The sequence below is a fragment of the Typopeltis vanoorti genome, chromosome 15, assembly GCF_054136105.1.
Source record: "Typopeltis vanoorti isolate ZY-2024b chromosome 15, IOZ_Tvanoo_1.0, whole genome shotgun sequence".
Lineage (NCBI taxonomy): Eukaryota > Metazoa > Arthropoda > Arachnida > Uropygi > Thelyphonidae > Typopeltis > Typopeltis vanoorti.
The window spans coordinates 66,546,254-66,618,342 of NC_143563.1; the positions used below are offsets into that span (position 1 = coordinate 66,546,254).

Here is a 72,089-nt window from a genome sequence, read left to right on the forward strand (position 1 = left end):
GAGTTGCCCTGGTGTTGTACTACCCAAGTGATCATTTATACTTGGGCCTGCCGATAGTTTTTTCGGCATGAAACTCTATGGATTTCGATCCGAGTTTCGTACCCAGCTATTCAAACATAAAGGGATTTACCAACCCCCTTTCTGTTAACATGTTCGCCGGTAAAATAGCCTTTCGGCTTATTAAATTAACATTTTAGAATGTTGGAATTAAAACTAATTTTTGCAAATTTATCGGAATTGAAGTTTTACTTCAAAAATAAACATAGTGTTTTAATTGATTTCCCTATACGTCGTTTTGACTTTTTGTAGTATTTTTGGTGTGTATTGAGAGGGGCGGCAAAAGCTCTGACTATGGCCCTGAGAAAACAACAACAACAAAAAAAAAACCGTTTTCATACGCGAAAAAAACGGACGTCCTCAGCACATCATTTCCTTTGCTTTGAATATTGAGATATTTCAATGCGAAGTCATAAATATCTCAATATTCATGTTTTGCAGTTTCACTTCATCCCAGTACCAAATGTGCATAATATAATTTATAAATAGGCTCTTCCAAAAGTTCAAATATTTAACCCCTAACAGTTGATCGCTACAAAACAAGTAAATAAACCTTCATGCTTTCAAAACAATTCTTTGCTCTTTCCATATTTGTCACTATTATGCACTTCTCTTGAGCTTCCCACATATACATTTGTGACGTCATGTGGTTTGGCGTTCTAGTATGTTTCAAAGAGTTCCGGCACGTTCCACTTTCTCGAGATTTAAAAACCAGGTTGCCCTGCTTATATTAATCCAAACGCCAGCCACGGTGCACAACTGTAGCGAGAAATATTTTTATACCAACACATAATGATTGCAAATATCATAAGAACATAATTAACTACATAAAGGAGTAATTCAAAGCAGCGATAAATGAATCAATGATTATATGTTAGTAATATTAAGTATTTGAATATAACTTATTTAACACTTGCATATAATTCAGCCCAAAATTGGTTTTTAAATCTGGTTGAAGGATTTTTTTTTTTATTTGAAGTTGTGTCATCAAGGGATGCAATAATTCTGAATAACCTTTCCTTTAGACAGGTTTCGATCTTTGGAGAGAAAAAAAAAAAAAAATACGAGAAGCGGGGGGGTTTAAAAGTTCTAATAAATACCAAACAAAAATTAATTAATTTTTTGCCTTCTTATATATCCTAAAAAAAAAAAAGGAAAAAAAAGAACAAATTATTACGTGATGAAAGGGTTTTAAGATATGTTCTTTCTTGTGGTTTTATCAGTTAATTTAATATTATTTTTGTTCTAGGTGTTTATCAAAACATTCCAGCCTCCTCCTCATCGTATTTATTCTCAAACGAAATCAGTTTATTTGACTTTTTAAACTTATAAAATTGTGCAAACAATAACAATAATAATTAGTATCGTTTATTAATTGTTATAAATTAGTATAAATGTAGTCTGCATGATAACACTTTGTCAGATTTTAAAAAAATCCCCATACGACATAAATTGTACAATTATTATTATTATTATTATTATTATTATTTTATTATTATTATCGTTGTACAATTCTCTTGGAGTTTAAGATTCATCTTCATGGGAGAAGATTTGTTTAAAATATGGTTATATTTTAAATAACAGCATTGCATTCGACGCTGTTCTATTATTATCCCACTATAATAGATGACACAAGTTTTGCACTAATTACAAAGATGCGTTTTTCATTCGTCATATAAATCAGCAGTTTATCGTTTTTAGGTTATTACATATCGTTTAAAATTATAAATAAAGTGATATAACTATACTTAAGTATAAAGAGCTAATAAGCTTCATTTCGGCAATGAAACCATTACTTAAATTAAGGGGATATTAAACCCCACATAGTTTTAAAACCGAATAAGAAACTCAAAGATTGGAATCAGAGAGTTTCTTGCCGAATATAGTAAACTATAAAGTATCGGCGACACTAGCGTTAGCCAATGCAAGTGATCCCAGTACGTAGTACAATACCGGACGACTCGTTGCAAAGGTGGGGGAAGGTATTAGGTCTAGCTACTCACTGATGAAGCCTCAAAAAAGGCTGAAACCGGTCTGGGTAGTGACCTCCCTCCATAATGTAATACGAGCATACATTTCCTTGGAAATGTGTTTTTACATTATGGAAAATACCTAAGAATAGCGATCTGAACTTCCCCCACCTTTGCAACGAGTCGTCCGGTATTGTACTACGTACTGGGATCACTTGCATTGGCTAACGCTAGTGTCGCCGATACTTTATAGTTTACTATATTCGGCAAGAAACTCTCTGATTCCAATCTTTGAGTTTCTTATTCGGTTTTAAAACTATGTGGGATTTAATATCCCCTTAATTTAAGTAGTGATATAACTATATTAATTAAGGCATGAAAAAATTAATATTATTATTATTATTACGTGACGCCTCCAAGGAGTTCAATGACTCATCGAGGGAAGGCACACTACTCTATAACTCTCCACTACTTTATCCACCAACTATCATACACAAGACGTCACTATATTCTACACACAACGTCCACCACTTGTATTTTTTGCATGTAAATTGTTTGAAAACGCCTATATAAAACGTCTTCTCGTCACGACGAGAATCAAACTTGGCGTTTTCTAATCGAAGGACGCAAAATACTGTCGTTCTTCTAAATCCAATTGGAAGAACGACGGTACGTTGATTGACAGAAATTAAATCTGCTATAACGCGTTGTGAAAAAGTTTCTACTAATAACTAGTAGAAAGTTCATGATTATATGCGTTAGTCCTCCTTTAAAGTAGCAGTAAATTACAATAACGTGGGCCATTTTGGCGAGGCTGTAATTCTGCATTCCAGTTCATCCTACTATATTGGGCCTTGCTAACCACTGCAGTGTTATGATGTATTTCTCTATAAACCATGTGTTTAAAGAGAATAACATCGGAAGTGTGTGGTTTTTATTTTTTTTTTTTTATATGTAATTCCCACTCATGGAAAGTTTTGTAAATTTAAAAAAAAAAAAACCTAAATAGAAAATATATAATTAATTTTTTAAAAAATAGAAAACTTCTTACACCACGCGCTGTACGATGTGCATTCGTACAGCGCGTGGCGTAAGAAGTTTTCTATTTTTTAAAAAATTAATTATATATTTTCTATTTAGGTTTTTTTTTTTTTTTGTTTAACCTGGAAACGCATTCTTTTTTGGGATTTTTTTTACTGATATTGCTTCGCAAACCTGCTGCATGTTAACGTTCTTTGTGTGATAATCTTTGTTTACTTCGACACAAGCAGACGACATTGTGAAAAGAACACTAAAAACAAAAGAGAACATTTTTTTCTAAAAGCTTAACTTGCAAAACAGGCAATTTTATCTTTGTGGGCGATTGGTAAAATGCTTATTCTTATAATATTGGTTACTGGTAGCTCAGGCTAAGACTTTCTTTCTTTATCTAAAAATCATGTTGATTTTTAGATAAAGCTTGAATGAAATATTCATAACCACTCGATCGCGTTGTTAATTTGAGATTATATATGATATGCATAATAACTTTACTAAGCAACCATACGGAAGATTACCATTCACTGCACTTCAGAACCATGCAACATATTAATTCCGTATAAAATAGGCAAGGAAAACTCTCTCATCTTATCACCATGTATAAGGGCCGCCCCTTTATATATCACAAGAACTTCGCCCGTCTTTTCATTCCAGTCAGCTATTTACATTTCATTTATTTTTTATGGGTTCGAGCGATTAACCGATAAATCTAAAGAGGGCTCTCTAAATGCAAATTATTTGTACATGTTCGTGGTCTGTCGTGAATATTTCGATACTGATTTTTGCCAAAGTCAGTTTTAAACAGCGCAACTTTATTTTTATAGACATACACCCTCCGTCCAGAAAAGAAACAGAACTTTTGATAGAAAATAAAACACTGGCCAATTATAATTATTCAAATCATTTATTTCAATCAATATACTCTCCCTCAGCTTCGATTCAGCGTTTGGCACGGTCAATTAATTCGTTAAATGAGTTTTTTTATATCGGGTTTTGGGATTCTGTTGAGGATCGTGGCAGGGCCGACCTGCTCTATAAATGGACCCGAGTGCAAGAAACCTTTTGGGGCCCTAAAATATTTTTCAAAGGTAAAAATTACAGGATTCGAAATAAACGTATTGTAAAACCTCTTACCTGCAAATGATTTGGGCACAGGAAAAAAAAAAAAAAAAAAAAAAAACATTCGAAATATAATACATTTCCGCAAATGTGTACCGACTGTGCCAACTCAATCGTGTGGCTCGAGTGCATTGCACCCATACCCCGATGGCCGGCCCTGGGTCGTGGTTACTTGCCGCTTGAACGTTTTCAATGGCGCCGTATCGCTTTCCTTTCATCGGCAAATGAAGTTGGGGGAAGAGAAAGAAGTCACAGGGTGCTACATTAGGTGAAAACGGGGAGTGATCCAACACACAAACTTAGTTTTAGCTCAAAAACTGTCTCACAATGTTCGAACGATGAAATGGTGTATTATCGTGCAAAAGTGACCAGATGATATATGAATGCCGAACGCGACGAATTCTAGCTAACAATCGCTTCAAAACTTCGAGATAAAACTCACTATTGACCGTTTGGCCAGGCGGAAAGAATTCTTTGTGGATAATGCCCTTGGAATCGTAGAAACAAATCAGCATTGTCTTTACTTTTGACTTCTCCAAGCGACTTTTTTTCGGATGCCCCTCTTCTGATGGTCTCCACTCAGCACTCTGGCGCTTTGTTTCGGGCTCGTACTGAAAACACCGCGTTTCGTCACCAGTAACAATTGTTTCAAGGAAGTTTGAGTCCTTACGAGCGGTTTTAATGAGGTCCTTGCAGTGTTCAATTCGATACATTTTTTGGTTGTCGGTCAGCTTGTGGGGAACAAATCTTCAATTCAATTTACGAAGGCCCAAACTCTCGGTCAAAATGTTGTGCACAGTTGATTTTGGAATCCCCAATTCATCTTCAATCAATCTCACGGACTTTCGGGTTTTCTTTGATGAAATCACGCACTTTTTGTATATTAACTTCGCTCAGTCGAGATTTTGGACTGCCCGGCTTTTCGTCATCCTCAAGAGTCTCAAGACCACTTTGAAATCGCTTAAACCACTCGTAAACTTTAGCACGGGGTAAGCATTCATCACCGTATGCTTTTTGAAGCATTTGATGCGTTTTGGTAAAACTTTTACCAAGTTTAACACAAAAGTCAATCGCAGCTCTCTGTTTGAAACTCATTTTCCGACCGTTCGTCAAAACACTCTGTCACTCTTGGCACTGTAACTTGGCTTCTAATGAAACAAATGTCATAAACAGTTGACAGAACACTAATGAAGGTTGCCGCTTTCGACAACAAAAAGATACAACAGGTGGCGCCACTAGTTTCTTCTATTTGCGAAAAGTTCGGTTTCTTTTTGGACAGAGGGTGTATATGAAATAAATTAAAAGGAGATAAATTAAAATAAGATAATCATATTTTATTTCTTTTCTTTGCTATTTTTATAAGAAAACTAAAAATTTTCCACATAAATTTCTAAGTTAACTTGTAAAAAAAATTTTAAAAATGAGTTTCCTACGCTTGTGGTAGTTCTACGGAAAATGATCCAGTTGGATATTAAAGTGATGTGCATATTTCCAGAACTTTGAGAGAACAAAGGTCGAAGGAAATGGACGGAAGAAAGCATAATATAATAATATATAATGTTATAATGTATTATATTATAATCATAATATAATACACGAAATTACGACAATGATCTTCAGCATTCTCGCTGACTTCTCTCTCTCTCTCTCTCTCTCTCGCTCGCTCGCTTCACGGGAAAGTGCACTCACTCTTGTTGTTGTACAAGATATGCTTTTCTTCGATGAGCTAAATGAAGGCAGCGAGAATACGGAAGCTAACCGTCGACATTTTGTGCTCCTAATCCTAACTATTATTATATATGTATACCGTGTGGTCTTCAGTCGATTTTTTGAAATGTGGGGTTAAAAACTAGTTTTTCTGGAAGAAAAATTCTACTTAAGTAAAAGATTGGCTTAACATGAATTAGTTAAAGAGGTCTAATAATAATAATAATTAAAAAAAAAAAGTTTATCTAGTCGTATGTAGAATCAACCCTATAATCTTTCTTCCACCCATCTAACGCTATGAAAGTTACCAGGTGGTTATGCAGAACAATAAATAAATAAAATGAAATAAAGCTGATGTATTTGGAGTATGGGGTATACTGTTATCATATTCACAGAATTATTTTTTCCACATTCTGTGATAGACAGCTTTAGTAGTTTCTTAACAGATGGAGCCACTATAAATAAGTGTTTCCCGAAACTTTGAAGTGTTAAATGTGGTAGCACTTCGGAAGCCTCCCCCATGAATATGTTTTTCTTTTTCCTAAACGAAAAATAATGCAAAAAATGTGAATACGACAGTTCTCAAACGGAATGTTGCGATATTTGCCTTCACTAAACATAGTCGTACAATTTTGTTAGATTATAAAAAATATATGAAAACATTTTTGGTTGAAGTATTTTACTAACTCTCATATGCACCAAAGAACTCCACGTTATTCACTTAATAAGAATAGACAAATCTAACCGCTTTGTTGTATAATGAAACCTGTGGAGCATTCATGACTAAACATACACACGTAACCACAGTAATAAGATTTTTATTAAGTAAATATTTCGTCCTAAGTATCATAGGACATCGTCAGTACAGTTAGTTCAAACAATACTAAGAATTACAGTTAGGGCGCATCGTGGGGGTGCTGCAACTATCGAAATATACATATACACTATAAGTACAGTGTATACGTGTTTGGAAAAAGTATCAAAATTATGATAAAAATTAAAAAAAAATTAAACATGAAAAAATATTGTTTATTATTGATAAAATTATACAGTTTAGTATAATTTAAAATTACTTAAAAATAAAATCCATTCCTTTAATTGTAATTAAAAGAATGGATTTACAATTTTTGGACATTACATTAAATCCTTTAATTGTAATTAAGTCCAAATATTTAAAGAGACGGAGTAAACACGATAAGCACTACGAACACTCTACTACTGGCGCAAACTGCATATAAACAACGGTGGAACTGCGCGACGGACAGTGCCGCATTATACTAATAGCTCGTATCTCACTATGACGTGCATATGCTTGCGCGCGTAGCAATATGACACAGTGGTAAACACAGCGCTGCTAGCGTCCTTCGCCCTCCTAAGTGCTACAAGATGGATTTTTATTATTTTTTATACAAAATAAGAGAATTGTATAGGATTATTGATGATAAAATTAAATATTACAAGCAACTATAAATAAATTAATAAATATATTTATATATCGAGAAAAATTGGGGGTGCTGCAGTTCCGTAGTGCCTATGCACGAGCCGCCTCTGCTTAGGACGAAATATTTACTTATTAAAAAAATCTTATTACTGCGGTTACGTGTGTATGTTGTCAAATCTAACCACGTCTACTGGAGTTAGTAGAATTTTTGAAATTAATTAATGATTTTTTCATTATAAGGAATGAAATGTGTTTGTAGAACACAGAATGTTGTTAATATTAGGACAGAGGCTTCCTCTATGTTACCCGTCAGGATGGAAGACTAGGAATTATATTTTACCAAGCGTTAGTGAGAATTATCCGAGACCAGGGGTAGGCGTTGTTGCTCTGATTTTATTATTATCGCGTTATTTTGTATACACATACACCACTCCTAGAAATAAAAGTGTCGTTTTTGATTGAATCATTGTTGTTTTTGTAATTCTATCTGTTTTTTTTTTTTTTTTTAATCTGCAAAGCTGCTCAGGCAGTTGATCTTTTTTTTTTTTTTTTTTTTTTATTATAGAAATAACAACCAAAACAAACCTCTCACTAGTATTGAGATATAATAGCTTCTTGGGTGTTTTACTTTATTTTATAATATTTTAATAAGTACTTGATGGCAATCTTCCATGGTGTGGGTAGTGGAAGCGTCGCTCTAAACAGCTACAGCAGATGGTGCTAAACTCCACGGTTTACTTTTACTGTATATTTTATTGGGGATTTGTGTTGTCCTCAGCTGCATTTTTCCCCTTCAAATCAAATCTTAAAATTTGGACTTGTATTATTGTTTATTATTTTAATTTTAATATTATAATTTAAACTTAATAATATTCTTGATATTCTATCATTTGTACTATTCCTCTTTTCATCTCATAAATAATAACATAACATGCTCTACGGGAGGCTACTAATCTACAAATCTGCTAGTCAGTTAAGTTGTTGTCTTCTCCACCAGTGGAGTTTCCATCGTGTTGTCGGGATGAGGTTTGTGTTGTCCTGTTGTCCTGCAAATTATGTTTTTTTTCGTTCTTCAGTTGCTTAAACGTAAGCAAACAAACAAAAAGGTATGAAATTGCACTTGAAAATCTGCGTGGTTCCAATACTTTTTATATAGAGGAATCAAGTTGCTACTTATATCCCATAATGCACAACACATCCTCCCCCTAATATACCAAACCGATGAAATATCGGTGATCCAAATAGAGAGAGAGAGAGAGAGAGAGAGAGAGAGAACTCTGGTTCTTCAGGTTGTGAATTGATAAAACAATAGTAAAAGAATCTGGACACTGGAGAAGTGCCGAGATCCCTTTTTTTTTTTTTTCCCCTTCGCTTGTCTCATTTCTTTTTATAACTTTACAAGTTGTAAAAAAGAAATGTGACAACCTGTTAATCCTTGCAGAAAGAATAAATTTGTCTTGGAAATGAAATTATTTAAGATGAAATAACCTTTTATAACGGAAGACGTAATGGGAGGGACATAAATGAAGAAAAGGGGAGGGTTCATTTCGCCTTCGGTGATTATTTTCAAAGCCATTAGAGTGTAATCTGTTATATTAGAATAAGAATCATTTATTAACATGTATGCTTATAGAAAAAAAAATGTAGAAGAGGAAGAAAAGAACGAATTTTACGACAAATTTTATGACTGAAATCTACATCGTTATGATATTAAAATTGCCAAAATTGGAAGATCTGTCCAAAATTAAAGCGTACATGAAAATGAACACAAACTCGACATTTAATAATAAAATCATAACGTCTCATGAGAACATCTACAAACAGACGTGAAATTCGGCCGATGAAATTACTCGCAATCTAACAGATCGCATTTCAAAAGATGTAAATCAACATTAATAGAGGGGAGAAAAGAAGCTTTTACATATCATTTTTTAAGTAATTGGAATATCAAAAATAAAATATAGTCACTAACAAGAGAGAGAGGTAAATATATAATGCTGAAAGTATATACGAAAACAAAACAGAAATACTGTATAAAAGTTTGCGTCTAGAGAAGAAACTAGCAGACCACCCATTAATTTGAGAATAATTGGGAATCTGAAGTAAAAACAAAAGAACAAAAAAAGGTGTGGGGGGAAAAAATCTACAGTCAGTCTCACAGTCAACTAAACAATGGGTCAAAACCAAAAGAGAGCAGAAAGATATCGTATGATAGCAGGTACAAGGGCAGAATACATACAACGAAAAGAAAACTAAACAATTGTTTTTTTTTAAAACCCAACAGAAACCTACATGACACAAACTTATCAAGAAACGAAATAAATAACTATAACTATATAAAGCTAAAATAAATAAATAAATAAATAAATAAATAAAATAAAATCCTTTGATTTCTTTTCAATTCTCAAATGGAAGTGGTGGAGGTCTGACTTTTGTAAAGTCAGACCTCCACCACTGAGTACATGGCTGTACCGATGATGTTGAAGGCATTGATTAGGGAAAGTGCGTCAAACTGCTACCATCCCGTAATTCTAAAACATAACAAGTGTATAAAATCATTTGAAATAGTGTGATTTTTATCGATTTTTGTAAGTTGCAGTTATTTACATCACACACACACACACACACACACACACACACACACACACACACACACACACACACACACACACACACACACACACACACACACACACACACACACACACACACACACACACACACACACACACACACACACACACACACACACACATGTTCTTCTGTCGTTTGCCTGTTTTTGTATTGGTAACCTTTAGATGAAAAAAAAAACCTTATAAAAAAGGAATTTTTCCCGTTCTAGACGAGATTTAAACCTCCATGTTTACGACCAAAGACTATCATCGGTACCAACAGACTTACGAAGGCTCTGTCATCAGTGAATTCTAATATCGGTGACTTTTTTTTTTTAATCGCTCCCGCACACGAGAAGCAGCAAGGCCTGTAGTAAACAAATTCCGTGTGTGGACTGGGGCCAACAGCAAAGTAATCTGTTGATGTTCTTCTTGTACTCTTTCAGGAATTCTTTCATTGGGGAGGCTGTTCTGAGAAATAGCCTTCATGTATAGGAGCATCAGGTTCAGCGAAACAGTGGTTCAACTGTAAAAGGATGTTGGGCAGCTTTGCTCATGCTGCTGTAAGTTTAGAAGAAAATGGAGGATATAACGGATACTAGGTTTTACTGAAAGATGTTCATGGAAATATCCGTAGAAGAGAACGATGCCGAAACTGGCCATTTCAAGGATTTTTAGAAATGTCAAAGGATTCCAATCTCTTTTTTTTTTTTTTTTGGTGGGGAAGGGAAGACCCGAGGATGCTATGGAAGTGATGTGATTATGCCAGGAAAGGCTGAGTTCAATATGATCAAAGATCCGGTCTTAATTGTTAAGTTGATCATTATCAAAGATAAGGAGAAAAGAACTAAGTAGTTGTTTTTTTATACGAGAAATAGACAAAACTTGTTGGAAGCACTGAAGGTAACTAGGTTATTACCCCATTGAAGGATCAGTGGTTAGGACATTATTGTAGATGAGTGTCCTAACCACTGACCTTGAAGCTTGAGATGTTTGAGCACCGCACGGTTTACCAATCAGGACACCATTTCCCAGCTTTGCTAAATAAATCCTGGGTGTTGCTTATCATATCAAAGAAGATTTAAACAAAGGGTGAGGAACTGACAGCTTCATATATGTCTGCTCTTCTTTTATTTGAATAATGATACCTATTTCGCCTTTTTAAAAGCATAAACCATAGAAGAGCAAAGCCAAAAGCTATGCGAAACATATTCTCGGCAAAGAGTTTTTTCATAGTGCGATATGGATTGCATACAATATATTTGGTGGTAGACCTAATAGATCCCGCAATAAAAGCAAAAAACGCGTAACTAGTGTAATCTACGAGGGTGGTCTGAAAATTTCTCGGCCTCGACCATAGATGGCGAAATTGCCGGCAAGATTTTTTTTTAAGTTGGTACATCTGTCATAAGCATCCATGTGAAATTGCAAGTTATTCTATCAAGTAGTTTGTTTTATACTGTTGTCTGAAGCAAAAGTGTTCTGTATCCCTTGAAATGGATAAAACTGAGTATCATGCGGTTATAAAATTCTTTGTAAAAGAAGCTTTAACGCCAAAAGAAATTCATTCGAAGTTCATAAAAGTTCATGAGCACTAGTAGTATGGTAGCCCCTTCTGACAAGATCAAGATAAGATAAGGAATTGTGACGTGATTGGTTGTTGAGGTGATGACGTCATTGTGTGTGTGACGTCATGAGTTTGGAATGTTAGGAATTTTTCTGGGGAGCATCTGTGTGTGTGACGTCACGTTGTTTGTTTTGTTCGCGTATGGAATTATGGGTGATGATTAGAGATAAGGATTCGTGTCGTGATTGGTGGTGCCCTTCTGACAAGATCAAGATAAGATAAGGAATTGTGACATGTTTGTGTGTTGTTATGAGATGTAGATAAGTGACGTCATTTGTTAGTTGTAAATAAGTGACGTTTCTGTTTTGAATGGAAAAGGGAGATATATTAGTGGATAAGGAATTGTGTCATGATTGGTGGGACACTTCTGACAAGATCAAGATAAGGAATCATGACATGGGTGTGTGTTGTTATGAAATATAGATAAGTGAGGTCATTCGTTAGTTGTCAATAAGTGACGTAATTTGTTAGATGTAAATAAGTGATGTTGCTGTTTTGAATGGAAAAGGGAGATATATTAGTGGATAAGGAATCGTGTCGTGATTGGTGAGACATTTCTGACAAGATCAAGATAAGATAAGGAATCGTGACGTGAATGTGTGTTTTTATAAAATTTGGAATGTTTGGAATTTCGCTGGGCCCTCGTCTGTCAGGGACATCATATGGTGTGTTGGGTTAGCTTAAAGCATTGTGGGTGTTTTTAGAGATAATAATCGTGATGTTATGTGTTTGGAAATTTCTGGGGAACATACGTCTCTCTGTGATATCACATGGTGTTTTGGTTTGGCTATGGAATTTTAAGCAATGTTTTTGAGATAAGATATCTTGTAATTTTCCCAGAGTGATACACATCCATCATTGTCGTCATGTTTTATCTTTTGTTGTCGATAGATGGGTTGTTTGTTTCTTTACATTTTGTGTAGCTAGGAAACTGGAATTTATTTCAAACAAATATTAGCTCTGTAATATATATACTTTGTTAATTTCTATGTTACCTTTTATTTGACTGTAATATTATTAACAAATTGTATTTGCTGAAACTAACATACAGAAATTAATATAAAGTGAGTATTTTTTTTCTTATGATTTCCCACTGGTGCTTACATATAATTCACATGATTTTTCTCCATGTGACATTTGAAAACAAGTTAAACTATGGTTTTTACATAGTTCAACCATGTAAAGAGATGCCTCTTAGCATATTATATTAATCATTGTAAATATGCATGTGAAAATATGTAAAATACAGTGTTATTATTAATAAAAAACTTTACAGGTGAAATATTTTCCACTAAAATTCTGCCTATTAATTTAATACCCATTTCCTTTTGCTTCCAAGAGTTGACACACTTTCATTGAGTGAATTTTCAAAAAAAAAAAAAGTTTGTGGCATGAAATTTTACAAGGAAAAAAAAAATGTTATGGTCTTACTTAAATTTGTATAACACATCAACAAAACCCAATTTCTTCATTTAAATTTACCATTTTATTTAAATGTAATATTATTTACAAATTGTATTTACTGAATCTAACATACAGAAAATAAATAAAGTGAAAAACACAATCTATTTCTTTTTTGTTCCTTAATCTTCTTATTCTTAATTTGGCACTGTTGTTCAAAGGTTCTTTCCATGCTTGTGGAATCGCCATCATGTATTTTATGACAACATGACTCTCATCTGAATGTTAATTTTCATTTGGTGATTTTGGGGAATTTATTACTGTAGTAAAATTAAGGGTTGCATACTTATTTTTTTGAAACCAATACATATACTTCGGAACATTCTTAAAAGCACATAATCTTTCGTTATGTTTCCAAATGCATTTAAAAGTACACGTTATGTTTTCACGTTTTGGGCATCCAATTTCATTTAAATCAATTACAGGCCTCCCTATTAACCTCGTTAATGTTTTTGATTTTTCTCTTCCTTTGGCAAGTAATATTTGATATTTGCATCTTGATTCTATCATCCAATGTCTTAGTTTGTCGAGAGATAGTGAACCAATTTCCCACTTCATCTGATTATTATATTTTATTAATCATCCACTGCAGCTGCCGTTTTGTGTTGTGGTGTTTTGTGTTTGGTAATGTAAAAATAACGGGTAGGCCACAAAATTCTTTGAAGGTTTCTTTGTGAAAAGTTCTAATTGTTTAGAATTTTGTAACAGAAAGTTAACATAAAATATAAGATCAGAGCTAATAATCAGTGAAATAATAATAATAATAATAATAATAATAATAATAATAATAATAATAATAATAATAATAATAATAATAATAAATAACTATTTATTTGTGGTGCCATATGAAGTAATCTAAGAAGAAGAAGAATGAAGGAAAACATTTTCATGAAAAATCGACAGTGAGTGAAAAATACGAATTTTCGGTTATCATTGCTATAATTGATTGTCAATTTCTTTTGAATAAGAGTTCAAATTTATTTCCTAAAGAAATTTGTATTTCTGATGGAATTATTATAAGATATGCATTGACAAAATCACCTTGTAGTTGGAAAGAATTACCTGAAAGAGTTAAAAAACAGAATTCTTGTTAATAAAATATAACCATCAGCTGAAGTGGGAAATTGGTTCACCATCTCTGGACAAACTAAGAAATTGGATGATAGAATCAGCATGCAAATATCAAATATTACTCGCCAAAGGAAGAGAAAAATCAAAAACATTAACGAGTTTAACAGGGAGGCCTGTACTTGATTTAAATGAAATTAGAAGCCCAAAATGGAACATAACATGTACTTTTAAATGCTTTTGGAAACATAATGAAAGGTTCTGTGCTTTTAATAATGTTTTCCGAAGTATATGTATTGGTTTCAAAAAAATAAATATGCAAGCTTAATTTTAAAAAAAAATCAACTAACACCTTTTTATTCCCGTATATATACAGGGAGTAGGCGAGGCCGTTTTTAGCCCTATCTAACTTTTGGGGACTATGTGGGCAGTTCAATCTCCACTGGCACCCAATCAGAGATAGCTTGCCCAAGGCTATTATTAAGCGGCACGCAATGAAGAGAGACGGCTCTACAGGTGCCGCCATCTCGTGGTCCCTAATCCTAACACTCGTATTTAATGTCTGAAATAATGCGGGTTCTACGGTCGATTTTCTCGAGTTTACGGAACGAAAAACCCGAGTTTCTGGGAGAAAAAACCCGCTTGCCCGAGTTAGTCGATCCCGTGCCAGAGATCGACTAACTCGGGAACCGGTCGAAAAAAGGGGTTAGAAAAATTTCCTCTAGTCACCGACTAGACTCGAATCCAAGTCTTCCTTCATGCGGCCAAGCGTCATGGTATGCAAACGCCACATCCACTGAGCTACTAACTACAGTAGTAAATTCCCAATGATCACCAAATGAAAATTAACTTATTAACTTTCAGATGAGAGCCACATTGTCAAAAACCACATGATGGCAATTCCACAAGCATGGGATGAACCTTTGAACAACAGTGCAAATTTAACAATAAGAAGATTAAGGGACAAAAAATTAGATTGTATTTTTCACTTTATTTATTTTCTGTATGTTAGATTCAGTAATTACAATTTGTAAATAATATTTCGTTCAAATAAAATGTGTAAATTTAAATGAAGAAATTGGGTGTCATTGATGTGTTATACAAATTTAAGTAAGACCATAACATTTTTTTTTCCATCTGAAATTTAACCACAAACTAACCAGAGACTTTTTTTTAAATCCACTCAATCAAGCTGTGTCAACTCTTGGAAGCAAAAGGAAATGGGTATTAAATTAATAGGCAGAATTTTAGTGGAGAATATTTCACCTGAAAAGTGGAAAAAAAATAAAAAGGTATCATAGCATGAAGATAAAATCAAGTGAATCAACATGCATATATCAAATAATACTCGTCATTGGAAGAGGAAAAAAAAAACATTAACGAACTTAATAGCAAGATCTGTTCTTGATTTAAATGATACCAAATGATGAAAACAATATTTGTATGAATTTCAAAACTTTGAAAAAGCTGATGAATTTCTTGTTTGCTGCGATCATAAATATTTATTTGAGGGTAAAAATTTTTCTTTCTGAGCTAATTTTCATTTGAAATAAGAATAAATACTTATTTATTTGTATTGGAAAGAATATCTAATATAATAATTGTGTTGAAATATATATATAAATATCCCTACCATGAAATAAATGTCGGGCTGAGAGGACAAGAGTCAATTGGGACTAATGGAAATGAGTTTTACATAATTGAACTATGTAAAAACCATAGTTCAACTTGTTTTGAAATGTCACATGGAGAAAAAATACGTAAGCACCAATGGGAAATCATACACTATGAACATCAGCGCAATTGTAAAATTAGAAGAATAAGAAATAAATGATACTGTCTTTTTCACTTTATTTAATTTCTGTATGTTAGATTCAGTAAATACAATTTGTTAATAATATTGCAGTCAAATAAAAGGTAACATAGAAATTAACAAAGTATATACATTACAGAGCTAATATTCATTTGAAATAAATTCCAGTTTCCTAGCTACACAAAATGTAAACAAACAAACAGCCCATCTACTTGAAAACAATAAGTGTATAAAATCCTTAATCAGGAATGAATAATTTTAGGATATGTGTGATAAGAATTTTACACTAGAAAAACAGTCGTACTTCCCTGAACGGATAAAACCGTGCAAAACATCAAAGGGAGAATATGCGTCATGAAAAAAAAGGTGACGTTCGAATTGTCATGTGGGAAGTATTATCAAACCCTCAAGTAAGACCAGGAGAATTCCAATCTCTCCCAGTCAGAAAAGTTCACAAGTAGACAAAACAATTACCAATCGCAGGCGGATATATTAGTCAGCAAAAGACAGTTTGAGGTTACACTCACCACCTTGGGAATAAAAACATAGTATGACCGAATGCTAAGGAATTAACAGTGTACCAAACGGGCAGAAAATCTAAGTAACAAAAGTCAAATAGCTTTTCAGGTTATTACAGAACTTTCGTTCTTTTAAGATTGTGTTTTTGTGTGTTGTGGTGTGGATAAAAATTCAACTATTTTGGAATATCTACTTTCATTAAGAAGAATCATTCTGAAAAGACTGTAAATTTAAATTATCATTAGAATTTCTAGACTACATACAAAAAAAGTTTATTTTTAGTTTATTTTTTAAAATACCATTTGGTTTTTTCTCTTCATAAAAAAAAAAAAAATCAGCTAACGCCTTTTTATTCCCGTATACGGGGAGTAGGCGATTTCTCTTCATGTAAACTAAAAAAAACACCATTACCCAAACATTAGTAAACAAGAAAACATTAATTCGAAAAGAGGTTGTCATTTGCCAATAATCTTTTAGTGATGCCACCTCCAACTGATAGTGATAACATCGAAGCAAAAAAAAGTGTATGTTTGAGGGACACCAGCATATAATTAAATTATTCAGAAAACCCTAAACACAGCCACCATCACGAATCTACTCTAAGAATTCCCACCCTTTAACAGGAAAGAAATACCCCAAAATATTGGATATTTTTTTTTAAACTTAAACATAATTATTAATTGTAATTTCAATAATCACAGATCATATGTTTTGGTAAGTGTAATTCTAATACTGAATAGTTTTTTTTCGTAAGAATAATCATAGGGTACATATTAGAGTATCAACGTGGATACATTAGTGACTTTTCATGTCTAATGTGTGGTGTTTGAGGGACACCAGCATATAATTAAATTATTCAGAAAACCCTAAACACTGCAGCCATCACGACTTACTCTAAGAATTCCTACCCTTGAACAGGAAAGAAATACCTCAAACTATATTGGAAAATTAGTACACCCAACTATAGACAACTAAAGATAAAACATGATGACAATACGGGATGTGTGTCACCCTAGGAAAATTCCAAGATACCTTATCTCAAAAACATCGCCTACAATTCTATAGGCAAACCAAAACACCATGTGGTATCACAGAGAGACATATGTTCCCCAGAAATTTCTAAACACATAACATCACGATTCTTTTCTCTAAATATTACCCACAATGCATAAAGCAAACCAAACACACCACGTGATGTCCCTGAGAGGCGAGGCCCCAGCGAAATTCCAAACATTCCAAACTTTATAATAACACACACCCATGTCACGATTACTTATCTTATCTTGATCATGATCTTTTCAGAAGTGTCCCACCAATCATGACACGATTCCTTATCCACTAAGATATCTCATTTTTCCATTCAAAACAAAAACGTCACTTATTTACAACTAACAAATGACGTCACTTATCTACATCTCATAACAACACCCGCCCACATCACGATTCCTTATCTTATCTTGATCTTGTCAGAAGGGCACCACCAATCACGACACAATTCCATATCCACTAATATATCTTCCTTTCCATTCAAAACAATAACGTCACTTATTTACAACTAACAAATTACGTCATTTATTGACAACAAATGATGGTACTTATCTACATCTGAAAACAATACACACACACCCACGACACGATTCCTTATCTTATCTTGATCTTGATCTTGATCTGGTCACTAGTGCCCAACTAATCACAACACGAATCCTTATCTCTACCATCACCCATAATTCCATACGCGAACCAAAACACAAAAACTGACGTCACTGACACATATTCCCTCAGGGAAATTCCAAACATTACAAACTCATGACGTCACACACAATTACGTCATAAAATAAACAACCGATCACGCCATGATTCCTTATCTCATCTTGATCTTGTTAGAAGTGCCTACCATTCTACTGGCACTCTTCTCCTTTGTTTTCGACAATTAAGAAATGGGCTACCGAGTTTAAACGTGGCCTTATCAATCTTGAAGATGATCCATGTGAAGGACGTCCAAAAAGTGTAACAACACCAGAAATCATTGATCGAATGCAAGTTATGGTATTGGATGACCGGCGATCAAAGTGCGTGAAATGGCTGAGACTATAGCAATTTGAGCATTTCTAATTCATTTCAAATTTCAATTTCAAAAGAACGTGTAGGATATATTTTGCATGAAAAATTGCATATGAAAAAAGCTTTGCGTAAGATGGGTGCCACGCTTGCTCATAGCAGATCAAAACCGCACTCGCATGAAATGTCTGAACGGTGCTCGGAGCGTTTTAACAAGAATAAAACTGATTTTGTGCGTCCATTTTTACTATGGATGAGACTTGGATTCACCATAACACATCAGAATCCAAACACTGGACAGAAACCGATTGTTCAGCACCAAAGAAGACAAAGTCGGTTCCATCAGTGGTTTGGGATGCTAAAGGCATTTTGTTTATTAATTATCATGAAAAAGGGTAAAACAATAACCAGGGAATATTATTCCGATCTTTTAACCAGACTAGACAAAAAAAATCGTGACAAAAGACCCGGTTTGCAGAAGAAAAAAATCATTTTCATCAGGACAATGCACCTACCCACAAAGCTGTTTTGGCAATGGAAAAATTAAGGGATCTGCATTATGAAAATTAACATCCACCTTATTCCCCAGATTTGACTCCCTCTGACTTCTATCTCTTCGTAAAACTAAAACTCTTCCTCTCTGATCAGCGTTTTTCTTCGAATCAAGAGGTGATTGCAGCTGTAGAGGGTTTTTGCAGATCTTACTGAGAACCACTACAGGGAAGGGATAATGATGCTGGATCATCGCCGGAATAAATGTATTAGTCTTAAGGCAAATTATGTTGAAAAATAAAAATAATTTTGAAATTATAAATAAATTCATTTTTTCATTGTTAGGCCGAGGACTTTGAGGGTGGTCTGAAAAGACCACCCTCGTATGAGGAAAATCTACATTTTGATTTATTTTAAATCAAAATGTGGATCAAATTTATTTTACGATCTTTTTCGTAGTCAACCGGAAGGCTATGCACTACTTTGTGAGCATAGGTCCAGAGTTGCACATTTATGTAGCGGAGAAACAACAAACAAACAGTGACTTTTATACACAAATTAAACAAAGGTTGTTAGATCACCGTAGACTACTTTATTCCATAAACATTTGTTTTATAACATCAAATAAAATTAGACCTTACAGATTTAGAGCCATCTTCTGTCAATCTTTAATAGTTTAGGATGGTTCTGATTTCTTCACGTTACATATAACAGTTTATAACAACACAGAAATGCCATGTGCCAGAAGTTGTCAATGATCTGCTGATGCCATTTCCTTTTTCAAAGCTTCAAGCTCGGGAATTCTTTTGTACTCTTGCTCAATAGTAATCAGCTGAAAATGACAAAACACAATATGTACATGAGAATACAACTATATCACTTATTCTAAACAAGAACTAGCATATATGATTCTAATCATTTGAAACATTTTCATGTTGATTTCAGAACTGTCTTGCGCATGTCGCGTCAACAGAAAACTACTGCGCAACTGCCAAAATATATAAAATGGCTAATGAATTTTGTAATATATTACTGCTGAGCATTCCAAGATCCACTTTAATGTAAAGTTTAATAACTAGTGAAGAAGAAGAAGTATTCAAATTTACTGATTCAAAGTGGTTATTTTAAACAATCGTTGTGTATATGAGTGTCTGAGGATAGCTCCTGACCAGATAAGTGATATTTTGCGTAAAAATTGATGAATTTGAAACGTATTTACAGCGTATTGTTTATTTTTAGTATTTTAACGTGTCTGGGTGATTTTTGTGTGTTTTTGAGTGTTTTAATGGTAGATTGATAGATCGATTATCTGTGCACATTGCTCCCATAAAGAGGAATAGGTCGCCATATTTGTCTGAAAATCTTAAATTAAAAGACTTGATTCAGTGTACCGTTTGCGAAATGCATGCATCGAAGAGAGCGGTTGGAGTCTGGTTAAACAACGATTGTGGAGTGAATGTGTGCAAAAAGTGTAAAGAATGTGAGAATTTAAAGAGTGTTTCTGGTTGTGTGAGTGATAACATTGTCGAAAGTGAGAATCTAGATAACAGCGATATTAGAGGTATGAATGAGGATATTTGCAAGGTAGTACCTGATAGTTGTGAGAGTGGCGTTATAAGAGAGAATGAAGTTAATCATACAGAACGATTGAATGAGTCATCGGAAATAAAAATGATGACACTGACGCAATGAGTGAAATAGATCTGTTACGCGGAGCAATACATGGAGTAAACCAGCAACTGGAACGTTGGCAAAAATCTTTAACAAGCGTACCGACTAATAATCGGCAAAAGTATGATAGAAAAAATAAGGATATGATATTGAGTGCAAACAAAATGAAAGAGCGTGTGTTGTATGGAAATTCCCTAGTAAGAGGTGTGTTAGTTGAGAGTTTAACAAAATCGTACCAACCCGGTGCGACCGTAAAGAATGTAAGCAAGTCAATTAGAATGCAAAAACAGAGGGTGAAGGAACTGATAGTGGTAGCGGGTGCAAATGATTTGAAAGGAAACAAAAAGGCTATGAGTGAGGATGTGAAGAAATTGCTTTAGGTAGCAAAAGAAAAGAGTGAGAGAGTTAGGATGGTGAGTCTGTTTCCACGGCATGACAGTGAAGAGTATAGAAGGAGGGCCATAAGTACTAATGACTTTATGCGTGAATTATGTTTGATGACTGGTGTGGAATTTATGGAATGAGTTCGATGGGCGAAAGGATTTATATAAAATGGATGGATTACGTCTGAATGGATTTGGTGTGCGGAGACTCGAAAAGGTGTTGTCGAATGTGGTGGAAGTGAACGTACAGAACCGGGGAAACTAGAGTTATTAAGGAGGGGGGGGAGTATAGATATGCAGATTTTAGGGAGACAGTTGAGTGTGTGAATGGATGTAATATGCCCAAGCGAGTAGGAATGACCACAAATCAGAATGGGATAGTTAGTATAAGGCATCAAACTAGGAATGGGACAAATCGGCTTCTTCAGTTCATGTATACAAATGCCAGAAGTATTAGGAACAAGAAGGAAGAATTTTTGGCCTTGGTTTGCACTTCCAGACCACAGGTTATTGGCATTAGTAAAACATGGCTGACAGAAGATGACACAGCTAGTGGGATTGAATGCGAGGGGTATGGTGTGTTCAGGAGAGACAGGGAGAATAAAATGGGGGAGTTGTGTTATTGATGATAGCGGATGAGCTACAGCCAAGGAGAATAGAAGTGGAACCGCAGGATAAAGATAAGAGCACATTTGAGGCTATTTGGTGTGAGATTGAAACTAGCAGAACAAAATATACAGTTGGGTGCTGCTATAGACCAGGTGATGGAATAGATGGTGGAGATAGCATGCATAAGCAAATAGAAGAAATGAGTGAAAGGAGGGTAATTATTATGGGAGATTTCAACTATGGTAACATTGATTGGAAGGAGGACAGGACACATGGGAGGAAGGAATTGGATTTTATGCGGTTATTAAGGGATAACTATCTACATGTAATGGAATATTACAGACAGCATGTAATGGAAAATACTAGGGGTCAGAGAGTGCATGACCTAGTAATTGCATCTGAGAATTTGGCTGTAACGAATATGACCACGTTGCCACCAATTGCTGAGAGCGATCATAGGGTCTTGACTTGGGAGGTGGCTAAAGGTGTGGAATTTACAATCAAGACAGGGTACATGTGGAATTATTTCGGCTGGTAAGTATGCCAAGCTTAGGAGATTGATTGGTACAGTGCCATGGCATGTAAAACTGCAAGGGATGGAAGTTGACAGTGCATGGGAGGCGCTTAAGAAGTGTTTGCATGAAGCAATGGCGGACTGTATACCTAGAGTCTGAATAATAAATCAAGTAGGAGTTGAATGGATGAATAATACCATTCAGCTTGAGCTGCAAAAAAGAAACAACTATGGAGGGAATTTAAGGAGAAAGGTGACCGGCAGGCACATGAACGGTATAAAGCACAGGCTAGAAGGGTAACGAGTATGGTAAGAAAAGCAAAAAAGGATTACGAAAGAACATTGGCCATGCAGGCTAAAGAGAATCCTAAACAGTTTTTTAGATATGTAGCAAGTAAAAGGAAAAATGTACATGGCAGAATGATTTTAAAGAATGCCGATGGTAGGGAGGTAACTGAATCAGTTGAATTACTGAGCGAGCACTTTGCAAGAATATATCTTCCAGGTTGTGACATTGTAGAAATGAATGAACCAACATTTATACGGGAATTGTAGTGAATGAGGTGAAGGTGAGTAGTCTATTACAAAACCTCAATGTCAATACATCTGTGGGATTGGATGGTATACCAGCTCGTGTCGTACGTGAAGCGGCTAAAGAATTGTCAGTACCCTTAACCATTCTATTTAATCTGAGTCTCGGGTCTGGGTTAGTCCCTAGGGAGCGGAAAGAGGGGAAAATAGTTCCACTGCATAAAGGAGGTTCCAAGACTGCTGTTGTAAATTACCGACCGATTAGCATATCAGGAATCGTTGTCAAGTTCTTGGAGAAACTACTCAAGAGAAGAATACAGGATTGGATAGATGAACATGGGATACTGTATGGGGGACAACATGGTTTTGTGAAGGGCAGATCATGCCTCAGTAATTTGCTCACGTTTTATAACACAGTAACGACTGAACTGGATAAGGGTAATGGGTTTACGGTGATTCTACTGGACCTTGCCAAGGCCTTTGATAGATACCACATGGAACTCTAATCAGTAAACTGGAGCAGATGGGGATGGGTGTAGGGTTGGTGAGATGGATAGGAGGGTGGTTGATGGAGAGATGCCAGAGAGTGATTTATTCAGGAGTGGAGTTCAAAAGACGGCTTGTGACTAGTGGTGTGCCGCAGGGTTCTGTTCTTGGACCACTGCTTTTCAATTTTTTCATTAACGATATAGGAAAGGCTCTGAGAGGAAGTGTTCACTTGTTTGCTGATGATGCAAAATTGGGTAGAGCAATTGTGAGTGCACAGGATGTCAAACGTTTGCAGGATGATTTGGATAGTTTTGAGGACTGGGCTAAGGAAAAATGGATGTCAATTTAATGTGGCAAAGTATAAGGTTATGCATTTTGGAGTGAAAAGATTAGAAGCAGTATATCGCATTGGTCGAACCGTACTCCAGGAGATTGATGAGGCTAGGGATTTGGGAGTGTTGGTGGATAGGAGTTGAAGTTTAGGGGGCACATTGCAAAAGTGGATAAAACAACTCATCAAATCACTTGGTTACTGAAAAATACTTTAACGAGCAGAGACAAACAAGTTATTGTTCCTCTATATCTAGCCCTGATAAGACCCAGAGTTTCTTCTTGATGGGGAGGAGGTGGAGAGGATCCACAGACGAGTGTCCAAGATGGTGGCAGGTCTGTGGAATGAAACCTTATGAGAAAAGATCGAAGATTTGTGGGTTGCAAAAATTGGTTGATAGGCAGAAAAGGGGTGATATGATTGAGACATTCAAATCACTGACGGGGTTCTATAAGATTAATCCAGAAAATATTTTTGAGAATAGGGCTGGTGGTGGGAGGACTAGGGGCCATACATGAAAGCTGGGCAAAAATGTGGTTAACAGGGGTGTTAGAGCTAGGTTCTTTACTTGGAGAGTGGTAAATGAGTGGAATAAGCTGCAAAAGTCTGTTGTGGGTGCTATGACCGTGAATGAGTTTAAGGCAAGGTATGATAGATACTGTGTGAAAGACGAATAGTTGTTCTTGACATGATGTTAGGACCTCCCTCGATGAGTCTGTCGACTCCTTGGAGTTGCCCGTAATAATAATAATAATAATAATAATATTTTTATTATGCTATCTGGTTTTCAGCTTGTTAGACCTCAGAACTCGGTCAAGGCCTTGGGCTATGCAATGTATGTTTGCAAATAGACTATGAACCGAGTACGATGTATAGTTTTTAATAGAAAAAAAAAAGTACGTGTTTGTAATTTCAAAAATGAAATTTCAAGAATGAAGTAAACACATGAATTAAACATTTTTAAGAACCTCAAACTTGGGCATAATAAAAAAAAAAAAAAACGCATAACTGAATAAAAATCCTAGCATTGGTGAGTGACCTAATAGTTTTACTGTACAATTCTTTAAAAAAAAGCTTTTTTTTTTTTTTTAAGAGAGCAGATGAAAGGGATTTATTTTTATGACGACAACAGCTCCCCCTTGTAGTGGCTCAGTCATAAGATAGTACTTTAGTCTACACTATTAACGTAGCTAATGACTGATGTATTCGCAAAGATTATACTATAATGCTATAATAATCATCACGATTCTAAATACAACTAAACGAACAATCTACTTGGTACAATCCACTGCATATTACACTAATCTATCTCGCAGATGTTTTTTTTTTTTTTTTTGTATCCAAACTGCGTGTATTCTTCTGAGCAAGGTGCATGTTCGACCAGATGAAAATCTGAGTTCCCAGAAAGAAAAATTTTGCTACTTTCGTAAAGTACCGCTTAACTCATCTTCAGTGGAATATGTGCTTATCAAGGTTTCTTTGCGTTTTAGCCAGGATTCAAACCCAGATCTTTCCAACTGAAGAGTATATACCGGTTTCACGACTGCGCTAAGAAGGGCCCTTTTTGTTGGGAGAGACTTAAAAAATAGCAGGTTTTCCAAACTGTGAGGTGGACCTCCCTTGTATACACACAGAATCCAGGGAAGATGTGAAGAACCTTTTAGTTGTACATTATTACAGCATTTATTTATTTATCTGTATGGGATTCCCCCTTTTTCCCCGTCCCTTTGGGGGTGGGTTAAGCCCTCCTAATGAGAGATTGTCGTTAAATAAATCCCGTCTCATCGAACTACAGAGCAAGTGTTTACTAAGGCAGAACTGTTAATTTCTGGTGTTCCCAAATGGCTGCATACCCAGTTTTGCAATTAAATCCCATTTGCTACAAGCTATCAATGCGAATCTAGATTTTCAAACGTTAGTCAGTGTGAAGACAAAGTTTAGAAATCGATTGGATGCCAGACATGATATTCGCCTATCACTGTCAAAGACTGTTCCTCGATTTTTTGTTCTAACTGGTCGAAAGTACCAACATCCATCTCATTAAAGCAATTATGAAGAATTATTTCGATTAAGGGGATATTAAATCCCACATTGTTTTAAAACCGAATAAGAAACTCAAAGATTGGAATCAGACAGTTTCATGCCGAATATAGTATAATAAATTATAAAAGTACCGGCGATACTTTAATAATATAATACCATAATGTAATAACAGCATACATTTCCTAGGAAATGTGTTTTTACATTATGGAAAATACCAAGAATAGCGATCAGAACTTTACCACCTTTGCAACGAGTTGCCCGAGTTTGTACTACGTACTAGGACTACTTGCATTAGCTCACGCTAGTAATCGCCGATACTTTTATAGTTTGCTATATTCGGCATGAAACTCTCTGATTCCATTCTTTGAGTTTCTTATTCGCTTTTAAAACAATGTGGGATTTAATATCCCCTTAATTTAAATAATGTTTACATCGCCGAAACGAAGCCTATTGGGTCTTTATATTTAAATGAAGAATTATATAATTATTTTATAATCGTTTACGATAAATAATTATTTTTGTTTCATATGAACGCTTTTTTTTTATTTTTTTATATCTTCATTAAAAATAAAGTTCGTTGTATTGTTTTCATTGCTCATTTAAGTGTTTGGATTTTTAGGGGAGGTATGATGGCAAAAAAGTTTGGGAACCGATGCGCTTAGAGCCTCTAAGTTAGAGGATCACCCTCGGGCACATTTTAACAGGAGACGTTTTCTGTCAAACTGTGCATGAAATATCACAGACCTCATGTGTACAAAAGACCTATGTTTCCAGTTAGTGGCATCGTGAGGGATGATTTCTAGGTCTCTTCTATGCCGTTATCATTTTCTATGGGAAGCAAAATCTTCCGCTTCGTGACAAGGTGATGGCTCCGTTTTTAATTATCTGTGTCAATTTCGAGTTGAGTTTGGAGTCCGATTTGTTATTTGGAACGTAGTGAACACCCTATATATCTCTCATTAAATACCAAATGCAAACATTGCGGTTTGTCAAGGCCTGTTTCAAGGCAATATAATTCCGGATATTAAAACTCTATCTGTATCAAGTTTCACACAGATGAAACAGCAGATCAACGATATGTCAGTCGTGATGAGAATAGGAAGTGCGTTCAGTAGTCAAAATATTAGTTGAACGAATGATGTTCCACTCCTGACGGACAACAATCTACTGCCTATTTATTGATTCTATTGTAATAATTTCTGTGGGCTTTTGTGATATTAGGATTTTGAAAATGCTTGGACAGGTTATTACCGCATTTTCACTGGAAAGAATGACAAGGTAATATTTTAGTTGCAATGATCATTAGCGAATTGGATTATCAATTGGCTCTCACACATATTAAAGAACTGTGGAGGTAAGAGTTACAAATGGTTTTATCAAACTTTATCAAAGTTTGATATAACTATTATTTAAATAAGTTTTATCAAACTTATTTAAATAATAGTTTCGCCCACAGAACAAATATAGTCAATAATATTTTTGATTGTATATTCTAAGTGCAATCAATTATTAAATATAACCCACAAAGCAGTTCATATTGTGTTGTAGACATTTCATTCGTTGGGTCAGTATAGAAATAAAATTGCTAATAAAACATCGTTTTAATGGACATTTTTTAATTTTGCTATCTGCTAAAAATAATAAACTTTTTAATTTTAAAGCCACAGATCTTTAAGCTTATTATTCATACTCTCATTTAGATCACAATTTTACGACTTTAGCAGTTGTATTCAGTCACTTGGCTGCTAAATGAGCTCTGTCCAGTAATAAATATATCAAAAAATTCATTTCATAATTAGTAACAAAGAACAGCGACAGTTCTTATGATTTATCATCACCTAACTATCTAAGAGATATTATGGTTTCTACTTTTATTATGGATTAGCAATTTATTTAAATTAATCACGAAAAAGTCAAAATACAAATAATACAAGGTAATAGTTGACAATTTAAATAGCCTGTACCATGCGACCGCTTTAACCAATCATAATTAGCAGCAGACTTCGATAAATGTCGCAGCTACAAGTCGACACACCCAGAAAGTAGTAAACAAAGCATACCAGAGTACAGGAGGATGTCTAATCATATATAATATATAAAGCCGAAAGATGTTTTTCCCAGAATACACGCATCACCTTTCAGAATCGGGAACATAATTACATATGAAACACCAAGTAAATAAATGATCAAATAGCCCATGAAAAAGCATAATAGCATTACGTAACTGTTGAATCTAGGGCTCATATGGACTGCAGACAAAATTTTGTTTTTATCTGATTTTGTCCTTATAATCGTCTAACGGAAACAACTCGACAAATTGGAACAAACTTAAATATCAAAGTAGTTACATGTCATCAAGATAGTAAGAAATTATTCCAAAAGAGATAGGAGGAATATTATGATAATTACAATCATTTTTGCTAATAAAAAATGAAATAAAAAATTAACAACAAAAATCAGTGTTTTTCGTCACTGTATCAAATGAGCCAACAAGATTAATAGTCGATAATTGTTTATATATAAACAATTAGGTGAAATTCTTTCAACCCGTTTGTATGTATATATAAACCCACCAGCATTTTATAATAAGTTGCAAAAGTCTATAACAAAATGTATATTTTAATAGATTTATATCTCACCTTTTGTGGCTTTTCAGGATCTACTCTTTCCCATGGGGGAGGCAGCTTTCTATTAATACTAAAAGGTAAGATTGTTATCTCTTTATTATAAATGATCATAAATCAATGAAAATTAGTTAAAGAGTTAAAATTTGATATCTTTTGATGTAATTTTTAATGAATAAAAGAATTTTTTTTTCTATATTTGGAAGTTACAAGGAAGAAATGGTCCATATATACACACACACACACACTACTTGGAAAGAAGTCAAAGAACACCCGTGCGCAAGGTGCATCGTGCCATGTAACGAGTCACGTGTTTGTAGCTGGTGTAAAGCATCAAGGCATCGACTCGCTCACATACAACTTATCTAAACATCAAGAATTCAGTTGACTTTGTTTCCAAGATCAAAAACCTCAAACTGAACAAATCAGACATGATGGCTAGCTTCGACGTAGTGTCGCAATTTACCAATGTACCAACTCAGGAGGTTCTCACTCTTTTCAAGAACAAATTATCAAAGAAGTTCTTTGCTTTACTTACCCATTGTGTTGACTCGGCTACTTCAGATTCGAAGACAAGATCTAAAAACAAAACACCGGACTAGCCATGTGTGGTCCGCTTTCCCCGATGCTAGCAAACATATTTCTCGAAGACTTGGAAGAAAAAGCAATTTGTTCGGCCACACTGAAAACCTAAAATCTGGCTCCATTATATTGACGATGTTTTTTTCTTATATGGGAACACGGTCCAGATAACCTCAAAGTTTTCGTGGATCATCTAAATACCTTTCATCACAACATCAAATTCACCTCTGAGCTAGAGGTTAACAATTGCCTTTCTTTTTTAGGCATAAAGCTAACCAGGAGTACTGATAATATTAAAATTTCAATCTTCAGGAAACCAACACATAAAGATAGATACCTTCACGCGTTCTCACACCACTACCTCCACAGAAATATGGCATTATATCTACTCTTGCGCATCGGGCCAGATCCTTATTATCAGACGACGAAGAGTTTCAAAATGAACTTAATTTCTTCAAAAAGGACCTTTATCAATAATGGTTTCGCTCCAAAAAGTATTGAGAAACTTCTTTTTCACCGTCGTCAACAGACTAATGAAGATTCTACTACCCCTAGAGCTTACATCTCCTTGCCTTACATTAGTTCCCTCTCCCCTAAACTGGCTAGAATTTTAAAAAAGTTCGACATCAAAACGTGCTTCTCTACTTATTTAAGTTAAGGGATATTACATCCCATAATGTTTCTTAGCCGAATAAGAAACTCAAAGAGTTTCATGCCGAATATATAGAAACTATATAAAGTTCAGCTATTTCAAGCGTAAGCAAATACCTGGATACTGCAGCAACTGACCCTTTAAGTAGTGCAAGCTAAGGCAACTCATATCAAAGGTGGAGCAAACTCCGATCACTATTCTTGATATTTACCCATAATGTGAACTTAGCTCTCAGGAGCTGTATTACTGTTCTACATTATGAGAGAAGGTCACTACCCAGACCGGTTTCAACCTTATGAATAAGTAAAGCCGTCTCTAAAAAATTCGGACGATCCCTAAGCCACTCAATAGTGGGCGAAAGACCGTCCATCTCAGCGTTGGCTCCACTCAGTGATGGCCTTCCACCCACCACCTAGCAGAACCGCTCATATTCCGGGGAAAAGCATTCACCGATAAAGCCTCTCGCCGGGCCGTACCGGAAAATACTTCCCACGAAGACTCAAATTGCCCCCTTAAGGCTAAACCTTAAGAGAGCGAACTCATATTAGCAATAGCCAAGCCTCAGTTAAACTTCACTGTCTACAGCATTGCCAGACCGGTTTCTCATAATGTAAAACGCAGTTCCTAGGAGATGCATTGCTGTTTCACATTATGAGAGAAGGTCACTACCCAGACCGGTTTCCACCTTATGTACAGGTGAAGCGGGCTCTAAAAATATATATAAGACGATCTGAAAGATCGCCCAAATCAGCGTTGTTCCACTCGATGACAAGCTCACCCCGTCACCGAGAACTTCTCAGCATTGGCTCTACCCAGTGGCAGGGTCACCCCACCACCAAGCAGAGCCATAATCTCAGCGGTGGCCCCACTCAGAGACAGGCAAAAACCTACCTCCAAGTGGAGCCTCTCAAAGACAGATCTGCCCCGCACCGGTTTCCACCCTCATTGGGGTCTCATCAGTGAGTAGGTAGACCTAGTTAATAACACCAAGTTTGTAGCGAACAGAACTTATATCCTTTCTATAAAAATTGCCAAGAGGTGTCCTAATAAATTACTAATTATATGAACAGCCAAAGGCTTCAATTCGGCGACATAACTTATTTAAGTTAAGGGATATTACATCCCATATTGTTTCTTAGCCGAATAAGAAACTCAAAGAGTTTCATGCCGAATATAGAAACTATATAAAGTTCGGCGATTCCAAGCGTAAGCAAATACCTGGATACTGCAGCAACTGACCCTTTAGGTAGTGCAAGCTGAGGCAACTCATATCAAAGGTGGAGCAAGATCCGATCACTATTCTTGATATTTACCCATAATGTGAACTTAGCTCCTAGGAGCTGTACCTGGGAGTAGTCAGTTGCTGCAGTATCCAGGTATTTGCTTACGCTTGGAATCGTCGAACTTTATAGTTTCTATATTCGGCATGAAACTCTTTGAGTTTCTTATTCGGCTAAGAAACAATATGGGATGTAATATCCCTTAACTAAAGTTATGTCGCCGAATTGAAGCCTTTGGCTCTTCATATAATTATTGCTTCTCTACTTTACCTAAACTCCGATCTATCCTTAGTCAGCCTAAGAAAAACATCACCATCTTCAGTTCCCAGGAGTATACAGAATTATTTGTAGTTGTGGTAAACCTTACTATGGAAAAACTGATAAATCAATCTTTCTCCGTCTTGAAGAGCACAAAAGAAGCATCTCTTATAACAGTATCCGAGCCAGCGCCCTCGCCAGCCACGTATTGTTCTCTGTAAACTCTGATGAAGGCCGCCAACACAAAATAGACTAGAATCAAACTTCTAATATTCACAAATGTTGCGATGACCTTGAAAGAAGTATCCTGGAGTCAAAAGAAATCGCCCTCGATTCTACCAACATGAATAGCAACCTTAGCTACAATTTGCCAGATTCGCATAGCTCTGCTGTTCAGTGCTGACGTTCTCGCGAGATCACACGCACGGGTATAAATGAGCATTTGTCCAATATATATATATATATATATATATATATATACAGAGAGAGAGAGAAACACAAAGACAGTGTCAGTCACGAATCCCCACAAGAAAAAGTCGCATGGGGTTAAATCCGGTGATCGGGATGGCCACTGCATTAACGCGTTATCATTTTGACCTGTGCGTCCTTCCCAACGTTGTGGCAAGTTTTCGTTGAGGTACCTTCGCACTTCAGTGTGGTAATGAGCTGGACAGTCGTCTTATTGAGAGATGTCATCATCACTGTCTTCATTAAGCTGTGGCATCAGTCAGTTTTTCAACATATCTATGTACGTCATTCCAGTGACGGTGGGCTCTATGAAGAAAAATGGTGACCCGTACACCTTCACCTTCGACACTGCATAAAAGACATTCACCTTTGGCGAGTGTGCTTTGGGATTTTCGGTCCCTCAGATTCGTACATTGCGCTGATTCACCTTCTCACACACGGGTTGACGAAGTCGCTCATCTTTAGCGACGAAGCAACAAAGATGTGCGACTTCGCCAGCCCGTCAACTTCAAATCTCTCCTGTAAGTCCTTGCAGAAATTAAGATGTACTTTTTTTTTTTGTTATTAACGCTGAGTGCCTGATGCAGATGAAGCTTGAAGGGTTTAATCTTCAGTCTCTTACGAAGAATTCGCCACACTGTTGGTTTAAACTTGCGCGTGTAGTGGACTTCCGTGAGATTCGCGCATAGGTTTCTCTAACGCGAGCCACAATTTCTTCATTTGGCTGTGGACGTCCCGGCCAAGGAGCGGTGCACAGGCAGCCTTCAATCCGGAATTGCTCATACCACTTCTTGATACTGTTGCACACGGTTGGTTCCTTCTGAAATTCTACTCGAAATCGTCGGTCACAAAGCACGTGGTTCTTGCGTATTCTAACACACAAAATAACTTCTCATGTTTATTCCGACGCCATCTTTGCTACTACTGCTACCTAGCGACAAACCATGACAACTATGCGCGGTCAGTTTCCTCAAATAAACTTGAAGAATTTGTCATTCTTTTGGCGTAAAACATACCACTATCTGTTGTGTAGTTTAGTGGTGAATATTTTAAATGTTTCACGGACTTCTGAATAAACCTGAATATGAAATTTCAAAAATTCGACAGTTACTTGTTACCATCTCTTATACTGCTTGACACTAATAACAAGCAGTAGTGCCATAGGCAAACCTTGAATGTGAAGGCGCCTGCGTTGCCACATGGAAATAACATTTGCTTCAATAGCGCTACACCACCAGAAGAAAAATCGTTACAGGTTCGAATATAGTTGCTATGGATCTTTTTCTAGAGCGTTTCTTCGGCCCAGTTCCTGAATCAGTCGATCTTTGGGTGATAATATGGCGCCTTGAGGGACACCGTGTTTTATTTGTATACCCTGGCTGTGACATGTACCTATTTTTGTTACTTGTGTTCTGTTTGAGAGGTAGTTCCTGAACCATGTATACAGTGTTCCTCTTATACCTATTAAGTATAGTTTGGTGAGTAGTATGTCATGTTCAGGTGTATCAAATGCTTTGGTTAAGCCAAGCAGTATAAGGACGGTGTACTTGTTTTTATCGAGAGCTTTGTTTATTGTGTCAGCGATGTCTTCTAGTAAAGTGATGGTGCTTTTTGTTTTCTGAAAGCCGTATTGGTTTTGTGAGATGATGTTGTACTTCTGTAAATAGTTCTGTAGTCTGGTGTGTTATTTTTTCTAGAATTTTTGAAATGACTGGTAGGGTAGCTATTGGTCTGTAGTTCTGAGAATAATAATAATAATAATAAAACCATAAATGACTGTATAAGACTACCACCATTAAAAGTTTTACATCTATCTAAGCTAAAACAGCTCCTCTTGGACGCAAATGTTGTGATAATAACCATCACAACGAACAGCATAAAGGAAACAAATTAGCTCCTATACAGCACAGCCTATAATATTACATGAATCTTAGTAGCAAACTGCAAGAGCAAAAACCGAGGATGAAACAATCTGCACCATGGAAAATCCGGTTGGAACGAAAAGTCAACAAACTTCGAGCTGATTTGAGCAACTTAAAGAGTTTTAAAGAAGGACGGCTGAAAAATAATAACAAATAAAAAATAATAATAACATCAAAAACAAACTGATTAACGCATATAATGTGGCCAACAAAACAATTGCTGACGTTACTGAACAGCTAAATCAAAGAATTATAGCGACTGCACAGACAATTAATAGATATGAAGCAAAAATAAACCAATACGTGCAAAATATGCAATTTCGACAGAACCAACGTCAGTTCTTTCAGTCTCTCCAGAGAAATACAAATGCAAACAATCATTCACCAGAAAAAGAAGAAACATTCACATTTTGGGATAATTAAGGAAACAGAATCAGAAATTAAACAAAAACAAATGCAAAATGTCATTATCACTAAAGAAATGGTCAGTGTACAAGTTAGAAAATTAAAAAACTGGAGTGCACCTGGCAAAGGCGAACTACATGGATTTTGGTTAAAGCATCTAACCAGTCTACACGATCGAATGGTAGAACAATTTAATTATTTGTTGCAGTCAAGCTCAGTGGAAGACTGGATGATATCTGGGCGCACGTTTCTCTTCATGAAAGATAAGGGTGCAGACCCAAGTAACTATCGCCCAATAACATGCCTACCAACTATGCTTAAGCTGGTCATTGCAATCATAGCAAATTCCATATACAAATACTTATTACATAATCAGATTTATCCGGTTTAACAAAAAGGCAATTTTCAAAAATCCAGAGGAACGAAAGACCAGATCCTTATTAATAAGATGATTCTCAGAAATTCGAAAAACTAACTTAAACATGGCATGGATAGACTATAAGAAAGCATTTGACTCCCTCCCACATTCCTGGATCCTAAAATTACTACAAATATTTGAAATTAGCAAACACATATGTTTCTTTCCTGGCTGCTGCTATGAAATCATAAAAACAACTTCAATAGTGAATAATGAACGATTCGGAGATATCAACATTAAACGTGGAATTTTCCAAGGTGATTCCTTCTCACCACTGCTCTTCAACATTTCTTTGATATCTTTATCTATGATTCTGAAGAAAACAAAACTTGGATATGAAATTCCTAAATGCAATATTAAAATTTCCCATCTATTGTATATGGATGACTTGAAGTCATATGGAAAATCGGCCCAGGAAATGGACTCTTTACTGAACACAGTTCGTATTTTCAGTTAGGACATCAAAATGGAATTTGGTTTAGATAAATGCGTAATCTTATTTATTAAACGAGGAAAAATTAATGACACTAGCAATTTTAATTTTGATCAAGAGAAATATATAAAAGCAATTTCAGCTGACGAACCTAGTAATATTAGAAGCAGTGATATTCTTCACTCGAAAGTTAAACAACAGGCAGCCGCAGAATATACCAAAAGAGTTAGAAATATTCTGAAAACAAAGCTAAATGGATTAAACACAATTAAAGCAATGAATTTTTCGGCTATACCATTGATCCGATACACAGCTGGCATAACAGATTGGACAAAAGAAGACCTGGACAAATTGGACCGTAAAACTAGAAAACTAATGACTATGCATCATGCATTACATCCTCCAAGTGATGTTGACCGGTTGTACCTAACAAGGAGAATAGGTGGACGGGGTCTGCTGAAAGTGAGACAGACTGTGGAAGAAGAAGAAATTAGCTTAAGAAGTTACATCGGCAATAGCTCTGAGTAAATGCTTCAAGCAGTTACACAAGAGGGTCTTCTGAAAGCAACAGGAAACAAATGCGATTACAAAAAGGAACAGCAAAATAACCGATATGCGTTGGAAAAATAAACCTTTGCATGCCCAATTTCTTAGAGATACTGAAGACAAAATTGACTTGAACAAGACGTGGCAATGGCTACAATATGGATATATTAAAAAAGAAACAGAAGGATTTATTCTAGCAGCTCAAGAACAGGCATTACAAACTAATGCAATGAAAACAAAAATTTTGAACAGCAATAATAACAGCAAATGCAGATTATGCGATCAGAAAGATGAGACTGTAGAACATCTAATCAGTGCCTGCAGCAAGATAGCTCAAACTGACTATAAATACCGCCATGATCAAGTGGCTAAAATAATTCATTGGCATGTGTGCAAAAAATATGGCTTTCCTACTTCTGATAACTGGTGGAAGCATAAAATAGAGACTGTATTGGAAAACGAAACAGCAAAATTTCTCTGGGACTTTCGAATACAGAATCGGTATTTGGAACACAATAGACCTGACATCACAATTATCGAACATCGACAGGTTTGGATTATCGGTATCGCAGTACCTAGTGATAACAACATTAACAACAAAGAACTGGAAAAAATAACTAAATATCGAGAACTGGTAATCGAAGTTACCAGACTGTGGCTTAAACACACTAAAGTTATCCCAATAGTTATAAGTGCACTTGGCGTAATTTCAAAGAAGCTATTCACAGCAATTAAACATCAACGAAGTGATCCCATAGAATAGATCTACAAAAAACAGCATTACTTGGAACAGTCCATATTTTACGACGCTACTTGACAGACTATTCTTAGATTCTTGGATAGAATCTAAATTGTTTTGTATCACCAGTCAAATTGTTGTTTAAATAATATCTTGCTTTGACTGTGTATCAATAATAATAATAATAATAACAATAATAATAATAATGTCGCTGAACAGCAATACAGTACAATGCAGAAAGTTGGTGAAACAATATCACTAACTTTAATAAGTGAATATCTTTGTGTGGGCGTGCTTTAACTTCCTTCGTAGACAATCAGTCATCGCTCAGGTTTATGCAGCAAGTCGTACGTGTGACAAACCATATGGCAGTATAATCTGTATACATACATAAAGTGTTAAAGAGATTCATAATGCACTATAGTAATAACAAGGATGCAGCAATAGAACATAGTGGAACAGTAGAACGTTGGGAATCCATGAATTTAACATTCTTGTTATTATAAGCCTTCGAGACACACACACTGCAGATATTTCTACATACGCTGTGCGATATTAGACCTACGACTTGACTTTATGATGTACAGCAGGCCTGTATAACTTGATTGTCTTTGAGGGCCAAACCCAACTTGGACCACCTGCCCAAGGGCCAGATCACTTCGAACTAGAATCTTAGACTAGTCCAATGTAGCTAAACTTAAATAAATTTGTTAGTAGGTCTACAGTAAATACTAATTAATATGCATCTTTAAATTATTTAGAGTTACAATTAAAATTATAATCAAAATTATTTACAAACAGATATAGCTGCAAAATTTCTCAATAAAAATCACTTAAACATAAACACAAAGTTTACTAATAATTTCACTGATAATATCACACTTATTCTCAGTGAAATATCAGTGACTGAATGACACATTGCATTTCTTTGTTGCCACTATTTTATAAAAGTTTGGTGTCATGTTTGAAGTGGCCTTTCTTAATGCGGCCTCTAAATTGATATCACTTAAAGATGAACGCTGTTTGGCTTTGTTCAAGTTCATGACCGAAAATGTTTGTTCACAAAGTATATGTGCTCCCAAACATACAAAATACCTGGTTGGCAGTATCCAACAAACTTTTAAATTTATCCTGACCCAGAATAGAATAAAACTCTTGTAAAGTACTCTCCCTATGCTTGATACGATAGTTTTCAGAACACTGGAGATCAATAACTTTCATCTGCAGTTCGACAGGTAGATTTCCTGCTTCGACAGAAAATGGATCCTCAATCACTTTTATGCGGACTTCGTCTTCATTACTCAATGGCATTCTTTTCTGAAACTCCTCACTTAGAAGTGATATGTGCTTCTTATATTTTCCTCCCACCATTGAATGATATTCTGATGGAATATTCTGTCGACAAGTTAAGAAATTTGATAATAAGAAACTTAGAAAGTTGATTTTCAAACAAACTTAATTTCATTTTGAATGCCTTTATAAGAGACATTAACTGAAAAACAAACTTATTTTTTCCTTGAAGCTGTAAGTTAAGGTTATTCAAGTAACACAAAATGTCACACAAGAAAAATAAATCTTGATTCCATTCTTCATTCCCCGAGCTCGAATATAGTTGAAAAGAGCAAATACTACTTTAATCACATGATCAAACTGCAAAAACCTTTGAACATAACACCTGCTGATGAATTAGGCAGTGAAATTTTGTCAATGGTTTACCTGCATACTGTTCAATAAATGTTACGAGCACCAACATTTTTCCAAACACATAGATGGGACACCATCAGTGCAAACTGCTACTAAATTCTTGAAATTTAAGGATAGTTTTTCGGTTACACACACACACATCTTTATATTTTCTGCGATCTCCTTTCCTGTTGTTCTTCCTTTCATTGAACACAAACCAGCAAGCTCCTCTGTCACCTCAAAATTCTTATTAACGCCTCTTACATATATTAAAAGCTGTGCAGCATCTTTCACGTTCAGCACTTTCATCCATAGCAAGCGAATAATAGACAAATTCACTACCCGATTTTTGCAGATTATCTTTAAGATCCTCGGCAATATCAGACATCCTGCGCTGAAGTCATACGGGACAAACTGATATTTTCAAAATTATTTTTCTTATCACGACACAATTCGGCAATCAGACACTTCTTTATCAACTCTCCCTCAGTAAATGATTTGCCAGCAGAAACTATTTCTTGTGATATTTTTAAGCTTACCTTTGTGGTAACTTCCTTTGCAGATGTCACTTTTTTAAAGGCTGGTTTCTCACCGCTAAGGACTTTCAATAACTTTGCTGCTTTTATTTGCTTTTCACTTGCATCCAACTTGCCAAGGTTAGGATGTTTGGATTCAAAATGACGTCTCAGATTGTACAATAGATTCCCTGCAAACAATGCACACTATTTTGTCCTTAAACAACGTAAAAAATATTTGTTTGTCCACTCAGGGTTAAATGCTCGATGTTCCGAATCTATTTTATGCTTTTTACTTAAGCTCATTGTGTCGAAATTGACAATATTAATTAATAAAAACTAATGATGAAAAACTCACAATAATGCAGTTTATGATAACAGTTATGTAATGTATTTCTCCACCTACAACTAACCACTACACTGCCGAAGCCAGTCAAGGCACGGCCGACTTTGTGTAACATGATTCGTTTTCGTTCGTAGACATCAAGTCGTTATCACGGAGATGTAATTTTGAATTTCTCCGCAGCGACGCTAGCACTAACAAAATCTCGAAGATAACTCCAAATGCAATTTATTGTCGAGTTGAAAGAAACACGATTGTGACATTAATCACATGAACGTAAACATGCAGAGTCTTGGTAAAAATTTAATTCAACGCTAGAAAAAAATCGTCTAATTTCATATTCCCCCGTAAGATTAAATAATGCAATCAATCAGACGGGCCAAAATAAATAGCATTGCGGGCCGCATGTTGTACAGGCCTAATGTACAGTATTCTTTCTGGCCAGACTTCATGACGACGAGAGGGGGGGAGGGGGGTCTTTTGTCCTTGCAATATTGCATGAATGGACGAATATTTTCAGTAGGCGGAACACGAAATTCATTTTACATTTTCAGGAGACCGAATTATCATGAAATGATAATTTCTGCATGAAAAGAAATTATCAGTTAGGATGGCTTCATTGATGGCTTCGTATTTCTAAGAATAACAGCACAAAATGGCTACCATCACAGAAGCATTATAACATACCATACTCAGTAGTTTTGTAATACTAGAGATACACAATAAACCACAAGAGTAATTTTAATAACTGGCTGATATTTACTTCATCAAATACGTATTAGGAAATATAAGTAAATGTAAAATATATAATTATATTAATTAAAAAAAAATAAGAACAATGACTTACATGACGTCACTTTTGTTTAAACTGTATATGCTGAAGCAGACAATTCCAATGCAGGCCATTCCTATTATGGACACTAATGGAATAATCTAAAGAAGTAACACCATCATCACAAAGCGAATTTTTCAAAGTGAAAAGAAACTGTTAATATTTCTTCAGTTGAGTTAATTAAAAAAAAAAAGTAGTCAATAATTTTAATTCTCTTAATACTACTTATAACTTTTCATCTGAAGGTAAGTTCGCCAGTCTCATAGAATGGTGAAGAGATTTCCTCCCGGAAATTTAAATTTGTCAAAAAGAACATCGACAAATTCCTAATCTTAATCCACGATTTGTAAAAGATGTTTGCAAAGTCTTAGGTACGAGAGCGATTAAAAAAAAATAATTAAAATTCTTGTGTTGTGATGTCAATCATTATCACAATAACTGAACCTAGTTTTTTTTTTTTTTTTCCACCGCACATGGATTTTGTATTGTCATTTATACCATCTAATTTTGTTTCGATTCGAATCATTTTGCCACTAAAAATAATCCGATTAAAAGCAAATTTCAGATGACTAAATAAACATTTTTTTTAGACAACTCAGATAGTCAATTTTAGTGAAATCCATCCAGAGTAGATAAATAACATGTCTGGTATAAGAATTTAATATTTATTTACTTTTATTAGGTACGTTATGCATTTGCAAAACGCACCTAATAAAAGTAAATAATTGAGAGAAAAAATGCTTTCATATTCAGATGTTTACAAGTAAAATCAAAGTTTCTTTTCACCTGCAACTGAACTGTTTTGTAACGTCTGCTATTATCATTTTGTATCTTACACAGAATGATAATAGCAGACCTTAAATAGCCTTAAGACCTTAGTAACCAGGGGCGGCTCGTGCATAGGTACTGTGGAACTGCAGCACCCTCAATTTTTCTCGATATATAAATATATTTATTAATTTATTTATATTGGCTTGTAATATTTAATTTTATCATCAACAATCCTATACAATTCTCTTATTTTGTATAAAAAATAATAAAAATCCATCTTGTAGCACTTAGCACTTACAGCTGCTAGTCATATTTATTGTAGATTTAGCTGAAATGTGGGAGTGGGGAAATGCCACTTACGTCATAAGTGAAATGCGAGCTATTAGCGTAATGCGGCACTGTCCGGCGCGCAGTTCCACAGTTGTTTATATGCAGTTTGCACCAGTAGTAGAGTGTTCGTAGTGTTTATCGTGTTTTTACTCCGTAAACACGATATATCCCATGATCAACAAAGAAAAACTCGAAACTGAATTTCGAGTATTCTACAGTACTCGAAGTTCAGGACCCGACATGCATGATTATTATAAATTACTTGACTTGTTAAAATTTATAACAGAAAATTTAGATTGTGTTCTTAGTGAAATTACTGTATTGATAAAAATTCTCTTGACAATTCCTATGACTACATCAGAGCCCGAACGCTGTTTTTCAACATTAAAGAGAATAAAAATATTTCTGAGGAGCACTAAGAATCAGGATAGGTTAAATGCACTTGCGATGATTTCAACGGAGAAAAAAAAATCTTCAACAGTCACACAAACATCAAGGAAAAAGTTATTGGCCTTTTCGCTCGAAACAAAACAAAAAGAATGGATTTTATTTTTAAGTAATTTTGAATTATACTAAACTGTATAATTTTATCGATAATAAACAATATTTTTTCGTGAAACAAAACAAGAAGAATATATTTTATTTTTAAGTAATTTTGAATTATACCAAACTGCATCATTTTGTCTATAATAAACAATATATTTTCATGTTTAATTTTTTTTTACAATTTTTACCATAATTTTGATATTTTATCCAAACACGTATACACTGTACTTACAGTGTGTATATATATTTCGAAAGTTGCAGCACCCCCACGATTTCATGCCACGAGCCGCCACTGTTAGTAACCTTAATATTATCAAACCAAACTGAAAAACGTTTTAGAAATTAATATTTAGGCTAATAATGAAGAAGATTTATTACTGTTTCATTAATAAATCTTCTTCATTAAAATTAAATTGAAAGGTGGCGTAAGTTAAAAATAGCTCCGATGGAAAAGAGTGAACATATTCTTTGTGCAATAATAATATATTTTGAATACATTGGTCGAAGTCATATTATATTTTTGAATGTGTATTTGACATGGTAATATACATATATATATATATATATATATATATATATATATTGATATTTTATTTTGAAGGGAGGAAGGAATAATGTTATACAAAAAAAAATATATGGAAAAGATCCAAGACTATCCCCAAAAGGTGCATTTTGCAACATCACTATTGTAATTACATTATTATTATTATTATTATTATTATTATTATTATTACAATAACATCATCTCAATCTTTTCGACGGCTGAATAGACTGATTGAAATTACTGTAAGAGAATATTTAGGTTAATAATGCATGAAATTACTCGAATTTCATGCGAGTTCTGTAAAGCAAGTTCCAGCGTCCAAAGCATTGAAAGCTCAACCATTGTTCTGATTAAGCATACAGGGCTGATCTTACACCGAATGGATCAACTGGCCATTTTGCAGCCTTACAATTTCACTATCTCTTTGGGATCTAGAAGACCAAATCTGTGCATAGTAATCCAGGTGCGGTCGTATCAAGGCCTTGTAGAGAGGCAAAATTACTTCGATATCCTTACATGCCAATGTCAGTTTCAATATCGCATTATCCTCTTAGTTGTATTTGCAATTATTGTTATGTGACCCTTTAATTTAAACTTTCTATCCATCATAACTCCAAGATTGCTAGCCTCGTTCATATACTCCAAGTATAATCCCAGCAATATAATATACTGTTGGATATTGCATCACACCCAAAATTGACAGCCATTATCGTTTGTCCACACTTCCAGTCTATTCAAATCAACCACTATAAATGCCATCTATCACTAACATCTCTGTTCGCTTTGCCTATTTTTGCATCATCAGCAAACAACTGAAGATCTCCTGTCAGCCCATTTCCAATATCGTTAATGTATAGATTAAACAACAATGGTCCAAGGACTGATTCTCTGGGACAAACCACCAGTCACCTCAAATCCAGCAGATTAACATCATACTTTAAAATCTTGACAGTTATTCCAGATACTGATAGGTCGATAATTAGACACATCAGTCTTTGCATCACCCTTCGGTGCAAAGACTGATGTGTCAAAACTGATGTGAGTGATGATATTGACGCATGTGCTGCAAGAATGTGCTAGGAAAATGACTTTGCCTTTGACCAAGCTGCTTAATTTAAGTCTGAGGCACTGCCAAGGTTCCAAGAAAGTAAAAGGAGTGTAAGATAGATCCACTACATAAACGTAGATCAAGATATTTCAATTTCAAGAGCGGTGGTTAAGGTTTTGAAAAATCTGGTGAAAGACAGAATTCCAAATGGCTGGATAGAAATGCAATACTTTATACAGGACAATATTATTTTGTTAAATAATACTGTCCTGCCTTTGCCGTTTACTCAGCTTCTATAATAGTGATAGCAGAGTTGAAGGCGATGCTTTTATTGTGATATTGTTGGACGTTGTAAAAAAGCATTTGAGAGAATACTGGATAACAACATGGTAATCTGCTACTAGGCAAAATAGAACATATGAAAATATGTGGTTGGTGAAATGGATAAGATGATAGTTGATTGACAGACAGACATCAAAGGGGTGTATGGTGGAGTAGAATCAAAGAATGGGCAGATGCCACAAGGCTCTGTACTTGGTCCACTGCTGTTTAATCAATATATTAATGTTACTGAAGATGATTTGATGGGGGATATTTAGTTGTTTTTGATGATGATAATGCTAAGCTGAGAAGGGTAAATAAAAGCGATGTAGAGATTCTACAAGATGACTTGAATAAACTAACATTGTAGGGAAATAATAATGGTTGTTCTTTCAATGTGGCAATGTTTAAATTATGCATTTTGGAGTGAAAATGTTCCCAAATGCGTGTTATATTGTTGGACTGCACTACTGAAAACTGATGAGATCAGGGATTTAAGAGACATGGTGGACAGGTTTAGTGGATATTGCAAAAGTTGGCAAAGCACACTGGCTAGAACGGCACAAGGAAATCATTGGATACTCTTACATCAGGACTACTGTGCTCAGATTTGGTAGCCTGGGTTTTCTTTCGGATGTGTGGTGGAGAGGATTCTGATGCCTGTGACCAAGATAGCATTAGGCCAGTTTTATTTATTTATTCATATGGAGTTTCTTCCATATGAATAAATAAATAATCCAGTTCTCTTAACTTTTCTCCCTCGTCCCTATTGGGGCGAGTTGAGCCCCCTCCTGGGGGTTAAGTATTTATAGCTGTAGATCCGTGTGTTCACAGGGCCGGTTTGCCTGCTTGCGGGGGAAAACCCTGCCGTCCACGCCCAAGACCGGTTAACTTGGCTATGGCTGAGGAAGATCCTTAAGCTCCTCACGTCGGCGACGGGAATCGAACCCAGGACACTCCTTCCCCAGGCTTAAGGTAGCGAATCGCATAGCCACTAGGCTAACCTCGCGGACATTAGGCCAGTGAAATGCTTTAATTTATTAGGTTAGATTGAAGATTTGTAGGTTACAAAAATTGTGTGATAGATGGAAGAGAGGGAATATAATAGAAACACAAGCTGCTAAAGGGATTTTATAGAATAGATGGAGGGGAAATTTTTCAATGTGGGGCAGGAGGAGGAAAAGCAGAGGTCACCGAAAGTTCAATAAAAGTATGATTAACAAAGATGTGAGGTTTAGTTTATTATTATTATTATTATTATTATTATTATTATTATTTATGAGCGTAGCAAATACGAGTAAGTGGAATAGTACCGTCGTAGTCAGTGCTCTGTCGGTGAAGCACTCTAAGGAAATGTATAATAGGCTTCTTGTGAATAAGCTTGGGCCTCCAGTAATGAATCTTTGGACTTCGTGGAGAGGCTTAATAATAATAATATAAATTAATGCGACAAACAACTCAGTTAAGTAATAATTGGAACTTGAATACCTTCAATATTCGTACAATAGCAGCCTAATTAAAAAAAAAAAAAAGTAGGGGTAAACAAGTAAAAAAAGAAAAAGAAAAATTCACACTCACTAGCCTACACGTTGCCGATTTGTAAGCATCCATATTTCAATTAAAAAATTATATCAAAAATTTTGTTTAAAAAAAAAAAAAAGCTGGACATTGGCAGTATATATCGAGACGTGAGAAAGACATCATTTTGGGACATTTCTGCGAAAATTGTGATCGCCTGGATAACTTTTGACTTGTAACCAGTAGAGCATAAGTTGCATTAAAAAAAAACTTTTTACTTTTTTTTTCCAATTTATTTATTAAATTCAAATTTACTTTTTCACAGCTAAAAAAAGTGACTGCCTTGTGTGCTAGTAAGTTTCTGACTAGTACCGAGGTTTTTTTTTTTTTACAATTTCTTAAACTTCGTTATTTAATTATATGGACATTTTATAAAGATACGAGTAAATAGAATTAAGCCTCTAGAAATAAAGAATAACGTACAATTTTTAAAAGAAGAGCAAACAGCACAGTTTAAAAACTACTATGTTGCATGCTCATATTTATGCTAGGATATTTCGTTTGATTTCATGTTTTTCCGATAATACTCAAAACGTTTTTTTTTTTTTTAAATTTCGATTTTACTAATCCCCTACGTTACATACAAAATCTTATTTAAAATTATTTGGGCGGACGTTTGAAATCTTTTAAATAGCTTTCACTTCTTTCGAGTTTTCGTATTTGTTTGCATCAAAAAGGCTCATTACTTGAAGAAAAATATTATATTCATTTATGTTAATATGCAAAGAGAAAGCTGGCTAAATATTTTAAATTATCCAAGTTCTGCACTTTCCGAAAAAGCTATATAAAAGAAAAGAAACCAAACAAAAAAAAAATTAATTGATTTGTTTTGTAAAACTTACCTCTGGATATCTTTTGAAAGCTTTCAGACCAAAGCCAAAATTTTTTATTTCATTAGGTTCGTAAGTGCGCTTATTGGAAGGCGTCTTCTTCTCCATCTCTCCTATTAAGTAAAATAAAAGGATGTGAGATGTCTCCTTTTCTCCGAGACGCAACAGTTCTCTTATCTGTGATGCAACAGCTTCTAATACTCGGACCACCCTTTGTCAACTGACAACCCACGCAAAGTTGTTTAATACAAATATTTTTATCCAAAGTCAATATTGTGTGAGGGCGCTCCATGCGCTTCTAAGTTTAACTGGATTTTCAGGAAAACTGCTGTATTTGTAAGTAAAAATGTGGGATTTCACATTTATGAGCGAATTTATTTAGGAAAGCTAGAATTACAGTCCGTACAATTTGAATTGATAAATGGAGATCAGAGAGAGAGAGAGAGAGAGAGAGAGAGAGAGAGATTATTCATAACTTTCGGCAAAACAAGTTTTTAAATAATAGCAACAAGTAATAATGCATTTTTTTTATCTTTTATAAATTAATCTTTCCTATATGGCATTCCTCATCCAACTCTTGTAACTCACGACCCTAATGCTATTAGAGTAATCGAGGGCTATGGGTCATTCTATTTCTATCTCTACTCTATCTCTATGTCTTTTCTTTAAAAATCTCTCCTACCACTTAAGGCAAGCTCGAAGGCCTCAAGATGGCAGCCCTATCACCAAGCTAGACTGTAGATGGCCAATAACCTTCTCAGTCAAAATTTTAACCCATTAAAAAGACTTATGAATATAGTAAACGGACAGACGTTTTTGGTAACGAACCGGCTTGGAATAAGGATTCGAGAAGAAAATTACCGAAAACAAAAAAAAAGCAGAAATACACCTATTGGAATATAGCCACCTAGAATATGAGAGGTATCCACCAAAATCATTGAACTGGACCAAGCACTAGAAGAAAGAAACGTAAAAATAGCAGTAATTACAGAATCTAAAAAAAAGCAGAGAGGAACAGACGAAACTGAAAATTATATCTATATATACAGTGGGGTAAAAGCAGAATAGAGAGCTAAATCTGGTGTAATGATTTTTCTACATAAATCTCTTAGAAACAATATAATCCATTACAACTTTTGGAGCGATAGAATAATAGAAATGAGAATTAAAATAGACAGAGGCTATATGACAGTAATTGGAACTTATGCACCTGAAGAAGGAAAAGAGGAGGACTCAGAAAACTTCTACATCCAACTGCAGAACATATTAAATAAGACCAATCGCAAGGATCACATTTTGGTAATAGGAGATCTCAACGCAAGAATTGACAATAAACCATATAAACCAAACATAGGACCTATCGGAGAACTTAATTGTAATAGAAATGGAAATAGATTAAGAGATTTTACTATAAGCAATAACCTTAAAATAATGAACACCTTCTTCAAACATAAAGACATCCACAAATACACCTGGGAAGCAAGAGACACAAGAAGCATTATTGATTACATAATCAGCAATATCAAAATGTCAGATATGATCATAGATACAAGAGTATACAGAGGATCTGAAATAGAATCAGATCATTACCTTTTAATTGAAAAAATAAAATGGGAACCAAGATGGAAAACAACAACTAAAAAGCATAAGGAAAATAGAAATTTTGAATCTTTCAAAGTTAGACTTTTGGACGACAGTAGTATTCAAGGCTTGTACCAAAAAGAATAAAGAACTGGATGACAAGTATAAAACAAAATCAGAACAGAAGAAGAATGGTCAAAACCTAAAAACCATAATGACAAAAGCTGCAAAAGAAAGTTTAGGAACAAAGAAAAAGTGGAAAAGAAAAAAAAAGAGGCCTTAGGGACTGGGATGATGAAAGTAAATGCATTATTGAAGAAAAGAAAAAAGCATATAAAAACTGGCTCAACCTAAAAACAATAGAATCAAAAATCGAATACAGAAAAAAAAAAGCAATAGCAAAAGCAACGTGCAGGAGAATAAACAGAAACAGACGGAACAATTTTGTAACAAAATTAGAGAGAGACTGTACGCTCAAAATACCTAATGCATATAAAATCCTCAAAGATCTAAGCAATGAAACTAGAGAAAAAGCAGATATTAATACCATTAAAATAGGAACGTGGCAAAATTACTACCAAGATCTATGGTATGATGGAAACATTCAAAACAGAAAACTACCCTTTGTAAACATCTCTGATAACTTGGAAAACATCACTCAACCCAAAGCAAAACAGGAAAGGCTTCAGGAGAAGACAATATAAACTTGGAACTTATTAAATATGCAGGACTTGAATTCTCACTCAGGTTACTTACCTTTTATATTATGATCTGGAAAAAAGGAAAATGCCCACAAAATTGGACCAAAGCAATAGTTATTCCCATCTACAAAAAAGGACACAAATCTGATTGTAACAATTATCGTGGAATCAGCTTAATTAGTACTTGTTATAAAGTATATGCAAAAATCTTAGCATATAAACTTAAACGTATAGTAGACCCAAAATTAATAGAAGAACAAAATGGATTCAGAAAAGGCAGGTCTTGCATAGACTCGCCATTTACGTTAAAATTATTAATTGAAAAAACACAGAGAAATGAACATAGAAACACACATAGCTTTTATAGATTACACCAAAGTATTTGATAAAATTATCAGAGAAAAACTATGGGAAATTCTAGAAGAATATGAAATACCAAACCAACTCTTTAGAGCCTTATATAATATATATCAAGATAATAAAATATCTGTGAAGTACAATAATTCAACATCAAGCTGGAAACCAATAAATCGAGGAGTACGTCAGGGTCGCCCTCTCTCACCAATTTTATTTAATATATACATAGATAAAATCATAAAAGAATGGAAGATAACTAATGAAGGAGGATTCAAGATAAACGGTAACGCCAGATTAGCTATTCTTCTTTTTGCTGATGACCAAATAATCCTTGGAAATAATGAAGATGAACTACAAAAATCATTATGGAGTCTAAATAATTTGATAAAAACATATGGTATGAAAATATCAACCGACAAAACAAAAGTCATGGCCTTCAAAGGTGCTAATCCAATAAGAAGCAAAATAGTAATAAACAATAAAATAATAGAGCAAGTAAATACATTCAAATATTTAGGTTGCACAATGTCATATGAAAATGAAGCTGATATAGAACCAAAGATATCAAACGTTTTAAAAGTAACAGGCATTATAAATAAAAATTTTAAACCCAATGATGTACAAAAACACACACGAATAAGAATCTACAATACAGTAGCTAAACCAACCTTACTTTATGGCAGTGAGATATGGACAATAAAGAAAGCAGATGAAAGAAGAATTGAATCATCCGAAATGAAATTTCTGCGCAGAACTGAAGGAGTCACAATAATAAACAAATTGAAAAGCAGCGAAATCAGAAAAAAACTTGGAATTACAACCTCCCTAAATTAAACAGTGATTTGCTATAGAGAAAAATGGAAAGAACACATACTAAGAATGAATATAAGCAGAATACCTAAACATATTCTAAATTACTATCCAAAAGGTACTCGATGCAGAGGAAGACCCTTGAAAAGATGGAATTGAATCTGGAACAGGCCACTTGGCCTATAAGCCTGGAAAGGAAGAAGAAGAAGAGCAACAAGTAATATTTCTCGCTTTTAATAATAATAATAATAATAATAATAATAATAATAATAATAATAATAATAATAATAATAATAATAATTTTATATCCGTAATATATAATTCGTGTTGCAAATACTAATTACAGTATTTATATTTTGCTAAAATAAAAGCATATATCGCCTCTGTTGATGAGTCTTGACTCCAGGAGGTGTTTGTATAATAATAATAATAATAATAATAATAATAATAATAATAATAATAATAATAATAATAATAATAATAATAATAATAATAAAACATTTAAATTATATCAGTTTAACATTCCTCGTAAGTCACTAGCATCGTCCTATAAATATTTAGCTGAATTAGTAGTATTATGAATATTGATGAGAGTGGTGGTAGTAGTGGTGATGGTAGAGTTCTTGCAATACTTTTCTATTTTCTATTCTTTAAAATTAAAAACTGCATGAATTGTATGTCTGGTCGCAGTTATGCTCATTTTTCCTTTTTTCCTCCCATCTTTTGTTTTTATTGAGCGTATTTTTTGATGAGAGGCAAACAAGCCCAGACTATGGGATAGCTGGTCACTATCAGCAAACATGAAATTACTAATACTCCTCTTTGATCTATTCGACCGATCTGAAAAACATTCACTGAGAAAAGTCCTAACATTACATCGGTAATGGGAAGGGATATGATGAATGGAAGGCACAGTGAATAAGGCACTGACGAGTAACCGTCTATTCAAAAAAAGTCTCGTAATACCTCTGGATGAGACTAGCTGTTAATCCTCTAATCAATGTCTACATCAATAACGACATTAAAACTGGTTTTCACTATAACTACTTGATTAGATCCATTTAACTCATTGTGCACCTTTTTTAGACATCATGTGTATATCACAAGGTTTACACAAACAACAGTTATATCATATTCTCATGGCCGGTCACAACCTGGCTGGTTTGAACCTGATTAATGCTCTGGCAGGACGACCAACTCTATAGGAATATTCTCTATACATCACTTGCATGAATTCTTCTCGCTAGTTCACCGCAGCAAGAATTAGATAGATTAGAATGTTTCACATTTGCTGATAAAAATATATTTTGGTTTGTTCCAACACCAAATTACCAGTCAGGAGATAATATAATTAACGATAATACAATTAACGAAATAATTAACGATAAAGATAATATAATATAATATAATATAATATAATATAATATAATATTAAAAAATGAATTTATAATTTTTCAACATTACTTTTATGTTTCAACATAATCTCGCTTAAGACTAATACATTTATTCCAGCGATGCTCAAGCGCCATTATCCCGTCTCTGTAGTGATTCTCAGAAAGATCTGCAAAATACCCCTCTACAGCTGCAATCACCTCTTGATTCGAAGAAAAACACTGACTAGCGAGGAAGAGTTTTAGTTTTGGGAAGAGATAGAAGTCAGAGGGAGCCAAATCTGGGGAACAGGATCCCTTAATTTTCAATTGCCAAAACACTTTTGTGGGCAGGTGCATTGTCCTGATGAAAGATGATTTTTTCTTCTGGTTAAAAGATCGGAATAATATTCTCCGGTTACTGTTTTATCCTTTTCAAGATAATTAATAAACAAAATGCCTTTAGCATCCCAAAAACACCGATATAGAACTGACTTTGTCTTCTTTGGCGCTGAACAACCGGCTTCTGTCTACTGTTTTGACTGCTGTTTGGATTCTGGTGTGTAATGGTGAATCGAAGTCTTATCCATAGTGATAAATCGACGCACAAAATCAGTTTTCTTTTTGTTAAAACGCTCCAAGCACTGTTCAGAGATTTTCATGCGAGTGTGTTATTCTGCGGTGAGCAAGCGCGGCAACCCATCTTGCGCAAAACTTTTTCATATGCAATTCTTTATGCAAAATATATATATATATATATATATATATCCTACACATTCTTTTGAAATGCCTATAGTCTCAGCAATTTCACGCACTTTGGCTCGCCGGTCATCCAATACCATATCATGCACTTGATCAATGATTTCTGGTGTTGTTACACTTTTTGGAGACGCAAATCAATCTTATACTGGACAAGTTGGTGACCCAATCCACGGGTCCTGTTGATGATAGTTCACTTTTTGAAATCATTTGATTATCAGCCATAGTTTTAAGAATTAAAATTCTCTGTTATCCAGATATGCTTTTACTTAGTGTCTTTAAAAGTTATTGCAGTTAAAATTTTCGGATTAAAGTCGGTATCTTGATTATAATCCGTGTATGAAAAGAGCTCAGTTGTGTATCATATTCAGCGGGCTTTAATAGATACCAAAACCACAAGCTTATTTATTTATTTATTAATGATTTATTACTTTTTTTTCTCTGTTCGAAGATGAATTTTCGGAGAAAGTGTTTACTTTTCTAAAGTAAAAGAGCTTTGTACGGAATTCGATTGCAAAAATGTATTTTTTTAAAAATCAGGTTTCATTAAAAATTTCGTTTCATAATGCTCTCAAGTAGACGATGCTTTGATGAATACAATTTCCGTGAGCAAATATTTAGTTTGCTAAATAGGCTTGTGGGGATGTTTCCCATAGAATCAACAGCAGGAATTAAATTATGTATGTATTATGTATTCTAAATTTGTTACAGTTTGTCGTGTGACTAATCTATAGTGTTGTAATAGTTTCTCGATAAAAATATTATCTTATTCTAGTACTAATGTCCTATTTTTATCTGTGATTATTTATGATATCTCTTTATTTCCAATTCTTTTTAGAAAAAAAGTTTTAAAAGAAGAACGCACTAAATAGCTTTCGTTAGGGAAATGGGAAAAAAAAAAAAAACATGCAATAATAATAATAAACACTTTATCCTTCTAGTCCCTTTCTGTTTCCAAACTTTGCTACCCTAATTACATAATTATTTGAAAATTATATCTTTAAGCGGGTTTCAAAAGTACAATTACAGCAATGAACTAAGGGAAAGTGTCTGTTTTAAATTAAAAAGAATAAAAATTTCAGACCTCTTTCAGTTTCGAAAGAAAAGATGTGAAATCGTTACACTTTAATATAATTACCAATGTCGAAACAAGGTGGAATACCCTATAGAAAAATATAATATCCCACAATCCGGGGCACTGTTGAACGTAATTTATTCTTGAAAATCGGTTGGGTAGTCATCAATTACGGCACGAGTATGGCAGACGGCTGCACTCTCATATCTTAAACACTAACCGGTATGCAAAGTCTTCTGAAATAGTAAGAGTTCTACTTTATTTTGCACTAAAGATCGACTAACTCGTTAATCGGCCGAGAAGAAAAAAGGCCTAAAATTTGACGTAGCTGGCAATTGGTTTTTCTTTTGGAAGAAGTATTATGGGACTAGAAACGTAAACATTGCCATAAGGCCTCTAAAAATGTAGTAATAAACAGAATTGCTTTATTAAGTAATATTTCTTAATGTGTTGTATTTGAATAAATTATCTCTAAATAATAATGAAAAATTGAGAGATATTCTTCAACTGGAGCACAAGCAAAAATATTACAATACGATTTTTAAAATAAATTATTTTCTCTCCACAGCTTGCAAACAAAATATAACAAACTTAAAGATTTGACTAGAAAATAACTTTTGTTAAAGCTTTCTTCGGTTACTTCCCGAGTTAATTCTTCCTTTGACGCAGACAAGTTTTCTTTTATTTTTTTTTTCTTCCCAGAAAATTTTAACTGCAACACAGTCAAATCTCCCACCCACAGAGTTCACATATTTCAGACAATAATAGTAGTTAGGTTTTTGTCAGAAGAGTTTGGCAGTTGTCTTCTGCACTCTCCTCAAAATCTTCAAAATTAGCGGTAGCCCTAAACCCAACTAACGGTGTCAACTAAGAGCGGAGACAGGCTGCCTATCAATTTCCAAAAAAAAAAAAAAAAGGGTTAAAAGTTTCACCTACTTTCCAAGGATTAAAAAACGTTCAGTTATTATTTACCTCCCCCCTACTGCAGTAATTATATGGTTTAATTAATGGTAAGCGTTTCCAGGAGTTTAATGAGATTCGCGAAAATAATTAGTTTGACTTCTAAACTGCTATTATTATTATTGTGGTTTCAGAAGTCAACTTGTCCTGGACACCAAACATGGTAAAAATTTCGTACCACATTTGCGAAACATCAGATGAAAATCATCTGACAGTGGAAAACAGACTCATAGCTTTTACCAAGTAGAAAGGAAGGCCTTTCCACTTGGTCAACAAGTCAAGATAATTCTATATTTCAAATACTAATTAAATAAATGCTACCAAATAAACATAATAAATGAAACGCTAAAACTATTGTGGTTTCAGCTCAGTATGAATATCGTTTACAACTAAAAACAAAATACTTTTACTTACTTTAAAAATTGAAGCAGCTAAGACCACTTAAAAGGAGCACTTACCTTTCACTTATTGGGTCTTTTATTTAGTGTGTTGCAGAAGCAAAACGAAACTTCTCAGAAAAGGGTTGGGACAAGGAAGTTCCGCAAATGTACGTGCGTTATTACATCTATGAAAACAGGTGTATCTTAGCAACCGATTACGGATTTCGCTTCTTTTATCGGGACGGACAGAAGGGGAAGTAAATTGTCAAATTCCGATTACGATGAAATCCATTCGGCTGAACCGTGAGAATTGAAATAACAAACTGTCATTGATTCCACGATACACAAGAACTCGAGAGATTTTTTTTTTTTTTTTTTGCTGCCGTATTAAATATTAGAAAAATTTCAAGTCAGCAGCCATATAAATTTTCTTTCGTTATTTCATTTTTTAAATTTGTTTATTATTTCGGTTAGTCTGAAATTTAGCACATGAGGTATCGTTATTCGCTTCACAGCTTGGCAACAGAGAGTTTAAGCACTAACGACTTCTTGTAAAAAAGAAGTCCAATTAAAGAAATGATATATATATATATACAGGGTCGTCACCAGATTAGATCACACCTTGAGGCAAACAATTAAATATCGTCCCTGATTATAAGAAAATATATAAGAAATAAAGAATATAAAATTCTATATCAAGGGCGAATGCTGGTCTTGAAATTCACGCTTGCTCTTGTTATCATTCAGAGAGTGAGAGGTGTGATTGAAGTCTGATTAGCGGAATAATGAATTACTGACCATTTAAAACTATATATTTAGAAATGTATGTACATTTAATCATACAAATACAACATTTATTTTACAAATGATATTCTATCTTTTTCAATTTAGCTACTTGAATACAAATTCTACCCTACGGTTCTTCTTTATGAACTGGTCAATAACATCGTCATAAAAAGTTGGTTGTAACTTAATTTTCCTAAGCAACACGCACACTTATAAAGGCTGGCTGAAGCTCACTGGCTAGAGCTACTTTGACTGTATATGGCCTTATGTTTAAGCACTAACGACTTCTTAAAGTTTCAAAGAAACTTTAAGAAGTCGTTTACCTTTGAAAGAAAACTTTCAAACTTAAACTCTGTCTCGATAATGGAATCGAAGTCAGTGAAACTATGCCAATTGGGGTGAGTAGATTGGAGGAGGATAATCATGAGTGGAAGGAGAGGCTTGTACACAATGCTTTGAAATTGCATGACTCCAGTCCTGTTAGGAAGGAGCTCAAGGAATTCTTTCAAGTAGCATATGAGAAACATCCCAAGGTATTCACAGAGGGAATCACCTCTTTACCCTGCACAAATGTGGTAGAACATACAATGCAAGTCACTTCGAAGACACCAAAATATGTGAGGCAATATCAGACCCGTTTGAAACATCTAGATAAGTTAGAGAAGCTATTGCTGGAATACGAGAAGGCGGGAATCATTGAGAGGTCGAACTCCCGTTGAAACAGCCCTTTCATATTGGTAGAGAAATCAAATGGAGATCTAAGGTTTGTGCTAGACCTTAGGGAAGTCAATAGTCACCAAACTAGTTGACTTGCCGGTATGAAAGATAGAAGAATTACTGGTCGGCGAGGGAGCAAGAGTGTTTTCTAAATTGGACCTAAACTCTGGGTATTTCTGGATTCCCCTCAGGAAGGAGGACAGGCAGAATTTTGCATTTACCACAAAGTGGCAAAAATACCAACTGTGCCGACTTCCCCAGGTAGCGAGAAACTCAGCCATGAGTTTCCAGAGCCTCATGAACATCATTTTGGTTGATGTCTTGGGTAAGTGAGTCTTGTGCTTTCAGGACGACCTGCTAATTTGCTCACCCAGTTTAAAGGAACATAAGGAAGTCATAATGAAGGTTCTGGACAAACTAGATAGCGCCCGACTGTCTCTGAAATGAGCTAAATGTGAATTTTTCCTAAGAGAAGTGGAATACCTGGGACATGTTGTGAACGAGGAAGGAATAAACTCCACCGAGCGCAACCCCCTTCCACAGTACGATAAGTCAGGAGATATCTGGGAATGGTGAACTTTTATAGGAGATTTATCCCGGAGTGCTCCAAACTAATGGATCCTATAGTAAAACTCACAAAAAAGGGTATGAAATTTACATAGGGGGGGGGGGGGAAGAGGGAAGCCTATCTAGTGTTAAATCAGGCTCTGACTAAGTCACCTGTCCTCACGTATCCCAATCTCGGTCAGACTTTCTTCTTAACTGCGGACGCCTCTAAGGACATCATTGCGGCCGTACTGGAGCAAGCAAAGGGAGAAGCTTTTCAAACCAATAGCCTTCATAAGCAGAAGATTATCTCACTCTGAAAGAAACTATTCAGTAATCGAAAAGGAGGCTCTGGCAATCATATACAGCCTCAGAAAATTCCACTATATGCTACTTGACCAGCATATTATACTCAGATCTGACCACAAACCCTTATCCTTCATATCTTCCATGAAGGATAAGAATCAACGAATTGTGAGGTGGGCCTTAGAAATGCAAGAATTCAGAGTAGAGGTAAATTACATCCCAGGGAGTTCTAACGTTGTGGCTGATTACCTGTCTAGGTCATTAGACCCAAGCGGCCGAGTGAGGACACCCGTACAAGTGAAGAGAACATCAATCCAATGCTGATGATCGAGAGAAAGAGGAAGCCCCTGCCCATCCATCTTCAAAATTGGGGGAATACTGAGATAATTGAAGCCCAGAAATCGGATCCGATGTGGGGGGGGGACATGAGAGGTTAAAAAGAGGGGAAGCCCTCTCTCACAATCAAGCATTTTATGATACCATATATGTGTGGATAAAGACGGACTTTTGCTGTCAAAACAAGATGTCACGGGGAGGTGGAAAGAAAAAATTTTAGTTCCTAAAACCATGATCCCTTGGGTTTTGTACTCTTTTCATGACACCGATCTAGCCGGACATCAGGGTATTTATAGAACCTGGAGGAGGGTGACGGACAGATATCTATGGAAAGGGATGAGAGAGGATGCTGAGGCCTATGTATCATCTTGCCATGTATGCCAACAGAAGTCTGTCATCTCTGGCAAGGCGCCACTCCAACCATTCCCGCTCCCCTCACGCCCATTTCAGGCTGTGGCTATGGATATTGTGGAACTCCTCCCCACCACCCAAAAGGGAAACAGGTACATTCTCGTCATGATCGACATGTTCTCAAGATTTCTGGAAACCACAAAGGATCGGAGGGCAAACATCGTGGCGAACAAGCTTTTTAAACTGGTTATTTCAAGATATGGAACTCCCGAAACTCTCTTATCAGATCAGGGTACTAATTTTACTGCCGAGGTGATGCTCCAACTCTGTAAATTATTGGGAATAAAGAAGCTGTTCACTACCCTAAACCACCCTCAAGGAAATGGGATGTGCGAGAGAATGAATCAAACCCTGAAGCTCACTCTCTCCAAATTACCAGAAGGGCGAGTTTTAGAGTGGGATTCCCATCTCGCACATACCCATTTCGCTTGTAGGACTGCTCTCCATGCTGCAACAAAGGGGGTCCCTGCTGTTGTACTCTACAGGTTCGAGCCTTTATTCTCCAGTGATTTCAGAGGTTCCAAGGCGAGCACCGGATTCCCAGACAATGATCAGTACTTAAACAACCTCATCAGGGAAAACAGATTGGCACACGAATTGGTGGCCAAGGCAAGCAATGCATGCTCCCAACGTGCCCAGTCATATGCTAACAAAGTAAGAAAGCACAAAGACCTAAAATTAGGAAACCTAGTCCTGCTGGAACAAAAATCCGGAAGAAAGAAGGGAAGAAGGTTTGGAAGGAGCTCTGCAGGGCCATTTGAAATAGTGGAGAAGATTTCCCCCGTAACATTCAAGATAAGGAAGATTGCACATCCGAAGAAAAGCATGGTAGTCCACTCAGATCGCATAAAATTGTATAGATGCAGGTCTGACAGATTGGTCTGTTTGGGTGACTCTCTCGAGAACATATGGGGAAATGAGAGATAACAGAAGATGGCAGGGGGAACATAGTTGAAACACATCCCAGAAAACACTCTGATAAGAAAAGAAGCAATGAAAAAGAGGATGGAAAAGGTTTCTCAAATGAGTATCTTCCTAAACACATACAATACAAAGAGGCACAAAGGAGGAGAATTATATTCTGAAGAAACATTACAATCACCTGTGCCAAGATACGCTCTAAGGCCCAGGCAAAATGGAAGAGTCATCCCCAGGGAACTGAGGAAGGAGTAAAAAGAGTTTCTCTGAGAGAACAGAAAAAAATTTTTTTTGAAAGGGCCTTGGACCTTTGTTAGATCCTGAATGGATATCTTTACAAGCAAATTCTTTATTCAGGATTTAACATACTAAATATTAGCCAGTTTTACAGTGTTTAGCTTTCTTACATTTGTCTCTGTATTCTCTAAGAGCACAAGCTGACTTATTCGCCAGGAACTTTTGATATGCTTTCTTCGTTTCCTTCACTGCCTCTTTAACTTCCTGTGTCCACCATGGAGTTCTGATTTTTCTATCCTTTCAGACCTCACAACATGCCTCTCTGGCTGAATCAATCAAGGTTTTCTTCAAGGCTTGCAACTGAATCTCCAAGGTTTGGTTCCTGTGCTCAGAGGACACAGTTGAGGTATTCAGGGTATTTAATCATTTATTGGAATAAGATGGACTGCTGATAAATAAGCAACAGGTATGTAACTAAGAGTAAACTTGATTCAATAAGACAATAGGAATTGATGACATATCACATTGTGTTAAAGGAATATTCCACAGAGTTAACAGTAGCATTGACATACCTGTTTAACAAGTCCTGCAACAGCAAAAGATCCAAAGGAGTGGAAAGAGGGTAAAATCATTCCACTCCAAGAAGGTGATGGAGATAGCTAGGATACAGAAGTGGGTTCATAACAGCAGTATTCTTTGTGATGGTCAACACTGATTTGTTAAAGGGAGATCATGTTGCATTGGACAAGGGAGATGCATATACAGTAGTAGATTTAGATGTCGATAGATTGTCACACAAGTTTGTAACTAAATTAAAATAGATGCAATTAGATACTAGATTAGTGAGTTGGATAAGCAATTGGCTGTCAGATAAGTATCAGCAATAAATTAAAGATGCCAAAAATTATATTCTTGATTGAATCCTTTATCCAGGTGTAAGCAAACAAAAGTTTGCATGTGAAGTGTCATCACAACTGGACTACTTGTATATAGAGGCTAATGACTTCACATCGATTGCCTTAGCATCCCATAATGCAAATGCACATATGCTCACAGACATGTATATAATGCTATGCATTATGGGAAGAGCCACTACTCAGACCAATTTCGACCTTTATTGAGGTCTAATCAGTGGGAGCCATACTCAGAAGAGATACCAAGGCGGACTTCTACATTACTTCAACCTTATGTTGTTATGTTCCATTGAAATCACCAGGAGTTGTTTTGAACTCCTGGTGATTCTATGAACATACGCTTTGCATTTAGATCTGTCTCTGGCCATATCTTTCAGAATTTCCAATCACATTCCAGTTGCTTCTTTAACTCCATCCACTCATCTAATTCTTAGTCTTCCTCTTGTCCTGCTTCTATCAACTTTAGCAACCATCGTCATCAGTGTTCTCCCCAGAAATTTTTACCAGCCGGGTGGAAAGAAGTATTAGCCGGGCATACAAAAATTTTGAATGAGTTAAGACCCTTTTTCGTGACAAATTAAAATAGTAATTTTATTAGAAATTACTTCAAACAAGGATAATATTTTATATAGTAATTATAACAAACAAGACTGGGATTTTTCTCATTAAATAATGAAAAACCTTGTAATGCTCACAGCTTAAAATTCTATACATTAATTCTTCTCTTTTTCTTAGAAGCCTAGTTGTTGGCAGTTTTTTCGTAATTAAAATCTGTTGGATCTGGTCCCTCAAGTGAAATAAGCATCAGATTATTTAGTGTTCTGACTGATGCGATTCCTCATACAGGTTTTTATCCTTTTTAATGAAGAGAAACCCCTTTCACATTCGGCTGTGCTCACAAGTATGGCCAGTCCAACAGCAACTAGTTTTGCTTAATTTGAAAAAGACTCTTTGAGCTCAGATGTTGTTGCTAATTTCAGCAGTATTTGTCTTGGATCTAGATTTTTGTATGACTGTCCATTAATCATTTTTGATGCAACTGCCCATTCTAGTTTAGTTCTTTCATAGTTTAAAGCTGCAGGACTTCCATTTCTAGAATAATAATCAAAAAGAATCTCAGAAGCCTCACATTGATCATGACTTTCTGCATTGAAAAGCAGGAAATGATTGGCATATCTGGAAATCTTGCTTCTAGATGTTTAATAACTGTGCTTATGTATTTATCATATATTGTGGTCTTAAAAGTAATAACATTAGAATCTGAATAATCACTGTGAAGGTCTGACCATTTACCTGAAAGATGCCGATGAAGATTTTGAAAATGACTGCAGGAGTGTCTTTCAATTCCATGATGGATATATTCTGGCTTCTAAGACTGGCTCTATTTCAGTTAAGTCAACATCTTGCCTTTACCATGATCTAGACAAGTTAGATAAATGCGGTAACACATCTGAAAGCATCATTAGTGAAGCTACGAAGTTGTATGTTCTGCAGGGCCGATCCGAGAGTATCTGATGCCTCTAGGCAAAGAAAATTTAGGCGCCCCTATACATTGTCTCTCTATATATATTTTGTCATACTCACACAAACATAAGCCCCGAAGTCTTAGCACCCCTAGGCGATTGCCAAGGTTCGCCTAATGATAAAACCGGCCCTGATGTTCTGATATATTTACTTAAACCTTCGGCTGTGATATCATTTCGTTCGGTGGCCTCTCTTTCCAATGCAGCTATAACACTTACCATGCATTCTCTTAGAGACTGTATTGCAGAATCATGAGACAGCCATCTAGTGTTACTAGCCATTTTAAGTTTAATCTGAGGACTGTTCAGTATATTTTGGATTTGGGTTAAACCAGCCATCCTGACTGAGGAATTTTGGAAGAAAAACAATTGCCTTAAGATATCATTAAACATAACTAAATAAGGCACTTCAGCAGCTGCTTGGGCACTAGCAAGAGCCAGTCGGTGGTTTACACAATGATAGTTGACTATGAGTCCATCTGTTTTATCTTTGAACAGTTTTGCAACTCCCTTTTGCTTTCCAATCATGACAGCTGCTCCATCAGATCCTAGGCCCACCAGATTACAAGTTTTTAAGCCTAGACTGTGAAGGGCTTCAATTACTTTGTTTATAGTCTCAGCTTTGCCATCGATGATATTGCAAGTTGATACAAAACTAACCCTGACCTCTTTTCTAAGTTGACAAACATATTTAATGCACACAATCAGCTGTTTTAAAACTGAGATGTCTGTAGTTTCATCACATAAAACACTGAAATAATCTGCAGAATGTATATTTTTTAGTATTTCTGATGCTAAAATATCAATCAACTCTTGCATTATTCTTTCTGAGATATAATGTGCATTTTTAAAAGCGTTAAGATGTTCTAGGTAGGAACAGCTTATAGGCTTGCAATGCTCATGCAATTTTTCAAATAATGTAGTATGTGGTAACTCATTTTTCGCTAACCAATATATAAAAATCTTAAAGCTCTCAGAAAAGCATCTCTCTGCAAGTTATTCAAATTTGAAATTGGTTTTTCAATTTGCCCTATTCCAGTTTCTTCTAGTATACGTTTTTCAATTATATCTGAACAAAAATCAGTGTGTAACTTGCTTTGTTCATGGTCAACCAAGCTTTCTTTCCGAAGCAGTGGTGGGGGCGGTGAAATTTTAAGTGGGGGTGCTGCCTATACAATATAAAAAAAAAAAAAAAAACATTATTTTTTCCTAATCAGTAACCAATTTATTAATAAATAAATCTTTAGATTTATTTATTAATAAATTGTATTAATAAATAATGTTCTAGGTAGGAACAGCTTATAGCCTTGCAATGCTCATGCAATTTTTCAAATAATGTAGTATGTAGTAACTCATTTTTCGCTAACCAATATATAAAGATCTTAAATTAAAGCTCTCAGAAAAGCATCTCTCTGCAAGTTATTCAAATTTGAAATTGGTTTTTCAATTTGCCCTATTCCAGTTTCTTCTAGTATACGTTTTTCAATTATATCTGAACAAAAATCAGTGTGTAACTTGCTTTGTTCATGGTCAACCAAGCTTTCTTTCCGAAGCAGTGGTGGGGGCGGTGAAATTTTAAGTGGGGGTGCTGCCTATACAATATAAAAAAAAAACAACAACATTATTTTTTCCTAATCAGTAACCAATTTATTAATAAATAAATCTTTAGATTTATTTATTAATAAATTAGTTACTGATTAAGAAAAAATTTTTTTTATTATTATTTTGTATAGGCAGCACACCGACCGCCTCTGTTCCGAAGCCTTGTGCATGGCATAGTTACTTAAGTCACTTCCTTGTTTGTTGGTCGTCTCTTTCCGTATTTCATACATGTGGAACACATCATTCCATTGTTCATTTCACCACTAACCAATGGAATTTTTTAAACCGCTCACTATTAATACCCAATAAGCGGTGTTTAGGCGCACGTTTTACATTTGAAAGAGACTGCAGAAATCGACGATTCTGTTGTTGGTTTGGTGTCTTCGCTACTATGCTTATCAGTTTCATCTTTCTTAAAATAACTTAAGAGTGTGGTTTTCTGACTTGGCTTTTTACTCATTATAGGGTAATTTAATAAATACAAAATATCATTGTTATTAAATTAATCAGAACAAATCACTGAATTGTGCAATGACAGTAATACCCGAGACCCATAACGCGCGTTATGTCGCAATTTTACTATTCATAAGTATTAATTACTAGGAATAGGAATTGGTATCACTCGAGACTGACATCATAGTCCTCAAGAGTCTCGAGAATTCCCCGAGATCACAACTATATTTGATGCGCAGGTCTATTTTCTTTTACAAAATAAAATATTAAATACTTGACTCACGATCTACGGACAAAAACCATTATTAAGAAAAAAATGAAGATTTTTAACATCGATTTTTGCCTTCGATTCGAATTCGCTCCATTTTCACAATTTATTTCTTTCAAACATCAAAATTATGTGTCTCTTTCGTAAAAGATCTTCGCAACCGATACTGTTGTAATCGAGATCCGATTTTTGTCTTCTTCCGCGTACGGATTGGTGTGCATAATTTAAGACATTTTTTAATTAGTGATGACAAATCGAACCGGAGAGTCTCGATACTCGTGAGATCAGCTTGATTAGCTTGCAATGCAAGAAATCGAGCTGATCTCACGAGTATCGAGACTCTCCGGTTCGATTTGTCATCACTATTAATTAAAAAATGTCTTAAATTATTTTTCCATTCTTGCTCATTATTTAGCCATGTCAATTCACAGCATTAATTAGCCAGGTGGTCAGTAAAACCAGCCTTCATTAATTAGCCGGGTGGTTTGCCCATTCAAAAAGTCCTGGGGAGAACATAAATCATCATCATCTCCAGACTCATTTGCTCGCACAATATGCCCAAAGTATGACAATTTTTGCTTGGTGATCATAGCTTCGAGGGAACAATCTGGCTTTATTCTGTCTATCACTGATTTATTGGTTTGCTTTGAAGGTCCATAGTATTCTTAGTAAGCATCTCCAAACCCATAATTCAGATGCATCTATCTTCCTTCTTTCACTCTTTCTCAGGGCGCAACTTTCGCATCCATACAGTACTACAGGGAATACCATTGCTTTCATGATTCTGATTTTTGTTGCGAGGCTAACATCTTTTTCTTTAAAAATCTTGCTTAAATTTGTCATTGCTTTCCTTCCAAGTAATAATCTTCTTCTAACTTCTTCGGTACAATACCCATCTTTATCAATTTGGGATCCTAGGAACATAAAATTGTTCACTACTTCATTTTCTCCCCATCTACTTCAAAATCGTTAAGTTCACATGTTGCCGTAACTTTTGTCTTTTTAATGTTAAGTTTAAGGCCATATTTAGCACTTTCTTCTTTAACTTTCATAATAAGTTCCTCCAAATTTTCTTTGCATTCTGCTGACAAGATGGCATGATCTACATATAGTTCGCCCACCGATTAGAGGTCCTTCGACACTTCTGCGCATGTCAGAAAAAGGAGAATCCATTCCGATAATAGGGTAATCAGTCTGTCTTCTGGGATGAGTTTGTTTATTATTACAGGTCGGAAAATTTAGCTTTTCTTTTACGAACATTGCTGTTTTTAAAGTGTAACTATTTTGCTTGTATAACAGTTGGAAAAATGTACGTAGAGTGTTAACAAAATTAAAAAAAAAGGTATAGCATAAAACAAAAATGTAACTAAGTTTATTTTTAAGAAAGTTTTCTATAAAATAAAAAATAATTATACAGAAAAACAGAAATTATTTCAAATGAACTTAGATATTCTAAACTTACAGTTGAGAGAACTGAGACACTTTAATGTCCTAAACTGACTAATTATTTATGACTTGTTGATTCTTTTAACATGCAAAAAAAAAAATGTTGGAAAAATACCATTGTCAAATTTTTTTAATCTTCAGAGTCATCTGAATCGGTGTCCGAATCGCCATCACTTTCACTTAAACTGATCACCAAAGGTTCGCATAATTCTTCGATAATTCCGTCTCTGTCCCAATATATATTTTCCAATGAGGTGACATGAGAGCAACATTTTCCCCAGTTTTGAACTGTAATACTTTCAATCGCCTGTTCTGAAAGCTTAAAAAGTTTCGACATGTCAATATCCCCAGTTACTTTTTAGGAAGGTTTGGAATCAGTTTTTCTTCTGCCCACTTTTCGAAGATCGTAGAACTCATTTGCCCATGGTAGTCTACAATAGTTGAATTGGCTTTGTATAGTAAGTTTGAATTCGGTAAAAAACCCATTTCTCCACCCGCACACAAAATTATTATACGCCGCAAGGCATTTCCGGTTTGTAGCATTCCACATTCTTCTTTAGACTGCCAACATTTTTCATAAGTTAAATTACTATCAATCCAAGTTTCATCTAGATACACAATCGGTCTTTTCTCCTCCCTGAAACGTCTTATTGCTCTCAAATACTGCGTTCCAGATATAAAACAATGTCACTTCGCTCCATGATAAGTTTCCTTTTATTCTGGGACTTTTTAAAACAAAATCCGATTTCATGAAGTATTTTCCTTAAAGTTTCTCTTTTCCAAAGAAAATTAATTTTTTTCTTTAAGCACAGAAATCAATTTCGGAACAGTTGGCTCTCTTTTCTCGATCACGTAAAATTCGTGAATAGTTCTTATAACGTCTACATCAAAATCATTCAAAGCTACAGTTTCGATGGTTTTCTTTCTCTGGCGCTTTTTTTTTTAGGAGATTTAAATTTTGGCTTACCTTCACTTTTTGATTCCTTACGAATTCTTTCAACAGTCGACCCCGATACGCCCGCAATTGCACTTTTTATGACTTGAGAAAGGGGAACAAGAAGACGGCCTTCTGACGATTCTTTTTCGGAGAATGTCAGCACATTATTCAATATTCTTTTGCAAGAGCTGCTGAAACGTTTAACAACAGAACTTGTTGACTGTACTGGATCCATCATACAAATTAATAATAAAAAAATAATGCAAAAAGCGCCAACAAAAATCAAACTAGTACTAATACAGCGACAGACAAGAAAACACGTGATTTCGCATGTTGACGACCTATACCTCAAATTATTAATATTTCTTCAAATTTTAATTCCAACTAAAGACTCTTCCAGCCCTGCCATTCTTAAAATGTATTTACTGTAAAAGTTAAACAGGTAAGGAGATAAAATACATCCTTGTTGCATCCCTTTACCTATTGTGAAATACTCAGTTTTACCGAGATTTATTCGGGCAGTGGCTTCTTGTTCATGATAAAGATTCTTCAGAAGGATAATGAAATGCTCTGGTACTCCCATTGTTCTCAATACATTTCATAGTTTCATATGATCTACAGAGTCAAAAGCCTTATAGTCAAGGAAACAAAGGTAGACATTCTTTTGATATTCCTGTGCTCTTTCTATTATCCATCTCACATTGGCGATCTGATCTCTTGTTCCTCTGCCTTTTCGAAATCCTACCTGCTCGTCTGGCATTTCTCTCTTCATGAATGGTTCCTGTCTTTTCTGAATGATCTAGCATAAGACTTTACTTGCATGAGGAATCAGTGCTATAGTTCTGTAATTTTTGCACTCTCTTGCATCGCCTTTCTTCAATAGAGGTATATAATTTTTTTTTCTTTTCCGTTCCCCAGGCCATGTAGTTGTGCTCCAAATTCGTTGATATAGAGCTGTTAAAATTTTAACTGCTTCTTCTCCTAGGTCTTTGAGCAGCTCAATAGGTATTCCATCCCCTTCTGGTGCTTTCTTACTGGATAGTTGTTGCAGTGCCCACCTCACTTCACTCTCTCCAGTGGTACTGGCTCCTGTGTATAATCCTGCTCTTCAAATTTCTCAGTAATTTTGGAGTCCTTTCTGCAAAACGCTTCTGTATACTCTTTCCATCTTTCTTTAATGACTGCAGCTTCTGTGAGATATCCTTTGTGATTACTTTTTAACATTGTTACCTTGGCGGTAAACTTCCCTGATCTTTTTGAAAAGATCTCTTGTTTTTCCTTTCTTGTTTTGGTCTTCTATTTGTTGGCATTCCAAACTCTGCATTCAAATGCCATACTTCCTGCAATTTTGTGGTGGACTCCATTTTCCTCCTTTCCTGAGCAGTTTTGATGACATCTTCTGACAGCCATGTAGACTTCTTCTTCTTCTTACAAACTGTTGGAATATTCTTCTTTGCTTCTGTTTTAATTATATCTTTAATCTCTTCCCACAATTCATCTGGTTCTCTTTTACACAAATTGAGTGAGTTTAATTCTGTTCTGTATACTAATATTGTATTCGGCCAGTGTATGTTTTCGAGATAATATCTGAATGGCATTTTTGTTGTTTTCAATTTCTGTAATTTCACATGTGTCGTAGCCACTAATTATTCATGGTCTGTTCCACGGCCTGCACCTGGAAAAGTCTTGACAGTCTGAATTACACACTTCTTCATCTTCTTTGTCCATGTATATTATTATTATTATTACTGTTATCCAAGACCCCATGGAGTCAAAGACTCATCTGGGAGGTCCTTTTATCATACACATAGCTCATCATACTGTGCTTTAAACACACTCAAATTTTCTGCAGACACCACACTCTCAGGCAAGGCATTCCAATCATTCACAACTCTGCATATAGTCAATTTGATTTCTGTATTGTCCATCCAGTGATATCCATGTGTACAATCTACGTTTGTGTTGTTTAAAATAGGTGCTAGCAACAAACAAAGAATTCTCTGCACAAAACTCAACATCTCTTCCCTGCAGTGTATACAAAACACTGCAGGAAAGAGAATATAAAATAGGGATACTAAAGCAATTGATGTGAAATCATTAGCCTCTATATACAAGTAGCCTAGTCGTGAAGCTACTTCATGCACAAACTTTAATAAATTTAGTTTAATCCTTTATCCAAGTGTGAACAAACAAAGTTTGCGCCTGAAAATATCTTCAGGACTGGAGTAAGGTAGTACAACACCGGGCAACTCATAGCAAAGGTGGACCAAGCTAACATCACTCCTATCCTTTAATGCATAACATTATACATATCTGCAAGCAGATGTGTTTTGCATTATGGAAGATACTGGGATAGGAGTGATGTTAGCTTGGTCCACCTTTGCTATGAGTTTCCCGGTGTTGTACTACCTTACCCCAGTCCTGAAGATATTTTCAGGCGCAAACTTTGTTTGCTCACACTTAGATAAAGGATTAAACTAAATTTATTATAGTCTAACCAAGTGAAAAATAAACTTTCAACATCTTTCTCTAAATCCAGAGTAATTTAATAAAAAGGTGGCACACCTTTTGGCAACTCCTATAGGTAAAGATGACTTCACTATTTCTTCTGCCTGGTATCTCCACTTCTGGGCCTAGATCCCACTGAAGAGACCTCAATAAAGGTCGAAACTAGTCTGGGTAGTAGCCCTTCCCTTAATGCATAACATTATACATATCTGCAAGGAGATGTGTTTTGCATTATGGGAGATACTGGGATAGGAGTGATGTTAGCTTGGTCCACCTTTGCTACGAGTTGTCCGGTGTGGTACTACCTTACCCCAGTCCTGAAGATAATTTCAGGTGCAAACTTTGTATGCTCACACTTGGATAAAGGATTAAGCTAAATTTATTATAGTCTAACCAAGTGAAAAATAAACTTTCAACATGCACAAACTTTGTTTGCTTACACCTGGATAAAGGATTCAACCAAGAATATAATTTCTTGGCATTTTTAATTTATAGTATAATCAAGTGGAAAAAATTTCAGAAGGTATCCGCAAGTTGTGTATGCAAGGTGCAGTATCCCAAAAGAGGAAAATTACTAGCAGTGTTTTGCAGGAGTCTATTTTGGGCCCTTGTTTAACTTGCATATTAATGATACTGGGACAGGTTTAACTGGAGTATGCAATTGTTTGCAGATGATGAGTCAAGCAGATGTTGTGGTCTTATAGAATATTACATCAGATTATGACAATGATGCAGAGGACCTGGATATGGAAATAACAATGAGGTGATGATTACATCGCATAAGGCCTTAACCAAGCCTCATGTGAATTACTGTGCACAGAAAATTTACCCACCTCATGGGGATGAAGATAAATCAGAAAGGATATAGAGAAGTGGTATTATATGGTCTTCTATGTCTTTTACTGCCTTATAAAGAGGAATAATAACTTCTTTATCTCTATATGTGAATGTGGAATATAAAGGCAGACTAAGGGAATGTTATTTGCAAAGCCTTGTTAACAGGAGGAGAAGGGATATTATTATTATTATATGATTGAAACAAATAAGTTGGTAAGGAGTTACTGGGTTAATGGAAAAGAAATTTTTTCACACAGAATGGGTGATAAGTGTAGATCAATAGGCCATTCCTGGAAAGTGTATAAGAATGGTGTGAGCAAGGCAATGAGATGCAGGTTCTTTGGATGGACAATGGTTAGTAAGTAGAATGCATTGCCTGAAAGGGTGGTAAATGTGGACATGTTGAATGAGGTTAAAGTCCAGTTTGATTAGTTTTGTTGTACAACAGTGAATATATCTCTTGCAATAAGTCTTTTGACTCTATTAATAATAATAATAATTATTATTATTATACAGGTACCTCCATGGAGTCCTTAGACTCATCGCAGGAGACCCAATCTATCCACACAAACTATTGTGCCTCTCTTTAAACCCATTAACAGACAAAGTACTCACAACTGACTCTGGAAACCCATTCCGCTCATCAGCAACTCTCCAAGCAAAAAATCTAGTCCTTACACCCCCTACTGACCACACCTTTATTCATCTTCCAGGGATGACCTCTTGTTCTTGCCCCTCTAGCCAAGTACTGAAACATTTCCCCTGCATCAATCCTATAAAACCCTTTAAACAACTTAAATGTTTCTATCATATCTCCTCTTTTTCTCCTATCAACCAACTTCTGCAATCCACACACCCTCAATCTATCCTCATAGGGAACATTCCACAGGCCACTTACTATCTTGGTCACTTGCCTCTGCATCCTCTCCACTGCTTTATGATCCCCTGGGTTTCTTGAGCACAGCAATCCAGATGTGAGCATATCAAGGCCTTTTGGTTGGAGAGCAGATATGCTAACCACTTGGCCAATCAGGCCAGCAAATCATGTTTGCATTTGAAAACACAAAATACACAATGACAAAATAAACTTCCAACAAATATTCAAGGCAACCATGTTTGATGATTATGACTCACTGAGATGAAATATGGAAATCTCTTAAATAGTGTTTTTAGGAGAATATGATTAGACTGATGCAGGTGAGGAATAATATAGTCTACTAACATTGTAAAGTTTTCACTCAGAAGTGTACTTCTGACTGAAAACAAAACATGAACGTTCTGTGTGCCGTACTGGTTAGATTGTACTACATTCAGTGAAGGAAGCAAGATGATACAGAAGATTTGGCAGTAAGAAAATTGTTGTGTGCTGTTATATAAAGTACTAAAAAAAGTAATGTGGAACAATGGATTCAATCACCTCTATTTCTGAGAGATGCAGAATCACTGTACTAGTTCCATAGGAAAAATTACTAAGGACTTAGCAGGACTATTCACTATCACTGAAACCTATCTCTCCAGGTGTAGAAATATAACAAAATACATTTGTAGTAATTTATCCAAATAATGCACTGCACTTGTTCAATGTGCTTCGTAATTTGGTTCTGCACGCTGATATAAAAAATTCTACTTATAACTAAACTTTTAGGAATGGCTCTCTCATTTGTTATCTGCATCTCTTTCCTGTTACAATTTCTTATAATTTTTCCTTCACACATTATAATCTCATTATTTCATTAAATGATTCTCCTTAAGCTAATTTTTGTTAGGGTATAGTGGTCAATCCTATCCCCACAATATATATGTAACTTGTGAACTGCATATGTTCTTCAGTCACTTTAATCTATGAGAGAAAAACCCTATCATATGAAACTGGCTAATTCACCTTCAGTTCCTTAGAAAGATTTCTTACATTCTGAATAAGATTTGAACTCGTTTTTCTAGTGAGAGAGAGAGAGAGAGAGAGAGAGAGAGAGAGATTCTTTAAGTGTGCACTGTTAAAGTTCTCTTCCAGCCATACATTGAAAAACCTGCTACTACTACTATCAGATTCTTTCACAAACATATCTCTATCATCTTCTTTCCTTCCTGTCTTTTACGAAACCCTGTTTATTGTTTACCAGTTTGCAATTAACATTTTCACAGTGCCAGTACTTATGATTATGATAACTGAAAATAACATTATTACATGATTCTTCAACAAGCAAAAAAAATTCAGACTAAATTTATTGCAGCAGGTGAGATGAGATGTGGAATAATTTAATGAGTAACTTTTCCTGAATTAATCGTTTATATTGTCCTTCTGCAGTGTAGCCTATAAACTACAACTGTGTCTGCCATCACCACTGTTTCAATTCAAATATTTCCAACAAGTTACTGGTTTGCCCATGTTTTGCATCAAGGATTACTGTCATTCTGGAAACTGTTTTATGGATAACTAAAATTATTATGTGACACTTACAAGGAGTCCAAGAACTCATCACAGGAGCCCACTCCACACAACCGACCATCTCTAATACTTAATTCTCCATTTACACACACACATAACAGCACTATCTTCCATCCACCACAATACCATTTACTGCCCATGAATAGTCATTTTCTGTCTACAACTTGTGTATGTACGATCTCTGGCCATGGACTGTATGCAAAATGAAAAACTTGAGTTACTGAGAGAGAAAGTCCTACTTCCTCTGCATCATTAAGAGCATATGATCACTCTTCCAATCAGAGGTAATGCAATTATATGGTTATTGGCTAACTCATCTTAAACTGCAAAAAAGCTCATATAAAGATTCCTCTCATCTTGATGACAACTGAACTCAGTTCTTTTCCAACTGAAGGGAAAAAACGTGCCATTGTTCTTACAATTGTAATATAGAGGGGGCTTTACTTTTATTAAAAATGACTAAAAATCTATGGGCTACTGCAAGCTGTAATACCTGCACAGATAAAATATAAAAATTAAAGAAGACATTTATCTTTAACTGTTTATCTATTGTATTATTATTTTATTAATATAGAATATGAACATTTTTTGCATCTTCTAGATTATTATTATTATCATTACTATCAGACCACCACAGAGTCAAGGGCTCACCAAGGAAGGCCATACATCACCCACACCAGCTGCCATACCTAAATTCATTCACACTAGATGCCCTCACTACTTCACCAGACAAAATGTTCTAATCACTCATGGTTCTGTGGCAGAAAAATCTAGATCTTACCTCCTTTTTAACTGCACACAAACTCAACCTCCATGGTTTCCACCTTATCCTCTTCACACCCTCCATTTCTTCCTTTGTGCAACAGAACTATTCTGCCATCTTTCCACTCCCTTGACACCTTTCCAGAGCTGCAACTTAATTAAGCAGCTTAGTCAGATGAGCTGCCAATTCTCTCGCACATTCTCGTAATGCATGGACGTATCTTGTCTAATATCATGGCCATATTATTTGCATTAAGGTTTTGCAACATCCTAAGCACCTTCAATTCATCTACCTTTATTCTAACACTAGTCAATGTCACATCTGTCACCTGAATGGTACACCTTTGTAAAGTGATCATGCAGTAACTCAACTGCTTCTATAACTTTCCTGTCATCAGCACTCATTGAAGTCATCCATGGCAGTTCTTCTTCTTTTTGCTCACTCATAGTGAATATTTCAGATTTTGTTTGTCCTGATTGTCTTTTATAATCTGTTTCTTATCATATACCCTTCTTTATTGTATATTGTATAATGGACAGCATGGATTTGCTAAAGGGAGGTCGTGTTTTAGTAATCTACTTACTTATTACAATAAAGTGACTGCTTCCTTGGACAGAGGAGAAGGATACACAGTAATATATTTGGATTTTGCAAAAGCTTTTGATAGAGTACCTCATGATAAGTTGACAGTCAAACTAGAGCAGATGGGGTTGGATATTAGATTAGTGCATTGGATTGGAGACTGGCTATCTGATAGGTATCAACAAGTTGTGTATGGGGGTGCAATATCCAGGAAAAGGAAAGTCACTAGTGGAGTGCCTCAGGGATCTGTTTTAGGGCCATTACTATTTAACTTGTATATTAATGATATTGGCAAAGATTTGGATGGAGATATTCAGTTGTTTGCAGATGATGCAAAGT

The 72,089-nt window shown here is 35.3% G+C and overlaps 1 protein-coding gene across 2 annotated transcripts; it reads right to left on the bottom strand.

Moving 5' to 3' along the window:
- Window positions 1-19,551: 19,551 nt before the first annotated feature.
- On the bottom strand, window positions 19,552-53,444 carry LOC150098837 (cytochrome c oxidase associated subunit FA4L3-like). Of its 2 annotated transcripts, none has more exons than XM_090405657.1 (5): window positions 53,293-53,444; window positions 45,234-45,334; window positions 39,269-39,354; window positions 28,193-28,250; window positions 19,552-19,814 (listed from the first exon to the last, which is right to left on the bottom strand). In XM_090405657.1, exons 2-5 carry the CDS (start codon window positions 45,327-45,329, stop codon window positions 19,734-19,736), a joined length of 321 nt encoding a protein of 106 aa, XP_090261783.1. In that variant the 5' UTR covers window positions 45,330-45,334; window positions 53,293-53,444; the 3' UTR covers window positions 19,552-19,733. The 2 variants fall into 2 exon arrangements, with proteins under 2 accessions (XP_090261783.1, XP_090261784.1); XM_090405658.1 differs by having other exon boundaries at window positions 53,249-53,293.
- Between the last annotated feature and the right edge of the window lie 18,645 nt (window positions 53,445-72,089).

Bases quoted from the DNA above. Each gene is read 5' to 3' on its own strand.
- LOC150098837 (XM_090405657.1), bottom strand. From the start codon at position 45,329: ATGGAGAAGAAGACGCCTTCCAATAAGCGCACTTACGAACCTAATGAA. The intron at 39,355-45,233 runs GTAAGTTTTACA...TTACTTCTTTAG, and splicing joins CTTTCAAAAGATATCCAGAG to ATTATTCCATTAGTGTCCAT. The intron at 28,251-39,268 runs GTAAGTCATTGT...CTTACCTTTTAG, and splicing joins TTAAACAAAAGTGACGTCAT to TATTAATAGAAAGCTGCCTC.